The following is a 72,089-nucleotide window of genomic DNA, read 5'->3' on the forward strand; positions in this document are numbered from 1 at the left end:
GTTGGTCACTGGATAAGATATATCATTGTAGTACACTTACAAGGCCCGGATCGTAAACTATTAATTCGGTCGACATTCAGATCGTAAACTATTAATTTCGTTGGATGATAACACTAAGTATATATACACGTAGACATTTTTATAACTTTAAATTCTGTAAATTAATTAATAATAAAATAATTTTATCGAATGACTATGATTATTTCGTTGGACAATAAAACTAAAAAATTAAGTATATATATAGACATGTAGTCCTTTTTATAACTTAGGATTTTAAGAACTAGTTAACAATAATTATAATTGAATGTGAATGATAATTATTAACACTAAGAAATGAAGTATATATACATGTAGTCATTTTTCTAACTCATAATTTTTATAGATTATTTTATAATAAACTAATTAGATGTGAATAACTATGATTATTCAATTGCATGATAACACCAAGAAATTAAGTATATACATATACTTGTTTTTATACCTTTAGAATTTTAAGAATTATTTAACAATAAATAATTGAATGGCTATGACTATACTTATTTCGTTGGATGATAACACTAACAAATTAACTATATATACATGCAATCGATTTTATAACTTATAATTTTATGAATTATAAATAATTTGATGAGAATGACTTATTTCGTTAGATAATAACACTAAGAAATTAGGTATATATACATGTATTAATTTTTATTACTTTGAATCTTGAAGATTATTTAATAACAAAATAATTGGATACAAATGATTATTGTTTTATCAATGAAGATAATACTAAGAAATTAAGTATATATGCCTATTCTCATTTTTATAATTTAAATTTTTTAAAATTATTTTGTAAAAAATAATTTGGTGTCAATGACTTTTAAATGAGTGAATTTAAAAGTTAGAATTTTATCAATTTTTAAGCAACTCGAAGAATTAATACACTTTTATATAAGTGTTTGAATATTATATAAAATTCTCTATTTTAAAAGGTAAGTCAGTTCAAATCCTTGTATTAGTATTGTGCAAAGTTGAAGAAAGCCAATCTATAATATCCTACTAAAATATTAGTATAATTTATTATAATTTTTTTTAATTTATTCCTATTCATGATATATTGATATTCATCCAAAAATTTTAAAATCATGAACCATATGAATCTAATTTGTAGGGGAGACTTGAGAGTTTAAATTTTGATAAAATGGAGAAGATGTATCCTCAATTCTTGTTAATGGAGGAATAAATTATGCAACGGTTAATCTCCAAATTAATGTAGTAAATCATTCCCTAATTGCATGTATAATTGTTGATTATGAAAATTTAAATCTTTTCTAAATGATCAATAAAAGGGTAAATAGGTAATTCATTAGATTAATTAATAATGTAAATTTATTTCAAATGTAAAATGCCTAAAATGTCCAAGTTTGTGTATACAATTTTTGTTAATTTATCACTACTCATTCATCATATACCAAATATGCAGTTCACTAGAATTCTAGAAATGAAAGAGGTAGATATAAGACTAAAGTCCCAAAATGGTCCTTAACATATTGCGATTTTTTGATTTTGGTCCAAAACATTATCTTTTGAATTATTCGGTCCCTCACATTTGAAAACGGGTCACATTTGGTCCATTTTGGACGGTTCCGTCAAATTTTTGATGGTTTTAATTACCGGGTCACAAATCATTCACTAACACAAACCAAGCTCAACACCGCCCTTTTATGCCCTTTCAAGCAGCAAGCAATGAAGAAATCCATCTCTTCATCGTCGCCGCCGTCGTCTCTCCTCTTCCAAACCAGAATCACTCCGACGCCGCCGCCAGGCCAACCCCGCCCCATCCGGCGTCAGCGCGAGAGTATTCACGCTCTAATCGTGCTTCGATAGTGTCGTCTTCAAGCTCCGTTTTCCCCTGTCGCCGGAGGCGGAGGCTCTCCACACCTTGATCTTCCCGTCGGCGGAACCGGTGTAGACGGTTCCGCCAGAGGAGGCGACAGCATTCACGGCGTCGGAATGCGTTGAACCGACGGAGTCGATGCAAGCCATATCAGAAGATGTTTTCCACGTTTTGAAGCTCTTATCCCATGAGATTGGGTAGAGCTCGCCACGATCGCCGTCGACGGCTAGTCCGGAGACGACGTCGGCGTGTTGGATCCATAAATTCTGCTTGTGGCGGCGGATTTTGACGTAGTTTTTGGCGGATAGGCAGTTGAAATCAATTGGTGATTTTTCAATTTGGGGGAAATTGGAGCTGTCCAAACCCTAATTTTGCAATCCTGGTGCGCGGTGAAGATTTTTCCGTCGATGAAGGCGATTGATTTGGCCCAGCCCGAGCCTGGCCCGAACGGTGTTCAGCTCGTCGGCGGACATGTTGCGACGGTGTTCAACTCGTCGTTGATTTGGTGGCGACGGTGTTCAGCTCGTCGTTGATTTGGCGGCGACGGTGTTCCGCTCGTCGGCGGACATGCGGCCGGTGGAGGAGGCGTTGAGGGCGGTGTTAGTGACGGATTTGTGACCCGTTAATTAAAACCTTCAAAAATTTGACGGAACCGTCCAATAAGGACCAAATGTGACCCGTTTTCAAATATGAGGGACCGAATAATTCAAAAGATAATGTTTTGGACCAAAATAAAAAAATCGCAATATGTTAAGGACCATTTTGAGACTTTAGTCTAGATATAATTTAAGTATAGTATGTTCTAGCAGAATCTTTTTAAGCAAATTTATTATTAAAAAAAATCATTAAATCCAATTCGGAAACTGTAGTTTATCAATTATTAAAAATAATTATTTATTATAAAAATATAAAAATGAATCGTCGACTTTTAATTGCTAAGTAAACTTTATACCACCAATTGTAAACATAATGTCTAACATATTGCGAAAAAAATCAGACAAAGTAGCTAGTTGCAGTACCCAATATTCAAATAAAATTAAGTTCGAGTGTGTAGTCAATTGGGCTTTTGTTATTTTTGGTGTTTTTTGTGATTCTTTGAAAAATTTGGTTCCAAGGGTTCGTTTCTCCTTTTCCTCTTGAAGAAAAGAAGAGACCTTTTTTTAAAAAAAATACTATTAGAAAATAAACTGTACCTGTTTTTCTCGTGAAAACCTATCTTTTTGTCTCCAATCTTGAATTGGGATTCCACCTTTTGACATTATCTTCCAAGGGCTAGGCAGTATTTTTTAAGGTATTGTTGTTTATTCAATAAACACTTAATTATGGTTGACTCACACCACACTTTGAATTCAACCTATTAGCCCTTTTGTACATGTTGCCTAAGCTACTTTGGTAATGCTGAAGCTCTGGTTTTGTGGTAGGTGAGAGCTCGTTGTGCAAAACCTCTGTTGTTTCGACTTTAAAATGGGGGATCACTTTGTTTTGCTGGTTGATCGTTTGCTTACTGAGTCGACCCTCGAGGCTGCAATCGAGAGTAGATTGAAGCACGTAGTCCCCATCACTGTCGATGAAGCAGCAATCGACTACTCATACCAGAAAGATTCCGAGGCTAGCTTGTCTCTGAGGAAGGTGGTCTGAGTGTCGGATTTGCCAAGATGAAGGTTTTGATTCAAGCATGGAGGCTCCATGCTCTTGCTCTGGAAGCTTGAAGGTTGGTTGCTAATTACACTGTAATTTATCACTTCATATTCATTTTACCTCCTTAATTAGATTTGTGTTCATTAGTACTAATTTTTATGGTTAGAAGATTCTCAATTTTAAATTTTTTATCATGATTTATGCATGCATCCAAGTTTAGTTTTTTATTTCATTGTAGATGTGTGCAAAAGTGGTGCAACGAGAAGGGTGACACCATGTGCGAGATATGCCATCAGGTGAATTTATAGCTTCTTGATTCTTGTTGCGTTTGCTTCTTCCGTTGCTTTCTTGCCCTAAGTGTCACTTTGTGCTGCAGCAATTCAAGCCAGGATACACTGCACCACCGCCAATTTTCCGTTTGGGTGGACTTCCGATGAACTTGAGGTAATTCTAATTCATATTCTTGCATAGCTTGAAACAAACAAGGATCAATCATATGCACCAATGTATAGATTCTTGCACTAATAAAGATCCATTCTTATCAGGGGGAATTGGCAAATTGCAAGAAGAGATTTGAACAATCAGCGCATTATAGCAATGGTTGCTGCTGATCATAGCCTCCTCGACCCAGAATACGATGAATATGCTGCTTCCACGTCACGAAGCGAAGCATAGTCTGCTGACGCACATTAGCATTATTTGTAATCCTCTCTCTCTCTTGCAGAAAAAGTTGAGAAATCGAAAACAAAATTGACTACTTTACTGATTCATGATTACCATGCTCTTAAACAACATTTTGTGGTCTTGATTCATCTTGTTTTTTCAACTTAATGCAGTTCATGGTGCTCCTGATTATGCGGCATACTCTTCCGGTAGTTGTGAGTCGATCGGGGAATTATTCGCTCCCACTGATCATGGTAAGTTACTGACATATATGAGAATCAGAAATAGCAAATCTGCATTCAACATATCCTCAATTCTCTCTCAACCTATGAAACAGCTTTTGTTGCTACGAGTGGCTGGGATCATTAGAGCATTCACTACGCGTCCAGCGCGCGGCTCGCGTTCCGTCCCGGAGGGACGGTTCTGCCGCGAGACGCGTTGCAACGTTCGTCCCGTCCCGTAGCCCATCCCGTACCCCATATCAGCGAGACAAGGGACGCACCGGCCCGTCATGTGTGCGGGCGACGTGGCGTGCCCCCGATGCATGCGTGACGCCCACTCGCTGGCCGGCGAGTGGGATGACGCAATAATTCATTTTAAAAAAAAATTCGAATTTTACTAAAAAAAAATTTATTTTTCAAACGATAATGTTACCGTTAATTTTTTATTTTCTTTTATTTATTTTTTTTATTTATTTACTCTATAAATAATCCTATTTCATACTCATTTCACACACAAACACACATCTATTCCTCTCTATCACTCAACTCAAACAAATGGATCATTTTGAGCAAATGCCTCAATTAATGGAACAATCACTTGAAGAAGATCGACGACGAGAGACGGAGGAAGCCGTGCCACCCCCACGACGCTCCCGGAAGTACATCAATTGGAACCGGGAGGAAGCCGCCGCACGGTTAGTACGCGACTACTTCTGCGATAACCCGATTTGGGAGATACCTACTTCCGTCGCCGTTTCCGCATGAGTAAACCGCTATTTCTCCACATAGCGAATACTTTGGCGGCCCGGGAAGAGTTCTTCCGAGAAGGGTTCGACGCGGTCGGCCGTCCCAGCCACACGACGCTGCAGAAATTTACTGCAGCCATCCGTCAGCTTACAACTGGACAAACGGCCGACATATTCGACGAATACCTCCACATCGGAGACACTACTGGGCGCATGTGCTTGCTCAACTTCTGCAGAGGCGTCCGGGCAACCTTCAGTGACGAATATCTCCGGAGGCCAAGCACGGACGATTGTCAGTTCCTCCTCAACCTGCACGAACAAGTGCACGGATTCCCCGGGATGCTTGGCAGTGTCGATTGTATGCACTGGCAATGGAAGAATTGTCCGGTGGCTTGGAGGGGGTCCTACACGAGCGGCCACAAAGGCACCCACCCAACCGTTGTACTCGAGGCCGTTGCCGACTACCGGCTTTAGATCTGACACGCGTACTTCGGGGTCCCTGGCTCGAACAACGACGTAAACGTGCTCCACCAGTCTGACCTCTGTACCGAAGTTTTGGATGGTAAAGCGCCGGCCATCAACTTCGTCGCCAACAACCGGTTGTATAAAATGGGGTACTATCTCGCCGACGGCATCTACCCGAAGTGGCCGACCTTCGTGAAGACGTGGAGCAGGCCTGCGAACCCAAATTAGGCTCTTTTTTAGCAGAAGCAGGAGGCTGCGCACAAGGATGTTGAGAGGGCGTTCGGGGTTCTACAAGCGCGCTTCAACATCATCAAAGCCCCGACTCGTTCATGGTTCATGGAGAGCATGGTCGACATATGTATACGTGCATAATCTTGCACAACATGATTGTCCGAGACGAAGGACTCGATGCGGGAAATTGGTTCGACCCCGAATCCCCCGGAAGCTCAACCGCAAGTAATCCGCCGCGAAGTGGAGCGCATCCGTCTATACAAAAATGGTTGGCTATTCGGGCAAGGACACGCGACTCTAGCGCCCACACCCAATTCCAAGAGGATCTAATAGAGCGTATTTGGGAAAACTTTGACGGAAAAGATTAAATTATGTCATTTTTATTTTTTTAGAATTTTAATTATGTCTTTTTTCTTTTTTTTTTAAGTTTAAGTTGTAATTTTGTTTTAATTTTAATGAATTGTGTTTGTTTAAATTGAATTGGGTTGTAAAAAAATTAAAAAATGAAATTGAATGAATAGTAATTAAGGGACGGAATAAGGGACGGTTAAGGGACGGAGCGTTGCAGGTTCCGTCCCTCAAATAGTAGTCAACTAGTAGTTAAGGGACGGTATAGAGACAGCGTAGTGGATGGTCTTATACCGATCTGCATTATACTTAAAGCAGTCACCTCCATCATACGCAATCGACAGCAACAGGCGACACCTGCGCCTGATGAAGAATCGAGCCCATTACCTCTGAATGAGCCAGATTTGAATGCAGTCAGCTAAAGGGCTAGAATAATCTAGTGTAAATTGACCCAGGAAAAAAGATAAAAGAAAAGAAGTAGGTTAGATTTTGAGGTGGGATTTAGGTACACCTCTTGCAAATTCAAAATATTTGAGAAAAAGAAAACGAAATTTGATGCCTATGTTGCTTCCTGTTTTCTTGCATATGTTGAGTTGTACTAAGCCAAAGTATCAGATGTCAAGGAAAGAATGAATTTGAAATGTTAAAAATTAGTTATTGACTTAGGAAAAGCCTAAGAGGAGTAGTTGATGACCTTGGAAATCAATTATCATCACTGGTAATACCGAATGCGTATATATGCTGAGAGAGAATTGATCCTGCATTAACTAAAAATCGATTTGCTCATTAATTTTGTTTGATTACAATCATTATAAGTAGTAATTTAAACCAAATTGGTCATCGTTGATCAAGATCAATTATGTAGTAGTTCACCCAATCACGATCTAAATCATGTGATTCCCTCTATCACCATCACGCAAATTAAAATCATTCAAAAGATCATCACTTTTCCTAAGCAGTTGATGAAACAATTGAGGTAATGCAATTCCTCCAAATAAAACTATTCAAGATTATCAGTTATGTCCGTTCTCAAATTTTCAAGTGAGGATGATCACATTAATGAATCTTTCTCAACCATATATACACACATTTTGTGTGAGATGATATGCTATGTAAGCTCCCTCGTTCAACGCATGTTTAATATAATTATTGTTTATTTAGTTTAATTCTAATACATTAAAAAATATTGTTGAAATTTTTAATTTCACTAAATTCAAAAAATCAAAGCTCAATTTGCTCTTTTCTATAACTTCAAATAAATGACTAAATAATATATTAATGAGTTGATTTACAAGCATTAATTATATTCAAATTAAATTTGATTATATATTGCCAAAATAATGCTAGATGCCAACTTCAAATTTGATTATGAAAAAATGATATTTCACTAAATTTCCAATTTAGCACATTTTATAATCTCACATAAAATTGGACACGCGTGAGAATTAATATTTCTAGTTAACAATTATATTTCAAATCTAATAAAATCTTCGAGTGATTTAAATTTTTACTAGATCTTTAATTCAAAAAAAATATTTAATTAATTACTAGTACTATGTATTAGAAATAAAATTTGAGAAGTCTTCATATATAATTAGTTTCTCAACAAATTAAAAACTTTTGGATGTCTTTAGATAATAAAGAACATACTACTATTATTTTATTACTAATTCTATATATAAGTAAATTTTAACTTAATACTCCTGTATTTTGGTTTAGCATAACAGAAATAACAAGTTTTTATTTAACAAAAACATTTCTTAAATGCGTGATATTTGGTTATAAATATAAGATATTACCACAAATCTATTATTTGGAATGGATATAGTAGTATTTAAAAGCGATTGGTGAATATTTGACACATGCATGATTGCATAGCATTCGCTAATCTTGAAGATTATTGTCTCTCCCTCTCTTTCCCTTTCTAATGTTAGATTAATCTCCATTTTTTTCAGTATTTATTACTAAATCCATTCCTATCGTTTTCTCTAATTCCACACCCTGGGCTTTGAAGAACAGAATTGCATTGTCTAGAAAATAACTACTTCCACTAATACATTCAATTGTTTAAGAGGTGATCAGTGCTTCATTTTGCTCTAATTATTTTCATTTTTAATTCTTCGCGATTTATTTGAAAATCTTAAAGATGGTAATCGAGAGAAATATTGAAAGATTGGTAAAGCATTTTAGTAGTAGGAGGTAGAAAGATAAGTTTATTGTATGTTTTTCTTATATCTTTGAAATGCTCATCTCCCTAGTATTTATAGGGAGATTTGAGTCCCTTGGAGTACATCAATAAATGGATATTGGAACTCTACCACAACTAGGAACTCTACACACATAAATATATTCTAGGAACTCCACTGTAATGAATGATGGGCGGCTAATGAATGATGGGCGGCTAATTTATGATTTCTTTTTCCAACACTCCCCCTCAAGTTGAGCAACGGTATCTCCGATACTCAACTTGCCCAGAAATTCTTTGAAGACTTTCGGACTCAATGCCTTGGTTAGTATGTCTGCAAGTTGTTCCTCAGATCGGACGAAGGGAAATTCGATGATGCCGTTTTCAAGTTTCTCTTTGATAAAGTGACGATCGACCTCAACGTGTTTGGTCCTGTCATGCTGTACGGGATTTTCTGAAATGCTAATTGCAGCTTTATTGTCACAAAAAAGCTGACTCTTCCGAGTGGGTGGAAAGCCAATTTCTGTTAACAATCTCCTAAGCCAAAGTATCTCCATTAGGCCACTTCTGATTCCTCGAAATTCGGCTTCTGCACTTGATAAAGCTACAACTTTTTGCTTCTTGCTTCTCCAAGTGACAAGGTTGCCCCCAACAAAGGTAAAATATCCTCCGGTAGATTTTCTATCCACCGGATTGCTTGCCCAATCGGCATCAGTGTATCCATCAATTTCCAAATCTTTCATCTTCTCTAAGAATACCCCATAGCTGGCTGTTCCCTTTAAGTATCTCACAATTCTCATGACAGCATCCATATGATCTTCCTGGGGCTGGTGCATGAATTGACTGACAACTCCGACTGCATATGTGATGTCGGGTCTAGTATGAGAAAGATAGATAAGTTTACCTACTAATCGTTGATATCTTCCCTGGTCTGTAGGTTTAGCTCCATCCACAATCTTCAATCCATGGTTGGGTACCATTGGCGTTTCGGCAGGCTTGCAGTCCAGTAGGCCCGTTTCTGCTAACATGTCAAGAACATACTTCTTCTGTCTTAGGAATATTCCGTGCTTGGATCTCAACACTTCAATTCCTAGGAAGTACTTTAAGGCTCCCAAGTCCTTCATTTCAAACTCCTTGAAAAGATTCTCTTTTAGATTTTGGATCTCCTCGGCATCATCTCCTGTTATGATCATGTCGTCAACATAGATTATTAGACATGTCATTTTACCGTTCCTCTTCTTTAGGAATAGCGTGTGATCTGAATGGCTCTGTTTGAAGCCATGCTTGAACATTGCCTGGCAGAATCTTCCAAACCACACTCTGGGGGATTGCTTTAACCCATAGAGGGTCTTCCTCAGTCTGCACACCTGTCCTTTTCCAAATTCTTCACAAAAACCTGGGGGGACCTCCATGTAGACTTCTTTGTCTTTCTCAAGTTCTCCATGAAGGAAGGCATTTGTAACATCAAACTGGTATAATGGCCATTCTTTACATGCAGCTACAGATAGAAGTGCTCTTACTGTATTTAGTTTGGCCACAGGGGAGAAAGTTTCTTCGTAGTCTACTCCATACACCTGAGTATATCCCTTAGCAACCAATCTTGCCTTGTATCTCTCGATTGAACCATCTGCACGCCTTTTTATGGTGAAGATCCACCGACATCCTACTGGTTTCTTTCTCGGAGGTAGAGTACACTTTTCCCACGTTTCATTTTTTATCAAGGCATCAATCTCCTTCTTCATGGCTTCCCTCCAGTGCTTGTGTTTCCTTGCCTCTTCGAAGGACTGCGGAATCTCTTCTTCTTCATAAAGTGCAACTTCGAACGCCCTAGCCATTTCGGTAAGGTGTCCCTGGGTGAGATTGGCAATACTGTATCTGGATTTGTGCCCTTTCCAGTCTGGCGAATATCTCCGAGGGGGGATGCCCCTTGTACTTCTTTGGGGCAATCTGCCGTGCCCTGTTCCTTGTTCCGTTGGTGGCTCATTTATATCACTTCTGTTTTCCCTGCCACTGTCAGTGGTTTCAAGTAGGGTACCAATATTGGGATCAGAAGCGTTTACCTCAGGATTCAAGGACTGGTCAGATAGCTTGGCAGCGTCCTGAAGCGGCATGTTATGTTCCTGTGGATTTGATTGCCCGGCGGTACTGCTAACTTCCTCTGTTGGACCGATATCTATGACAGGATTTTGGCCTGATATGGTAGTTTGGCTGTTTTCCCCATGAATATCCTCCCCCTGAATGGTTTCTCCCCACAGAGGTAGCCAATTTAGGGCGTCACTGCTTGGATTTTCTGTCTCACTCTCCCCCTGACCACTAGATTGGCTATAGAAGTACTCACTCTCAACAAAGTCGCAGTTCATAGTTACGTACATGCGATCTGTTGACGGGTCATAACATCTATACCCTTTCTGATTTTTTCCATAACCCAAGAAGACACATTTTACTGCACATGGCGAGAATTTGTCACGATCATGTTTGGGTATGTGAACAAATACGGAGCAGCCGAAAATTTTGGGTTCGAGGTTGAGAGATGAAGGTGTCGAGTGTAGGGAAGAGAAGACCTCTAGGGGGGTTTTGAAGTTTAGGATTCCTGTTGGAAGACGATTGAGGAGGTAAACGGCTGTTGCAATAGCTTCTGGCCAAAAGGATTTAGGAATGTGGGATTCGATTAGGAGTGCACGGGTGATCTCCAGAATGTATCGGTTTTTTCGCTCGGCTACCCCATTTTGTTCTGGTGTATATGCACACGATGTTTGGTGGACAAGGCCTTTTTCGATGAAGAAGGTTTTCATTCTAGAGTTCACATATTCCCTCCCATTATCGGACCTAAGGATTTGGATTTTGGAGTTGTACTGGGTTTGAACAAGACTATAGAACTCTGTGAACTTCTCAAAAACTTCTGATTTTGTTTTCAAAAAATAAATCCAGGACATACGAGAAAAATCATCAATAAATAGCAAAAAATATCGAAAACCTTGTCCCCCAGTAACCGGGGCTGGACCCCACACATCAGAGTGGACCAAGGCAAACGGTGATTTTTCTCTAGTATTGTTCAATCTGAAGGAATGTCTATGACTTTTTGCCAAAACACAAGTTTCACAATTCAAAACATGTGAAGAAGAAACTAACTCGGGAAAGAGTAGATGGAGATATCCTATAGATGGGTGCCCTAACCGGCGATGCAAGAGCCAAATCTGTCTGTCTTTCAGTCCGTGAGTTAGCATCGCAGTACTCTGTTGGGCTATCTCATCCACGTAGTACAGTCCATGTCGCTCAGTGCCACGCCCAACTATCATCCCCGTCTTGATATCCTGTAACATGCAAAAACGAGGCTGCATCAGTAATTTGCAGTTAAGATCTTTTGTGACATGACTTACAGACAAAAGTTTGTGGGACAAAGACGGAACATAAAGACAGTTTGAGAGGCGAAGGGTTGGTGAGATAGTGATAGTTCCCGCCCCCCTCAACTTGTGCTAATTCCCCACTAGCGGTTTGAACAAAATTCTTTGTGGATTGGGAAATATCTAGGAAATCGGACGCATCAAAAGACATTGTGTCGGTTGCCCCACAATCAAAAATCCAGTGGTAGTCTTTAGGTCCTATGTTTGAGGATGATGAGCACGCTAGAGCTTGGTATGAGTTTGAACATGGGATGGAAGGCTGAAATTCGAAATTCAGGGGTGTATTTCTGGAATTTTGAACAGTTTGGGGTATCTTTTGAAATTTCTTGGTCAAATGGGGCATATTTCGAAATCTCGGGTTTGACTGGGGTGGGTTTTGGTAGGCATTTTTAGGATGGGGTTGTATTTGGGATAAGAACAGACTGGAGGGTTTTTTTTGCAAAATGGGTAAATAATTAAAACAACCCCTCCCCCATTCAACCCTAGCCGTCCCCATTTTGATTTCCGCCTCCCTTCCAACCCTAGCCACCTCCTGTGAGGCGGCTCCTTCGGCCGGAGCTCTACTCCCTCCCCGGTCACCTGCGTCGCCTACCTTTGGAGCCCTCATTTTACCTTCTGTCCAATTCTTGGTGGTAGCAATCGAGGCCTTGGCTGTATTGTTTGGGAACGGGTTCCCGGTGGGATTTTTATTGGTTCCGCCGCCGCCGCTGTTGAGGTGTAGGTGGTTCTGTTGGAACGGTGGTGGAGGGGTTGGCGTCGAGGTGTAGGTGGCTCTGTCGCAGATGTTGCCCGTCGATCCGTCGGTGTAGGTGGCTCTGTCATCACCGCCTACTGCCGTCGCTGCCCTTCCTCCGCTATTGCCGCCGCCGCGCTTCCCACCTTGCTTTGTCCGCTTGATCTCTTGCCACCAATCGGGGTAACCGTGGATGTGGAAGCATGTCTCCAATGTATGTCGTTTTCCTCCACAGTGTGTGCAGGTTAACTTGCTCTTATCCTCCTCTGATTTCCGATTTGCACTAAATTTGGTTGTTGGCTGGTGTGTTCGGCTTCGGTCGAAGGCGCCAAGTCCAGTGGCGATTCCGGATTGGTCAGCTTCTCGTTTGAGAACTTTGTCATTGACCGCTTCTCTTCTCACCATTCCGTAAGCTTTTCGGACTGTGGGTAAGGGTTCTTGATTTAGAATTTCTCGTCTGATTTTGTCATACCTTTCATCCAGTGCCCAAACGAATTGATAGAGTCTGTGCCTTTGAATGTGCTTGTTGTATTTGTCGATGCTTTTAGGGCTGTCCATGGGGTTGGGATCTCTTGCATCAATTGAAATCCATAAATCTTGAAATTTATTCCAAAGGGCTTCCAGGGTCATATCTCCTTGCTTCATTGACATGGCTTGTCTGTGTAGGTCATGGACTTGGAATGGATCTGCTCCACTCCCATATGTGACAGCCAGACCTTCCCACAGGTCTTTGGCTGTCTTGTATTGGGATACTTCATTTACAAGGCTGGTTTCCAGATTGCTGATAATCCAATTGAAGCAGCAGTGATCCCGTTGCTGCCATTTTGAGTAGCCGGGGTCGTCGGGTGGGGGAGGATCTGAACCTCCAGAGATGTGAGATGTCAGTCCCTTCCCCCCTATTGCTCTCTCCATCAGATTGGCCCAAAGGGGATAATTATCCCCATTAAGTTTGGTCTTCAGGTTGATCTCTCCTAAGGACTCCAGCTGCAGTTGTGGCTGTTTTGTGGAGTTTTCGGACTTGTTTCCAGATTTATTCATGAATTTCATGAATTCAGCAAATTGTGCTGCAAAATCTGCCATGGTTTCTGTTGGGATTGGTTTTGAGGTTTCTGTGTCAGAATCTGACATTTTGAATTTGTGTTGGTTTTGCAGGTTTTTAGAAAGGGCCGAGAAGGGTATGATCGGGACTATGATGACATTGTTCTGAGTCCCAAACTGATATATCCCGCTCTGATACCATCTTAAAGATGGTAATCGAGAGAAATATTGAAAGATTGGTAAAGCATTTTAGTAGTAGGAGGTAGAAAGATAAGTTTATTGTATGTTTTTCTTATATCTTTGAAATGCTCATCTCCCTAGTATTTATAGGGAGATTTGAGTCCCTTGGAGTACATCAATAAATGGATATTGGAACTCTACCACAACTAGGAACTCTACACACATAAATATATTCTAGGAACTCCACTGTAATGAATGATGGGCGGCTAATGAATGATGGGCGGCTAATTTATGATTTCTTTTTCCAACAGAAAATAAGATCTGAGGCAATGTGAAATGTGAATGCGAGAAATTGTTTTATACGTGTGATTTTGTTCGTGTTATTGGTTTGCATTATTCTCGTAGAAATTGTGGAACACTAATTGAAAATATTCGACATTTTATGAGTAACACAGATTTGGTTTCCTTGAATACGACATCATATTGTCTTTTAGTTTTGTTTTGTGACATCATATTGTCTTTGATTTGGGTGTTTGATTTGCTTAATTATTCCATGTAAAGATATGGTTTTCAGTTGGAAAAAAAAAAGAAAAAAGAAAAAGAGATTAATGTGAGTCAGCATTGGAAGAAATTTTACAATTTCTGATTGTTGGAGCAGAGTAGTGAACTGGTTGTGTAGTTGAATAATGTTGGTTTGATTAATGTAATGATGTTTATCTTATGTATATTTTGAATTCAAAACTTAAAAGGAGATCCTAGAAATGGCTAAGGACGCATCAAATGGTAGCCGTGTGTCGACCAAGCCACCTCCCGAGCCTTCACCATTGCGAAGAGCAAAGTTCTTTCAGGTACGATATTCATTCCCTCACTCGAGGATCGAGTTTCTGTGTGCTCAATTTTGTAGGGTTTATATGGCTTGGCAATGAATTTATAATAACTTATCTTAGATCATGGATTATGGATATATAATGTGACCATACATCTTGGACTAACTAACCAACCTGACAGGCAAACATGAGAATTCTGGTTACGGGCGGGGCTGGATTCATTGGCTCTCACTTAGTTGATAAACTCATGCAAAACGAAAAGAACGAGGTATGCCATAACAATGCCTTTTTAGACTGGCTTGATGCAAAATGCAAGCTATGTATGTTTCTCAATCTGTATCACAGATGATAATTTAAAAATTGTTGCTCAGGTGATTGTTGTGGATAACTACTTCACTGGTTCAAAGGATAACTTGAGGCAATGGATTGGCCATCCAAGATTTGAGCTTATTCGACACGGTGAGCATTCTGTTTAACTGTCACTCCCGTATGATGCAATTGTCTGAATAAGATGTATGTGTCTTACTACTTAAAATAGTTTCTCTTCACATGTAAAGGTTGTTCATAAAATTATTTATAATGGTATTATGTCTCTTGAACCATCCTGTTTTCTACTTATCAATTCTTTTTTGTCTGCAGATGTGACAAAGCCTTTGTTCGTCGAAGTTGACCGGATCTACCATCTCGCGTGTCCTGCTTCACCAATATTTTACAAATACAATCCGGTGAAGGTCAGTTAGTCGTCATGGCTCTCTCCCTCTCTACTCATGTGCATATAAAACTCATGTCTTCGCCTAAGGAAATATGGTGCAAACTTGATGAACACATTTATTTCTCTACATTGTCTAGAATACGTTTATGGACATAGTGTTTTCATCAGTTGCATCTGCGAATCAACGATTGGTCGTTTCATTTTTATTTTCTGATATTTATTGTCTTGCCATATACTTGACAGACAATAAAGACGAATGTAATAGGCACACTGAACATGTTGGGACTTGCCAAGCGAGTAGGAGCTAGGTATGTCTGCTCATTTTGGATTCTCTTCCAATTTTTGTCCATTTTGGATGTTCTGACGATTTTATAAGTACCTCTTAGGATTTTACTTACATCAACCTCAGAGGTCTATGGTGATCCGCTCGTGCATCCTCAGACAGAGGATTACTGGGGCAACGTGAACCCTATAGGTAATACCTTGCCACTATTTAAGTTGAATAATGTCCATACTATACTATCTTGGTATGGTTTAGTCCTAAAATTCTGCATTTGCATACACTTTCAAATGAATCATTTGATAAATTCATAGTCATTATTCGAAATTATTGGTTTTAATTGCAGGAGTGAGGAGTTGTTATGATGAGGGGAAAAGAGCAGCAGAGACGTTGATGTACGATTATCACAGACTGCACGGAGTTGGTAATATCTTTCCCTTTTGAACATAACAATTTCGCATTGGAGTTCCCTAACCATTATCAAATGGTTCAACAGAGATAAGAATTGCAAGGATCTTCAACACTTATGGACCCCGGATGAATCTTGATGATGGTCGTGTTGTCAGCAACTTCTTAGCTCAAGCGATACGGTAAATGCTTTTTATCCAGTCTTCCATATAAGATTCCACTTTGATGCTTCATTTCACTTTGTTTTATACTACTACTACTTGCAGCGACGAGCCTTTGACTGTTCAGCTTCCCGGAACACAAACAAGGAGTTTCTGCTATGTTTCTGACATGGTGTGCTTTCATTCATCCTGTCTGTTTAATCACAAGTGCATGCCAAAAAAATCTCTTTTCTTGATCGAAAACTTTGCTTCTTTTGCCAAATAAGATCGATGGACTTACACGATTAATGGAAGGAGATCATATAGGGCCAATCAACATTGGCAATCCAGGTCAATCATCCCATTTTCTTATTTCTATTGGAAAACCATGTTTCTTCCATTTCTTATATTTTCCATTTCGTTTCTTGGCTCGCGAATGTCTAACTCCTTACGATTTATTATCAGGTGAATTCTCAATGCTCGAGCTTGCAGAGACTGTTAAGGAGGTAAATCTTCACCTCTGCATTACTCGTATTTGTTGGTATACATTTGGATGATTTGATCACAAACTCAACGCGGGTGCTATCAATATAATGTAGATGATCAACCCGAATGTGAAGATCACGACTGTTGAGAACACCCCGGATGATCCTCGCCAAAGAAAACCGGACATAACGAAGGCGAAGGAGCTGCTAGGGTGGGAGCCCAAGATCAAGCTCAACGGTGGCATCCCCCTTATGGAGGAGGATTTTCGAAAGAGGCTTGGTATTTCGAGGAAATGAACTCGTTTTTGCTAGTGATGTTTACGTTCGAATCCATATTTTCGAATGTTGTAGCGCCTGGAATCATGACTCTTGCGGTTATTTAGCTGGTTTAGGCATTCTTGTCTATTGATCAATGTATTTAATTGGATCCAGTTTTTTGGTATCAATAAAGTTTTAAGCTTTTTTTCCTCTTGTTAATCGACTTTTTGAGTAGTTTGAAATCAATGACGATGAAATTTATTAAATGTTGTGGTTGGTGCTTATTTTGAGTATTATAGAGAAAATTTCATTGGTACAACAATGGGATTGGGATTTGGATTTGGGAGGATAGATTTGATAAGAATCTTAAATAAAATTGAACATGATTTTATTGTAAATTGAGCTCAAGAAAGCTGATAATACATAAATTTCAAAGCTTTAAGTTTGAATAAATATACATCTATCTGACTATCTCGATTCGAGTAGTGCAAGCATATCGTCAAGCAACGATCGAGATACTATATAAATAAGCTTTCGTCTTCGTCAATGAACATATCATATTAACTAATAATCTAACTATAAATCAATCGCCTCCGTAGCATAGTGGTATTGCGTTCGCTTCGTAAGCGAAAGGTCGCGAGTTCGATCCTCGCCGGGGGCTATGTTTTTGTTATCGATAGCGGCTGTGTTCGCATGGTAACACACCACACCACCACACATTTTGTTTTTTATTAAAAAAAATTATCTTTTTTGTTGTATTTTTTAATTCAAATTTTCATCTATGAATACGAGTAGGAGATAATCACAATTCATTTTCCTTTATAATTTTATCTTTAAAATACTATCTCTGAAATTCAATGATGTTCTTGTTCAGCGATTGCTTTTTGCAGCTCACCTTGTGGTGGAAAGACGAATGCATCAAAGGAATGTTGACCTATATTGTACATACTACCAGACCATGAAGAAGTTGTTACATGCCAGTTCCACGACTATTTTTTCCTAAATTATTAAATGCAAAATACTTAAACTTTTCAATTGCGTACATTATAAATTTTTTATAAAACTTTTTCTACATACACAATTTATATACACTATCAATTATTCTTTTGTAGCAGTAATAATTTAGATCTGCTCTCACCAGTGGCTCAAATTAAAAGATAATTTAACTAGTTCAGGTTGCAGATATTCAGTTTCTGCAAAATAATGCTCTTGCTAGTGAATAATTCTACAATGGTACGAATTAAAAAGCAACAATAAAATATTTTCTCATTATCAATGAATAGTTATAAATTACTATCTACACACGTACAATATCATTATTTCGACACTGTGTAGAGGTTAATAACATGTAGAGCTTCTACTTTTGATCAACTATACTATCTAGACATTTTACGCTGAGAACCCAAGACGAAATTTCTTAAATTCATCAACAATGTTTCTCAAGAAATCAAAACATAAGTTAAACTTGTAAATTCAAGAAATTTAACAAATATAAAAATGTCCTATTTTATAAATTGAGTATACATCACACAGTATATAAAATATAGAATTTCGCGACAACTACTTTCAACTTATTTAAAACTATTTTCCATGACTAAAACACAACATTAAGAGCATTATCACAAAGCTACAATCGAGAGCTTTCCAACTATATCTTTAGGCCATCCGCATCGCGTCTCGATGCTGTCTCTGTCTCGTCGACGGCATCGAGACAGCGATGCAGCCATCCATCTCGGTCTCGTCTCGGCGGGCGTCTCGGCCCGGAGGGTGGGTTGGCGAGACGTCTCGCCATGCGCCAGCGCCATGTGGCGAGCGCTGGCGCTAGGCGTGACGCCCACTCGCCGGCCTCGAGTGGGCGTCGTCATACTAACGCAATAAATATTTTTTTTAAATTTGATTTTGATAAATAATTTTTTTTTAAAACGGTAATATTACCGTTCAACGGTAATTTTAATAATTTTTTATTTATTTTTTCTTTTTTATTCTATAAATACTCCTCTTTCATTCTCATTATACACACAAACACACATCTATTCTTCTCAATTCATCTCTCTTTTCTCTCCAATTTTCATCTTACCTCTCCAATTTTCATCTCAAAATGTTCGGCGACGGAAACTCTGGCAGCTCTGGCGGCTATGACTTAAACACGTTTGGCGACTGGGGGGCATGTACAATGTCTTGGGTGCTTCCGGTTCGTCGACGCCGGGCACCCAAGGCTCGTCGACGCCGGCGACGTACCAACCACCCTATTTTGATGTGGATGCATACTCTCCTCCCTCCGCCCCGAGGTATGGGCAATCGCAGGAATTATCCCAAATTAGGGAGGATTTTCCGGATGAACTCAATCCGGAAGGAGGATGAGGCGGTGGAAGCTCCGGGGGTCGCACATTCGTTGCCGTGGAGGAAGAGGAGGAGGCGGCCGAGGAGGAGGAGGATGTAGGCCGTCATCCATACAGCCGCAACGACACGATGACTCTGTTCAACGCTTGGGTCAGCGTCTCGTATGATCCCATCGTCGGGAATCAACAAACTCACAAGTGTTTTTGGAAAAAGGTCACCGACGCCTACAACGAGAACAAGCGAAAGGGGTCCCGCCGCCACACCATGAAGATGCTCAGCAGTCATTTTGACCGAGTCGACAGAGATGTCAAAAAATATGTGGGATCTACAAGAATGAAGCGCGAATTACCAAAGCGGAGCCAGTGGAGCCGACATTCTGAGAGCGGCTATGCGAGTCTTTTTTGACGACAACAACAAAGAATTCAAACATGTCGATGTTTGGGAGGCGGTCAAAGACGTTGAAAGGTGGGCTGGCGGTGTCCAGTCCAGCACGGACTCGAGCTCGAAACGCACGAAGCACACGGCTGGTGGCCAATACTCGTCTAGTGAGGGCGGGTCAGGTAACGCCTCATAAGAGGTTGATGGCACGGCCACCGATGCAGGGGGCTCCTCCAGTGGGCACCGTCGGCCGCAAGGGACCAAGGCGGTGAAGGCGGCTAGAGGGAGGAGGGGCCGAGGCGAATCAAGCCAGGCGGGCTCGGTCTCGGGCTCGAACACCCTATTGTCCATGTACTTGACCGCCACGATGACTGACACTTCCCACATGACGCCTCCCCAATATCAAACTCATCTTGCCGGAATTGAGTATATGACAAGATAAATTGGTATTCCGCCTACAGGTGGCTTGAGTGCACCGTCACCGTCTTCGTGGGATGATTTGCCAGCGGAGTAGTTTTTAAGTGTGTAATTTTTAATTTCTAGTATTTTAAATTATGTATTTTTTATTTATTTTTTTAGATTTTAATTATTTGTTTTTTAATTATGTTTTTTTTTTATTTTTTTAGGATTTTAAATTGTAATTTTATTTTATTTAATGAAGTGTATTTTTATTAATTGAATTTGTTGGAAATAAAAATAAAAAATGAAATTGAATGAATAGTTAAGGGATGAGATGGTTAAGAGATGGTTAAGAGATGGAGGGATGCATGTGCTGTCTCTTAATTAAGAGATGGGATGAAAAGTACAGTGAGGCCCATGAATAATAAAGAGATGTGACGGTTATGAGACGAATAAGAGGCAGAGATGCGGATGGCCTTAGATTTTTTTATTAGGAGAACTGATATTTTTACAAGTGATTAAACTTGTTTTTACCACACCAAAAATCAAATTCGAAAATATTGCTAATTAATCAATACTCCCTGTGTTCATGGCTGGCGATATTTAACGGTGGATAGGATATTCCTATATTGTAATATGAGATATTTAATAAGTACTCCCTCCGTCCCGCATTACTTGCACTTATTTCCTTTCTGGACGTCCCAAGTTATTTGCACTCTTTCCATTTTTAGTAACAATTTATACCTACAGCCGTAATTGTTGAGTTTGTCTATCACTCATTCCTTAATCTCCGTGCCCAAAAGGAAAGCTGCGAGTAGTGCGGGACGGAGGGAGTAATATTTTAAAATTTATAACTGAAAATAAAAATCACTAAATTACCTCAAAAACTTCCATAATTGTTAGGCCCCAAGCCACAATGTGGTGAGTAACAAATTCTTCAAACAATCAATTAAACTTTATGTTTGCTAGAACTGCCTGTGTTCCTATCCATGAACCTGCTGCTACGTTTCCAACCGTAGCAGCAGCAAGAAGTCGAGCACCAACGATGCAAGTTAGTGCAGCAGCTAGGGCAGCTTATGCAAGAACTGGAACAGCAGTTAGGCCAGCTTATGCAAGAACTGGAACAGCTTGGCCAACGAAACCAAGAGCCGCAGCTGCAGTTTGGCCACCTACAGCAGGTACACATCCTAGCACACCACAAGCATTGACACATTGGACATCTTGACTCACTCGTCCTGTGCCACGTACAGACAAACTCATACAACTCATACATAGCTCAGAAAAGGAGATAACGAATCAAGAACAAGGGCACTCACGATGTAGAAACACAAGACTCATTGTCACTATCATCATGGGATTGGGGAGTATTAGACCTCGATAGATTTTGGTCTGTTGGGACACTTGAGGAAGCCTCGGGAGGGTCTTTCGGTTTTTCAGCAGCATACTTGGTGTCTTCTTTCACAGCCCTTCGCGCTTCCTCTAAAGCTTTTGCTGCTGCAGCAGCAGAGGAAGTGTATGATGAGTCTACAGACTCCTCTGATTTGGGAGATACTCGACGAGGCAGATATGCATCGGATAAAGATAGCTCCCCTATGTCTCCACTTGTACTCAACGAATGCTCCTTGGAGAAACTGCCACTCTCCATGTGGATGCTGAACAAAGAATCCCCTGAGTCAACACTCCACTGGCTTGGACTATCCGGATCCGAGGTTTTAGGCCTCTCCATCACTTGGATGGCAGGGGATTCTGTCAGCACGAATGGATCACGAGCAACATCTGATCGCTGATTGAATGATCCTGGAGAATCAGTGATGGAGGAGTTATCCAAACTGGACGAGGAAGAGTCTGAGATATTTGCAGGGCTTCTTCCATTTTCTTGTTGCTTGCCCTCACAGATGCTGATTCTTTCAGAATTCACAACTGGAAAAGGCGATGTAGGCTTCTCATTTTGGTTATCTAATCGCCTCCCATTTTCACCGGCCATACTCCATAACTGAAATCGAGGTTTTAAAAACACCAAATATCATGATTTTGAGTTCCAAATACACTTTTAAGAAACATAAGAAACATTTAGAATAGATTACTAAGACGATGATAATGGATTTAAAGCATTTAACAACGATTTTGGGCCCACCGCACAGCTAAAGTAGTGGTAAAAGTTCTTAATGATAAGTAAGAAAAGCAGCATTGCTTAAACATGAATTCAACAATAGACTTGATATTCGATCTCAATCAATATATGAACAAATAACTCGAAATTACCCTCATCAGCACAAAAGCTCCAGAGATATATCGAATTTTCCTGCAATGAAATTCAAAATAGCTAGAATCCTACAATGAATTAATTAAGTTTGTGATTAGTTTTCACAGAATCGTCAATCGACATTAATGGGCAACAACAGACCAGTATAAGCCAAAACCATGAAGCAGGATGAACATATTCAAATAGAGAGATGAAAACAACGTGCAAATTGCAGATTTTTTGATGGAATGAATCGCAAAAGCATATCTAATCCATGGATTTGTACCTTACGTTTCAAGGAAATCCTCGGTTAATGATTGATGTGGAAGCAAAGAAAGGTGGAAAATACCGAGGATGGAGAAACTGAGTTAGGGTTTCTGGGGGAATTGAATTGAGGCGAAAATGAAAATGGAAGGGAAGGCGAGGCGAGGCATTCGGATTGTGAATTTCTTTTTTGTTTGTACCTACCAACTTCTTTGGCGCCATATTACCTCGTGATAGGCACGTGGACGAGAGATATAACTTTTTACATATTTTGTTACCTTTTTTACTTGTAGCTAGACATGCCCACCGGTTCCGGTTCCGAACCGGAACCGTGGCCTTTTTCACGAACCGGAACCGTCGGAATTCGGGTCGCGGTCCGGTTCCGGTTCAAGATATTTCGAACCGGAACCGTCATCGAACCGGCGGTTCCGGACGGTTCGGAACCGGCGGTTAACCGGCTGAATCGCCGGTTCAGGCGCGTTTTTCAAGGCATGTGATGGGGCAGACCGGCGGCAGCTTTTTAGCTGAAAAACCAGCCGGTTCCGGCGGTTTTTCGGTCGTGAACCGCCGGTTAACCGGCGGTTAACCGTGAAAACCGGCGGTTCACCGTGAAAAACCGGCGGTTAACCGTGAAAAACCGGTTGTGGCGCGAGAAACGAGGCGACATGACGCAGCTTTTGCAGACGATTTCGTTGACCGAATCGGCGGTTTCGTCCCGGAAACCGGCGGTTCCGGCGGTTTTCCGCCAAAAACTGCCAGTTTTGCAGATTTTTCAATTTTTTTTTTTTTCAAATTTCAAATTCGAATTCTTCCATTTTCCCCCCATTTTTATCTATAAATACCCCCCTCTATCTTCATTTACATTCACCCCACTCTTGTGTTAATAAGAGTTTCTCTCTTCAATCTCCCAATTCTCTCTCTTTGTCTCCAATTTCTCATTTGTGCTATTGTGCTTCCATTTAATTACGCAAGTGCTACTCTTATTACGCATTGTTATACACTTATACTTGTTCCCGTAGTTCTATAAGTTGTCTTCCTTTCTCAATTGCTAAAACAAAAAAAATATTATTCCATATTTCTACATTTCTACATAGCAATATGTTTTCATCCCGAGAAGGTCGTGTTGATAAGGGAAAGGGAAAGGCCAAGAGGCCATCTCGGAGATCCGTTATTGATGAAATTTCTCAAATGAACATGGATGAGTGGCAGGTTAATATTTATTATCTACTAATTTAATTAATTTTGAATTACATTACATTATTGTTCATAATTTTATTTTGTATTTACAATACAAATATTATTTTGTAGGCTCGAGAAGAGCAAGATGTGGCACATGCTATTGCTCTTTCTCGCTCTCAATACCAAGGCGATGCTTATGTTGGTACCGGTAGTGGTGCTCCCGGTCGCGGTGCCTATTCCCAACAAAGTCCAACCCCTGTGAATGTTGATGAAGATGATGATGATGATGACGACGAGGAGGAGGGGGAGGAGGTAGAAGAGGTTCAAGAAATGCCACCCCCACCACCACCAAGGAGTCGGCGTGGTCGTGGACAACCTCCTCAACCTCCTAGACCAGCTGAAAGGTCTTTAACCTCCAACATCATGGTGAAACATTTCAAGAAGGTACAAGATAGTAACGATCCTAACACTTATAATGTGTATTGCAACTATTGCGAAAACGTATACACATTCCGAAGGGGTGGAGGATACGGTACATTTACCCGTCACATGGAGAAAGCGCATCCGGTCGAGTTTGGTATCTCTCCAACCCAAACTCAACTCAACTTTCAACCTGGAGTCAGGACCGGGAGTGGGACGGGTTCATCCCAAACATCAGGTACGTGTAGCAATACTCTTTTGAAATATGATCACAAAAATGCTCTTAATGTGATGTCTAGATTTGATGGTAAATATTTTCATGTGCGATGTATTGCCCATATTTTGAATTTGTGTGTTCAAGATGCGATCGATTTGTGGCAAAAGTATGTTGATCCTATTAGAACTGCTGTGAAGTTGATTCATAACAAAGCTCCTATTGGTAGAGCTTGGAAGAGATATTGTCATGGTAAGCAATGCAGGTACACCAACTTTCGTTTGGATGTTTCAACTCGTTGGAGCATTGCATGTATGTGGCAATTGGTTTTAAAACTTGTGTGAAAAATACTCAATTCGTTGAGTTGAAGGCTATTTTGTTTTACATGGTTGAAAAATGGTTAAAATATTTTTCACGTATTCCAAATGTGTTTTTGATTGCAAAATGCTTGGATCCAAAGTGGAAGTTGCATGGTGTTTATAAAATTTTAGACATGTACTATGGTTGTTTGCACGCTTTGGATTTTTCTCAACTCCGCGAAATGGGCTTGACAAGAGGAGAATGCTTCGAACTAAGTATTCCGGATGTTGATGAAATCAAACTAAGGTTACATAGTGCACTTCGTTCTCTCTACGCGGAATATGAAATGCGGTATAACACCGCTTACCAGGTACGTGCTCCTCCTAGTCCGTCTACATTTGATTTTGGTGGAGGGGATTTTACCAATATCATGATTGATCCCGACGTAGTATCACAATTGCAAGATCTATACGGTACTACAACCAATAGGACTAGAGCGACTAGTGAATTAGATATATATTTGGAATCGCGCTCTATTTTTCAAGATGCAGGTCCTCCTACTCAACAAATTGACGTCCTAAATTGGTGGGGAACACATGACAAAGAGTTTCCGATACTCTCCATCATGGCTAAGGAGATATTCGCCGTTCCCGCTTCCACCGTCGCCGTTGAACAAGCTTTTAGTGTCGGCGGTTGTGTCCTAGACGACAAAAGGAGCAATCTCTCCGCCAAGAACATGGAAGCCACTATGTTACTTGACGATTGGGCAAAGGCGGACATGAGAGCACAAGAGCCGGATTTCGACTTCCGTGTAGAGAGTGATGGTGAAGAATTTTCTTCCGATGGCGATGACGAGGTCAGAAGCTAGGGCACTCAACAGTAGCAATGAGTCGACGGGGGGCGGTGAACGGCGAGCACAGCCGACCAAAAAGGTAAGCAAGGTAAGAGAACTACGTGGGCTTTGATTCCTCAATAAAATTGTGGATACGTAGGCACCTCAACTTAAATTTGAAAAGTTTAACTTCGAAAGTTTAAGTTGAGCTCAAGCCCTTTTCAATTATTTTTTTCCCCCCATTTCATGTTTTTTTATTTGTAATTGTAATGTATCGTTGTTGCGGCTAAGTTGTACTTGAAGATCATTAAAATATATTCCCCATTTGATAAGTATCTTATTGGTGAAAAAGTGGATATCTTTGGGGCAAATGGTACTAGAACACAAATTTATATATGATCTTGAAGTATCATCCAGATTCCATATATAAATTTGTGTTCCAGTACCATCTGCCTCAAAGATACCCACTTTTTTACCAATAAGATATTTATCAAATGGGGAATATATTTTAATGATCTTCAAGTACAATTCTTCTCGGAATCAACCATTTTTTCATGCAAAATGTTGCCCATTTTCTAAGCAAACACATATCAGCACGCCATATACACATTGCTGCATTTCTAATAGGGGCAATTTGATCTTCCAAAGCAATCAATGCATCTCCAACACACATAGTCAGAACATTATTCAAGTATCTATCATGGAAAAAATCAGAACAAACTATCTATTAGTGCTAATTTTTTCCATGCTTGAATAATATTCTGACTATGTGTGTTCGAGATGCATTGATTGCTTTGGAAGATCAAATTGCCCCTATTAGAAATGCAGCAATGTGTATATGGCGTGCTGATATGTGTTTGCTTAGAAAATGGGCAACATTTTGCAAGAAAAAATGGTTGATCCTAAGGTAAGAGAACTACGTGGGCTTTGATTCCTCAATAAAATTGTGGATACGTAGGCAACTCAACTTAAATTTGAAAAGTTTAACTTTGAAAGTTTAAGTTGATCCCAAGCCCTTTTCAATTTTTCCTTTTTCCCCCCCATTTCATGTTTTTTTTATTTACCTTCCGAGTCCCACGAGGCGACGACACTTGTAAATTATATTATATTGTTGTATGTTGTTGTATTGTATACTTATGTATTGTAAATTGTAATGTATCGTTGTCTGTTACAACTCAAAATCAATAAAATTTATTTCATTATCTCCTTATTCGTCTTATTTGTGCTTGAATTATGCATTGTCTTGTTCCGATTTATTGTATAAAGCCAAATTTCAAATTAAAAAAAAAAAAATTAATTGAACCGGCGAAACCGCCGGTTCGAAAACCGGAACCGCCAAAACCGCCGGAAAACCGGCGGTTCCGAACCGGAACCGGAACCGCCGGTTTTCGAACCGGAACCGGAACCGTGAATTAGCCTCACGGTTCGGTTCCGGTTCCGCCATCGACCGAACCGGAACCGGCGGTTCCGAACCGGAACCTCCGGTTCGTGAACCGTGGGCATGTTTACTTGTAGCAGTAGTATTATTCTATATAGAGTTGTCAAATCAGTTGCGGATGGAATTACATAGCATTAATTTATATATATATATATATACTCTTCCTTCATAAAAATTAGTCTTATAATTGTCTGTTCGCTTGGCCCGATTGATCAAAGATTCAATCTGATAAGGGTTTAACCTCTTATCAAGTAGGAAGATAGGAGAAAGTCGCGAGGAAACCGAGCCTCGTCAATCAATTTAGAAACTAGAGTTTGCAGAAAGAAAATAAACGTTAAAAAAGTAAAGAAAAATATGTCATTTCATTGATTGATTGAATAGAATAACAATATCTCTATTTATAATACTACTACTAACTTAATGAGCAAGACAACCAAGATATGAAAAAGATATGCAAAACCTAAAATATCTAAACATAATAATACTCGTATCAACTCCCCCACGGTTGAAATCCACCTTGTCCTCAAGGTGGGAACCACGACACCACAAAGAACGTCAAGAACAGAAGCTTTGAGGTATCCCCTCCCGGATCAAATTCAATCACAGAGAATTTGTTCCAACCAAGATATTCTAAGAACAGTCGGTGACTCCTAGTATGCTTCAAGAACTCCGTTGCATATCTCTTTGCCATAGCGATTTCGATGCCGTCCATTGGAAGATTTCTCTCCAAAACTTGTAAATGGTCGCCAAATAATTTAAGTTTACGTGTAGCCACATCATCCTGAACACCAATGAATGCCTCAAAAGTGGCCTTGCTCTTAAAGATGGTAATCGAGAAAGGCGAGGGATAGAAGATTCATGGTGGTTGGAGTTTGTAGAGAAGAGGAAGATGTTTTTATTTCCTTTTTGTTGTATTATGTTTGATGTAGAACATTTCCTTTTATAGGGATATTACAACTCTTAGAAACTCCCACTAATTAATTGTGTCTAGGTAAATACTACCTATTAAATGTAGTAGCAAATACCAAGTAGTTGGTACTTGGTATTTGGCCAACTAGTCGTTTCCCATTTCCTTTTGACACTCCCCCTCAAGTTGAGCGACGGTATCTCCGATGTTCAACTTGGTCAGTACTTCTCTAAAACTCTTTGGATTTACTGCCTTGGTTAGGATATCCGCCAATTGTTCTTCCGATGGAACAAACGGAAACTCGATAATTCCTCCTTCCAGTTTTTCTTTAATGAAGTGACGATCGACCTCGACATGTTTGGTTCTGTCGTGTTGTACTGAATTTTCTGATAAGCTGATTGCAGCTTTATTGTCGCAGAATAGTCTACTTTTACGGTTTGGGGAAAAACCGATCTCAGTAAGCAATCTTCTTAGCCACATAATCTCCATGAGCCCACTTTTAATTCCTCGGAACTCTGCTGCAGCACTAGATAAGGCAACGACTTTTTTGCTTCTTACTTCTCCAAGTGACCAGGTTGCCTCCAATAAATGTGAACTATCCGCCGGTTGATTTTCCATCGACTAGATTACTTGCGCAATCAGCATCTGTATAGCCATCTACTTCGAGGTCTTTCCCTTTCTTTAAGAATATTCCAAAGTTTGATGTGCCCTTGAGGTACCTTACAATTCGTAAGGCTGCATTCATATGTTCTTCTTGGGGTTGGTGCATGAATTGACTAACAACTCCAACTGCATAAGCAATGTCTGGTCTGGTATGTGAGAGATAAAGCAATTTTCCTACCAGCCTTTGATATTTCTCTCGATCTGCAAATTCAGCTCCTTCAACAATTTTAAGTCCATGGTTTGGTATCATTGGTGTATCGTCCGGCTTGCAGTCTAAAAGGCTAGTTTCTGCCAGTAGATCGAGAACATATTTTCTTTATCTTAAAAATATTCCATGCCTTGATCTCAATACTTCGATTCCCAAGAAGTACTTCAGAGGGTCGCGACCTTTCATGTCAAATTCTTTGAACAGATTGGTCTTGAGGTTATTGATTTCTTCTGTGTCATCTCATGTGATAATCATATCGTCAACATAGATGATAAGACAGGCCATCTTATCCCCTCTCCTTTTTGTGAAGAGTGTATGATCAGAAAGACTCTGTTTGAATCCATGCTTGATCATTGCTTGGCAAAACCTTCCAAACCATATCATCGGGGATTGTTTTAAGCCGTATAAAGTCTTCTTCAGTCTGCACACCTGTCCAGGACCAAACTCGCCATCAAATCCTGGTGGAACTGTCATATAGACTTCCTTGTCCTTTTCTAATTCTCCATGGAGGAAGGCATTAGTCACATCAAACTAATGTAGTGACCAATCCTTACAAGCTGCAACTGACAACAATGCTTGGATGGTGTCAAGCTTGGCAACTGGGGAGAAAGTTTCATCATAGTCAATCCCATATACTTGAGTGTATCCTTTAGCCACCAATCATGCCTTGTATCTCTCGATTGATCCATCTGCACGTCTTTTGATGGTGAAAACCCACCTACATCCGACTGGTTTTTTTCCCTTCTGGATTAGTACACTTTTCCCATGTTCCATTCTTGATCAGAGCATCAACCTCCTTCTTCATTGCTTCCCTCCAATGTTTGTGCTTCACTGCTTCTTGGAAAGACTGGGGGATTTCTTCTTCTTCTTCTTCCTCTTCTTCTTCTTCTTCTTCTTCTTCTTCTTCTTCTTCTTCATATAGGGCTACCTCGAATGCTCGGGCCATTTCTGTGAGGTGTCCTTGGGTGATGTTTGCTACTGAATATTTTATTTTTATCCCTTTCCAGTCCGGAGAGTATCTCTTGGGAGGAATTCCCCTTGTACTTCTGTGTGGTAGTTCATACTACTTGTTACTGTCGTTTCTGCTCCTGGTATCTTCTTCCCAGCTTATCCTGTCAATGTTAGTGATTTCCAATGGAACTGTGTTGGTTTCAGAATCGTTTACCTCAGGATTTGCAGGCAAGGTTGATGGTCGGGCGATGTCCTCAAACTCCATGGTCTGACTAGTGGATTGTGATAGCTCGTTGGTATGAGTTTCTCCTTCTGTTGTTTCTGTGACCGGATTGGATACTGCACTTGATTCGTCTCCCCCTTGTAAAGTTTCGGGCTGATAGGTTGATTCTGTTGGGATATACAGCCAATTTAGTGGGTCACTATTCGGATTATGCGGTTGACTCTCCCCCTGAACGCTAGATTGGCTGTAGTAGTATTCGGTTTCCACAAAGTCAAAGTTCATAGTCGTAACACCGGTACCCTTTCTGATTAACCACATACCCAAGGAAAACACATATAACGGCACAAGGAGAGAATTTGGAACGTTCATGTTTGGGAATGTGGACGAACACCGTGCAACCAAAGACCTTGGGTTCAAGGGTGAGATGGGTTGGTTTTTGTATGGCTTTATGGTTGATAAAGGTATCGATGAGAGTTTTAAAATTGAGGATTCCTGTTGGGAGACGGTTCATAAGATACACAGATGTGGCTATAGCTTCTGGCCAAAAAAGTGTGGGTATTTTGGATTCGATGAGGAGGGCTCTGGTGATTTCGAGGATATACCTATTTTTCCGTTCCGCTACGCCATTCTGCTCAGGTGTATAGGCACAAGAAGTTTGATGAATAAGGCCTTTCTCCATAAAGAAATTTTTCATGTTGGCATTTATATATTCTCCCCTATTGTTAGAACGTAAGACCTGGATATTTTGTTTATACTGAGTTTGGACCATACTGTAGAATTGGGTGAATTTGTTGAAAACCTCAGATTTATGTTTTAAGAAATATACTCAAGTCATACGGGAAAAATCATCAACAAATAGGAGAAAATATCGGAGGCCCTGACCCCCATTGATTGGGGCATGACCCCACACATTAGAATGAATTAAGGAAAATGGGGTAGACACACGGGTATTATTGAGCTTAAAGGAGTGACGATGGCTCTTGGCCAGGTGACATGTTTCGCAATCAAGACAGTGCATACTAGATGCTAGCTTAGGAAACATCATTTTCATATATCCTATAGAAGGATGTCCTAACCGACGATGTAAAAGCCAAGTCTTCCTTGAAGTTGCTCCTTGTATCAGTAATGTCGTGCTTTGTTGAGCTATCTCATCCACATAGTACAGTCCAATTCGTTCAGTGCCATACCCAACTATTGTCCCCTTCTTGGTATCCTGTAGCATACAAAAACGAGGTTGCATCAGTAACTTGCAGTTTAACTCTTTTGTCACATGACTGACGGAAAACAGTTTATTGGAGAAAGTTGGAACGAGGAGGCAGTTAGAGAGTCAGAGGGTTGGAGAAATGTTAATAGTGCCCGCCCCCTCTACTCGAGCCAAATCCCCTCCGGCCGTTTGGACATAGGTTTTGGTAGGTTTAGATATGTGAAGGAAATCTGTTGGATCGAAAGAGATTGTATCGGTAGCACCACAATCAAAAATCCATTGATTCTATTTCTTTTCAACAGTGGTGGATGAGGCAAAGGCTAAGGCTTTAAAGGAATTGTGACACGGTATATCGGGATAAAAAAGTGGATCGTAGGATTTTGTTAGGTCAATTTTGGAGTTTGGAAAAGAGTTGGGGCTCATTTGTAAGTGTTTGAGACTGTCGGGGCTATGTTGGTATTTTATGTAAGTTTTGGGGTTGTTTTCGGAAATATCAGAAGTTCTGGGCTACTTTTGGGTAGGTTTTGAGGGATGGGGTCTCCAGTGAGATTTAGTAGAGAGATGTGGGGGATTTGGAGTTTAGAAGAGTGATGGGGGGGTTCCGAATTTTGGGAAATCAGGGGTATAAATTCCCTTAAGAACCCTAAATTCCGCCGCCTCCATTCCCTTTCCAACCCTAGACTCTGCTGGATCCTTTTTTGATTCCTCTCCGGCCGATGCATCGCCGGCGATGGTCACTGGTACTTGGTTACTTCTGACCACGCCCTGTCAAGGGAGATGGATGCGGTGAACCTTGATTCGTTGTCATCGTCGCTGCTTGTTGGACGGTTGTTCCCCATCGGTTTTGGCTTGCCGGTGCTGCCCGCCGTGTTGACGGTTGGTAGCTCGGTCGCCAATCGCTGCTGCCGCCATCGCCCTGCCTCCACCATTCCGATTTTGGTTCTGTCGTGATTTTTTCATGTCTTCCCACCAATCGGGAAATCCATGGAGATGGAAGCACGTTTAGGCGGTATGTTTCTTTCCCCCCATAGTGGCTACATGTTAATTTACTTTTATCAATATTTTGGTGGAATTTAGGCGGCAGCGGTGGTCTACTCCGGTCGATTGCTGCTAGTCCGACGCCGATTCTTGTCTCCTGTGGGTCGCCTGCGGGTTTGAGAACTCGTTCATTTGCAGATTCACGTCTCACCATCCCATATGCGTTCCTCACTATGGGTATTGGATCTTTGTTTAAGATTTCTCTTTTTATGGCATTGTATCTCTCATCTAGAGCCCATAGAAACTGATATAGTCTATGTCTCTGCATGATATTGTTGTATTTCTCTATTGCTGATGGTGTATCCATACGGTTCGGATCTCTCTCGTCTATAGAGATCCAGAGACTTTGAAATTTATTCCACAGATATTCGAGGCTCATGTTTCATTGCTTCATGTTGTATGCCTGTCTGTGCAGATCCGAGACTTGAAATGGATCGGCTCCACTTTCATACGTGATGGCCAGACCCTCCCACAGGTCTCGGGCCGTCGCGTATTGCGATACTTCATTGATGAGGCTGGCTTCAGTGTTGTTAATTATCCATTTGAAGCAGCAGTGGTCTCTCTGTTGTCATTTTGGATAACTAGGATGAGTGGCTGGAGGGGGGTCGGTTACTCCATTTATGTGAGACAATAGACCCCTTCCTCCTATGGCTCGTTCCATCAGCGTTTTCCACAGAGGATAATTGTCCCCATTGAGTTTACTTTGGACATGGACCTCCCCCAATGATTCTGGTTGTTTTGAGGGAGAAGGTGGTGGTTGTTCTTGGTTTCTAGGTGGTGTATTGATCTGCCTAAGAAACTCGGCGAGCTGGGTAGTAAACTCTCCTGGGAAATTCATAATTGGTTGGTTTGTATTTGTGGTTTCTGTTTCAGATTCTTACATGGTTTCTTCTTTGATTTTGCAGGTTTAAAACAAAAGGTCGAGGAAGGTATTCTAGGGTCGGTGATGAGATTTTTCTGAGTCCCACATTCTCACAACCTGCTCTGATACCATCTTAAAGATGGTAATCGAGAAAGGCGAGGGATAGAAGATTCATGGTGGCTAGAGTTTGTAGAGAAGATGAAGATGTTTTTATTTCCTTTTTGTTGTATTATGTTTGATGTAGAACATTCCCTTTTATAGGGATATTTCAACTCTTAGGAACTCCCACTAATTAATTATGTCTAGGTAAATACTACATATTAAATGTAGTAGCAATTACTAAGTAGTTGGTACTTGGTATTTGGCCAACTAGCCTTTTCCCATTTCCTTTTGACACTTGCATCCAAAAGGTGCGTCTTCATATGTCCAATATGGGCCAATAGTAACATCCAACTTTATATCAAATTCCTTCCATGCAATATCTGAAACATAGTACTCATTTGATAGGAAAGCATCACGTTCCATGGATGTCTTTGCTGCCGTCTCTAATATGGAGTCCTTTTAATCACAAAGCTCCAATTCGCCCTTATCACGATCACAAACGCAATCGACAACTCTGGCACCATCACTTGAATATTTAATCTGAACATCTAAACTCGATGATTCAAATGTTTCTCCTTCTTAAACCTTAATCCATGTGTACTTCCACCCGAAAAACTCTGCATCCCTTCGTCAATTTTTTTACGAATGTGTATGAGCGAACTCCTCATCATAGCATCTCTTATCCAAGGATTCATCATCCTTAACTTGGTAACCTGTCTCACTCCGACTCCTAAACTTCTCGGTGGTAGCTTTTTCCTCCGGTACTACACATGGCTTTAAGCACTTTTTGACCTCTCCAATAAACTATTATGAGATAAAGACGACCTACTCCCCCGACATAGATCATTACTATCAAACCTCCCAATTGATATTGATTCCGAAAGAAAAAATTCTGCCTTTGTTATTGAGCAGGGGCAGAATGAACCTGATTCGATGTCGAGCTTTGTGGTGATGGCGGTGCCCAGCAGGGTGGGGGTTGTTGATCATATGCCGGGTATCCATGCGTTGTTAGAAGATCCGGCGTTTCCCAATAGGTAGGCAGCCGTGATAGCGCTTGTTCATAGGCGGGTATCATTGTTGCGTACACAGTCCCGGTGGGTCCCAATAGGTAGGCGAGCGCAGTGGCAGGTGCGGGGGCTGATTTTGGGCTGCTCCGAGTGATATATGGTGTGGGGATTTCGTAGAAGCACGTCTGAAAAATAGGACGCCTGATAGCGCGACGGTTGCTGAAGCGTGTTGGCCTGATAGGTCACACGCGCGGGCTGACCTTACTGGTCCAGCGGTGAGAGGGTTGAGCGCGGTGGTTGGTCAGCAATGTAGCGGGTCTGGTGGAAGGTGGACTGGAGTTGCGGCAGGGGATGCAGCGTCAGGCCAAGCTGCGGGTATTGGATGGGTGGGTTCCAACAATTTGGTGGGTGTTGCAGGGGATGCATCGTCGGGCTTGGTCCGGCTGTGTAGCAGGGCCGGTGGTTGATGGATTGGAATGGCGGCTGTGTGGTGGAGTACAACGGAGGTCCGTCAGGTGGGTCATGTTCTGGGCGCAACGGAGAGAGTGTGATTGCTGCCCTACGCTCATGCTCAATCAATCGAGTCTCAATTCGGGGGAACCTAGCGAGAATATTCTCCAGCATTGCAGCTGTTGAATTCCTCGGGGTGTACGTCGCTATTGTGGCGCGCGGCATGATCAGGGACTCCGTTCTCCCCATTCCGAGATAGAGTTCGGCCATGAACGGAGATGGGAGGATGAGAACGAGGTGAAAGCACCAGTTGATAAGGGTGAATAAATCTATAGTATGCGCAGCGGGATAAATCCCATTACGCATATTCAGCTTGATCAAGTAAATAAATAGTCGAGGAACAACTCCTGCGATTCACTTGCTCAACTCAATAACATGTATGGGGAAAAGCAATGGATCAAGTGGATCCCGAGAGTTTCCCTTGTCTGGAATAAAACAAAGTAATTTCAGAAAATAACAAAAATATTTTTCAAATTTCTGGATGTATCTGGAGAGAGTTTTTTATTTCAACATACTATTTTTCAGAAACTTGAAAATCCCCTGCCATACTCCAGAGAATCTTTTGTTTTGTTTCGTTTATTTCAAGTACGAAATAGACTAAATAAGTGAGAGAGAGAGAGAGAGAGGAAATTACTGTGCCTTTTGTTTTTAACCGGAAGAGGTAAAAGGGGGGGAACTTGGCGCAGGGAGGTGAACGGTCGCTGACAACATAGCAACCGTTCCCTCTTCTCCATCTACCTCTATTTATCGCACCTCTCTCTCTCACCTTTTCACATTTTAGCAAACCCTTACCACTCTCAAAACTCCCAAATCCCTAATTTCTCTTCTCTCAGTTTTAGGCGAAGTCACTCCCAATCACCTCCCATGGACAAATCATCCGCTTCCAGCCAGTCCCAGAAGCCCTCAGCCGGACGACGTGTACGGTTGATTCGTTCAACTCCTCACCCAGAAACCATGACACCTCCCACTCCCCAAGCAATAGTATTGCCAACCGCTGGTACATCTCAACCAACAGAGACGTCCGTGGGTAGTACGTACCTGAGGATTCTCGAAGACGTAATGGGGAAATTCAGCCCAACCGGTAAAATGAGTGAAGTTTTTTCCAAACTGGCTGAGAAATTTAAAGATGAAGTAGACCAACTTACTCCTGTTCCCATCGGAAGTCTAACCGAAGCATCAGTCCAGACGGAACCAGCGGCACAACCCCTCATCGCACCGACTACTTCCCAGACTCACGCGCCTGCGTTAGAAACCACTGGATTTGCCGATAATCGCGAAGAAAAGGCGGAATTCGAGGAGGGGGTGGAGTTTGGAGAGGAAGGAAACAACCAAGGAAAGGGGGAGACCGGGGGGGAAAGGAAGAGAAAATTCGGAAGTCAGTTGAGGAGGGATCAGTAGGGAAGACACTGGAAGTGGTGAACGTGGACCAAGAAGGATCAGATGATGACAGGGAAACCCTTGATGAGAGGGCGATTAGAATGAGCTTCCGTACACAGAGGGGGCTGGAGAGAGAGGAGCTTATAAGCATGCGGGAAGAGGCTACAATCTTGGCGGCCGCGAAGAGAGAAGCGGCAGAAAGGAAGATGAAAGGAAAGCAGGTGGCGACCCCCAGCAAGAGTAAGAAACCAAGACCGGCGTCACTGGGTGTAGTGATCCTGGAATCGCTACTGTTCCTACCCAAACAACCCATTACCAAGAAAAGAAAGTACCGAATACTAGAGCCTATGAAATGATGGAGGTTGATCTAGACTAAAAGCTGTTGGAGGCTATGGTCTATTTCAAGGACCTGAAGTTGAGGAGGAATTGTGCCGTAAGTGTGTCTGAGGCGAGGCCAACACAATAAGGGAGAAAGGTAGACTATCCGTCCCTGCGGATGATAGGAGTTAAGGAGCAATTCCTTGGATACATCAGAGCCATTGGATTTGACTGGTTGTTGGAGCACGCACCATGTGAGGTGCCATTTAACCTTGCGAAGGAGTTCTTCACATCCTTCAACTTTGAGTATACTACCGATTTGGACAAGGAATCCATCTATTTCAGGGTATTCAATCAGGAGATGGTTATGACCCCCAAAGAGTGGTCATTGAGGTTAGGGCTACTAAGTCCCGAGGAGGACAAGAGAGGGGAGTGGTCTTTATGGGAGATTAACCACCTAAATACACCGAGGAATTCAACGCTGAGGAGGCGTGGAACTTAATTGGGGCTGAAGGTGCGGACCCTTTCAAAACCAGTGTGTCAACAGGGGAAGAAATTGCTGACCCTGTTTTGAGGATGGCGCATGTTTTCTTGGCCCACAACCTCCTTGGTCAATCAAACACCACGATTGAGTTATATTTCATGTGGTGCATGATCAAGGAAGTTAAGGTGCATTTAGGCTACTGGCTGGCTCACTCATGCCACAAAATAGCCCACTATCATGTCCGTCACTTGTGCGCCTGCCATCTGCTTGGAGCGTATCTGATAAGGAACATAATGCCAAGGCTAACGATCCCCAAATCCTCCATCGTGATGTTTGAAGATCCGGAATGGTTTGACACTGCATATTTCATCAGCATTGGCATTATTAAGAGAAAGGGGGCGACACTGGTATTTTGCGAGGCTGGGCAATCAGAGGAAAAGAACGAAGAAGGGGAGAGTGAAGAGGACAATGAGCCTGTGGAGGCTGAAGAAAGGAAGACTCCTTCAGAGGAGAGACCACACCCTACCGAGAAGAAGCCAGATGGCACTGAGGAAAAGTGGCAAAGGATCATAGAGTCCATGATAAACAAATTTGGCGAGGCAAATGATAAGAAACAGGTGTTTCTTGAGCTTCAGACTGAGAATATGACAAGAGCTCTCTCTCTGATTGAGAGGGTGACTAACTTGGCAGAGCAGAACAATCAAATTTTCCAACAGCTCATATCCGCCGCTTCTACCTCAAAAGAAAGCTAGCCAAAGGAAGCCACTCCAGATACCACTCCTATCAGAGTAACAAGGAAGAGGAAGTGATGTGATCCTCGTTTCGATCCCGAAATTACCCACAAAAAGAGGAAACATATCATGGCCCGAAGTCTTAAGTTGGCAAGAACGAGAAACCCTGGAGATATTGTTTGATAAATTGAGGATTTTTCTTTATATATTTGTTAAATAAATATGAAATATGCGCCTATCTGAATTAGTTAGGAATTAGCATGATTACAGCTTAGGATTTTTCGTTTATGAGATGTAGGATTTAGTTAGATTTGAAGTTTTTATTTAAATTATTTTTCTATTAGGATTAACATTATGTTAATAGTGTTATTTTATTAGTAGTTATCTCGTTAGGAGATTTGTTAGATTTTATATTCCATATTTTTGCCTATAAAAGACGTGTAGTTTACGGAAGAAGAGATAGAGCTCATTTTGATGAATAAAGTTTAGTTTATTTTCTTGAGTTTGACTCTTGATTTCCCTATTTCGATTACTTGTAGCAACGTGTTCGTTCTTGAAATAGTTTATCGATTTATCAATTGAGCTTTCGCCCTCAATCGTGGCATCATTCATTCCATATTCACCCCATATTTCACGTCGAATCCATATCCATTCGTATTGTAAAGTTGTAGGAATGTCATGGCTACAATGAGTTCTTGCAAATTCCATCCATATTCCGAGGCATGTTCGCGTGCCAAGTCAGAGCCACGCGACACCCATGCACCTGCTCCACTGCCGACGACGTCCATGAGTACCTCGATGACGCTGCCGGATGATTTGATAGAAAGGTTGATCGATCGATTGGTGCCACAGATCGGATCGGTGATCGAACGAGCCTTTGTATCAGCCGTGAAACAACAACATGATGGCGAACAAGAGAAAGCAAACACTTGTAGAGAAGGAGAAAAGATTTTACAGCCCTTGTTTGTTGAAGAAAGTGACGAATCTGTTGGATATTTGACACACAAAATATAGGAACACTCAACAAGGATAAAATATGGAAGATAAGTATTGATAGGCTTCTCACAATAAGGATTACAAAAAACACTCAAACTAAAAGTGCTACAGCACTACAAATCTTCCTTTCTTCCTAACTTGAGCTACGGCTCTTCCTCTAATTCTAACTCACAATTCTAATTTTTGATTGATATTACAATTACTAACTACACACCTATTTATAGAAGTTAAAGTCGGTTATCTAAGCCGACATAGTACATCTAGTTAATTCTAGTAAGCTCCTTAATTAATTTAATATTCCCAAATGCATGCCAACTGTAATCTTCTCGAGAACTCCAGCCCTTCATGTTAATCCACTTGAATTTATCCTTTCTTGATTTCTCCACAATGTTCACCAAGCTTCCAATACTTTAATAAACTTAATATTTCTTAATTATGAAGTAATTGAGTTTAATAATTCAACATCCTCCCTTAAACTCAATTCTTCAAGGTCTTCATTCCAAGCATAACCTTCAATCTTCTAAAAACATCATGTTTTAATGGCTTCGTAAATATATCTGCAGCTTGGTCTTGTGACTTGCAATAAACCAACTCCACATCATTTTGGTTCACATGCTCCCGAATAAAGTGATAACGAGTATCAATATGCTTACTTCTTTCGTGGAACACCGGATTCTTTGCAAGTGCTATTGCAGACTTGTTATCAACACGTATCTCCGTCGGGCTTTGTTGCGCGAATCCCAGAAAAGTTAATAAATTTCTCAACCAAATGCAATGACACACCGTTGAACTTGCTGCAACATACTCGGCTTCACATGTTGAGAGTGTCACTATAGCTTGCTTCTTTGACGACCAAGTAAAGACAGCATCTCCAATATAAAAACAGTAGCCGGTAGTGCTCTTTCTTTCATCCAAGTCTCTTCCCCAATCGCTATCCGAATAACCAACGAGTTTAACTTCTTGATTAGAGGGATAAAGTATACCTTCATTCAACGTACCTTTAATATAGCGCAAAATCCTCTTTGCCGCATTCAAATGAGACTGTGACGGCGTTTCCATGTATCTGCTGATTAATCCAACTCCATAGAGAATATCAGGCCTAGTGCACGTTAAATATCGTAGACTTCCAACTAGACTTTTGAAGTATGTTGGATCCACTTCTGCTTCACCATCATGCTTCTTCAATTCTTGACCGATCGCCACAGGAGTGTTAACAGGATTGCAGGACTCCATTTTGAATTTTTCCAAGATTTGTTTTGCAAAAGAGCTTTGAGAGATAAATATCCCATCTTCATTTTGCACTACCTCAATTCCCAGAAAATGTGCCATCAAACCAATGTCTGTCATCTCGAACTCCTTGATCATGCTCTTCTTGAATTTATGAAACAGTGCTTCACAATTTCCAGTAAAGATTAGATCATCAACATATAGGCAAACAAATAACATGTTACCTGCAGTATCTTTCTTCAAATATAGAGCATGTTCGAAAGGGCACTTCACAAAGCCATTTTTCAGAAAATACTCATTAATTCTGGAATTCCATGCGCGTGGAGCTTGCTTGAGCCCGTACAAAGCTTTCTTCAATCTGTAAACTTTATTCTCAGCTCCTCGTTTCACATAACCTTCAGGTTGCTCCACGTAAATTTCTTCTTCAAGAAAACCATTTAGAAAAGCCGACTTCACATCGAGCTGATAGATCTTCCAACTGTGTTGGGCGGCCAGCGAGATAAATAATCTGATCGTCTCAAGACGAGCAACAGGAGCGAAGACTTCACTATAATCAATTCCGGCCTTCTGCTTGTATCCTTTCGCAACTAACCTCGCTTTGTACCTTTGCACTTCACCATTGGCATTTTTCTTTGTTTTGAACACCCATTTCACACCAATTGCGTTTCGGCCTTCTGGCAGTGTTGTCAACGACCAAGTATCATTTTTCTCGATCGCATTGATTTCTTCATCCATTGCAATCTTCCATTTCCTGTCTTGCGCAGCATCTGCATAAGTAATAGGATCAACATCCATATAAAAACAAATAAGATTCACATTTTCCTCCACAACTTCATTAACTTCTTCGGTAGCTTCATATATATCATTCAGATTGCGCATTCTTCTTGGCCTTCCGACTGGACCTTGAGATGATGTTGGTGAATCAGGTTCTTCAACTTCACGTGCATCTTCTTGCTGATCAGGTACAATTTCTGACGAGCTTGCAGCTTTCTTATCCTCCCAGCTCCATGTTTGATCTTCTTCAAACACCACATCGCGGCTTATGATCACCTTCTTCGTGAGTGGGTTATACAATTTGTAACCCATTACTCGATCTCCATATCCCACGAAGATACACTTTTCGCCTTTATCATCAAGCTTGATTCTCCGAGCTTCAGGAATTTTGGCATAAGCAATGCAACCAAAAACTCTCAAGTGCGCAACACTGGGCTTGAACGAGCTCCATGCTTCTTCAGGCGTCATGTTGCGAACACTTTTGGTGGGACACCGGTTCAGGAGATATACTGCTGTTGCGACAGCTTCAGCCCAGAATTCTCGGGGTAAGTCCTTCCCTTTGATCATACTCCTCGCCATATCAAGAATTGTTCGGTTCTTCCTTTCAGCCACGCCATTCAGCTGAGGAGTATATGCAGGTGTAAGCTGGTGAACGATTCCATGATCCTTGCAAAACTTTTCAAACAGATCGGATGTGAACTCGCCTCCTTGGTCGGATCTGAGAACTTTAATATAGTTCCCACTCTGCCTTTCAACAAGAATTTTGAACTCTTTGAAAATATCAAACACCTCAGATTTCCTTTTCAAGAAATACACCCAAGTCTTTCTGGAATAATCATCAATGAAAGTTAGAAAATACTGATTACCTCCAGTAGAAATAGGCTTTAGGGGACCACAAACGTCTGTATGAACGATCTCCAACGGGTGTGATGCTCTCCATCTCATTTCTTTTGAGAAACTTGGCCTATGATGTTTTCCCAGTATGCATCCTTCACAAACTTCTTCAGGATGATCAATATGAGGCAAGCCTTTCACCATATTCTTTGAAGACAGAAGCTTCAAACCACCAAAATTCAGATGTCCAACACGCAAATGCCATAACCACGATTCATCTTTAACAATTGCATTCATGCACTTCAACATATCATGTTTCATATTCAATGCAAATAATCTATTTTTGGACATCTTCACACAGGCAACCAAACTACCTCGAGCATCATTGATAGACAGATAAGAATTCTTGATATTAACATCAAATCCTTTCTCCAGCAATTGACCAAGACTCAAAATATTGCTCTTCATGGCAGGCACATAATAGACGTCATATATAAAACCATGATTTCCATTCTTCAACCTAATCAAGATATTACCTTTTCCTTGCACCGCTACTTTGGAGGAATCTCCAAAAGTAACATCCCCATAAGATGTCTCCTTCAGCTCCACGAAGAGTTCCTTGTTCCCGCACATGTGGTTACTAGCTCCAGTATCCAAGTACCACGTGCTGCACTGATCACCTTCAAGTCCTTTATGAGTAAAAAGAGAGGTTGAAATTACCTGCTCATTATTGTCTCCTCCATCGGCATAATGGACTTGTTGGTTGGACCTGGTATTTCCGGCTGTTGGACATTCATAGCTGTAATGCCCGAATTCGTGACAAGTATAGCACTCGACATTTGCTTTATCAAACCCTGGTTGATTATAGGTTTGAGAATAACCTCCTCTGTATTGCCCTCTTCCTCGTCCTCGTTGTCCATAAGAATTTCGACCTCTACCTCGATAGGTGGAATATTGACGTCCTCCCTCATTTTGATAATTTTGGCCTCGTCCTCCTTGATTTTGGTAATTCTGGTTGCGTCCTCCTCGGCCACGATAGCCTCGACCTGTGCCTCGACCTCGGTTGTATCCGCCACGTGATGTCCCAGGCTCAAACTTCTTGCCTTCTTGTATAGACATCTTCGCCTGTAGCATATGCTCAAGTGACGGAGCGGTCTTTTTCTTCATTCGTTGCTCGTGGACTTCCAAGCTGCTCTGCAACTGGTCGATTGACATAGTGTTGAGATCTTTTGATTCTTCGATAGCCGCAACGACGTGCTCAAATTTCGACGTCAAAGAACGAAGAATTTTCTCAATGACACGAACATCTTCGATTATCTCTCCTTGCCGTTTCATTTGATTCACAATAACTAATGTTCTTGTGAAATAGTCTGAAATGCTCTCTGTTTCAGACATGGCCAAACTTTCGAACTCACCACGTAGGATCTGCAGTCGAACTCGTATCGCCTTATCAACGCCGGTGAAAGAATTCTTCAGAATCTCCCAGGCTTGTTTTGACGTGGTGGCTGCACTTACTTTCTCGAACGTGGTTTCATCAATACCTTGATAGATATTGAACAACGCCTTCTTGTCTCGTTTCCTTGCATCTCTGAGGGCGTTCTTCTGGTTGTTCGTCAGGGCATCTTCAGCTTCTTGGGAGGCAGGTTCGGTGTAGCCGTCTTGAACAATATCCCACAACTCTTGTGATTGCAACAAGACTCGCATCTGAATACTCCAATTCCCATAATTGTGTTTCTCCAATTTGGGAATCTGGGGTTGAACCATATTCAACGTTGCCGCCATAGGTAGGATCGAGTGGCTCTAGATACCAGATTTGTTGGATATTTGACACACAAAATATAGGAACACTCAACAAGGATAAAATATGGAAGATAAGTATTGATAGGCTTCTCACAATAAGGATTACAAAAAACACTCAAACTAAAAGTGCTACAGCACTACAAATCTTCCTTTCTTCCTAACTTGAGCTACGGCTCTTCCTCTAATTCTAACTCACAATTCTAATTTTTGATTGATATTACAATTACTAACTACACACCTATTTATAGAAGTTAAAGTCGGTTATCTAAGCCGACATAGTACATCTAGTTAATTCTAGTAAGCTCCTTAATTAATTTAATATTCCCAAATGCATGCCAACTGTAATCTTCTCGAGAACTCCAGCCCTTCATGTTAATCCACTTGAATTTATCCTTTCTTGATTTCTCCACAATGTTCACCAAGCTTCCAATACTTTAATAAACTTAATATTTCTTAATTATGAAGTAATTGAGTTTAATAATTCAACAGAATCCAAACAAAACAATGACCAAGATGAAGAAGGTTCAAACGTTTTGGTTGGTTCAACTCTTGTTCCAATTCCTGCAATGTTGATACACCCATACCGATAGGTCTGGCTCCCTTGTTGATGTCGGCTATTACATTAGACCGCTTAAGCATGAGGTGCCTACAACTAGAAGTTCAACTCAGAATTTGTGGTTTGTGAAACCAATTGTTGTTCCCAAAGTTAACCAATTAGCAGTCAGTACAAGGAGAGATTCAAAGCAAAGGTATTCAAGCAACACACGGCTGCGCGATTTGATTAGATGGTCGATACTCAGTTCAAGTATCGTCGGAAATCGGTACAACAAAGACTTCGACAACAAACGGACATACTCTGTTAACATCGATATAGGTACTTTGAAAGAGGAAGGGTCGAGAGACATTCTTTGTACAGAGGAGTTAGTGACGAAGGTTTTCTTGTTACAAAGAAGGTAGGTTTCGAGGATTCGAGGTCGAATCCTTTTGAAGAGGGAGAGTATGATGTGATCCTCGTTTCATCCCGAAATTACCCACAAAAAGAGGAAACATATCTTGGCCCAAAGTCTTAAGTTGGCAAGAACAAGAAACCCTGGAGATATTGTTTGATAAATTAAGGATTTTTCTTTATATATTTGTTAAATAATTATGAAATATGCGCCTATCTGAATTAGTTAGGAGTTAACATGATTACAACTTAGGATTTTTCGTTTATGAGCCGTAGGATTTAGTTAGATTTGAAGTTGTTATTTAAATTATTTTTCTATTAGGATTAAGATTATTTTAATAGTTTTATTTTATTAGTAGTTATCTCATTAGGAGATTTGTTAGATTTTATATTCCATATTTTTGCCTATAAAAGGCGTGTAGTTTACGGAAGAAGACATGGAGGCGATTTTGATGATTAAAAGTTTAGTTTGTTTTCTTGAGTTTGACTCTTGATTTCCCTATTTCGATTACTTGTAGCAACGTTTTCGTTCTCGAAATAATTTATCGATTTATCGATTGAGCTTTCGCCCTCAATCGTGGCATCATTCATTCCATATTCACCCCATATTTCACGTCGAATTCATATCCATCCATATTGTAAAGTTGTAGGAATGTCATGGCTACAACGAGTTCTTGCAACTTCCATCCATATTACGAGGCATGTTCGCGTTATAGATGCTACAAGTCGAGGAATGCCAAGTCGGAGCCCGTCTACAACAGCCATAGCGTGTTGTATGGTCGACGAGGGTCTAATTTGTTCGGAGAGGTGTCGCGAGGTCTTGGCAAGGCAACGAGGCTCACATCATGAAGACCACCACCACCGCTAGCCAACCACCCACTGAGAAGCCTGCCTCATCAACGGCTAGGAAGGTCAAGCTGGAACGGCAGTTGGCTCCTAAGGGAGCCAGAGGAAACACTAAAACTAGACGAACCAAGTAATTTTTAATTTCTGGTTTAGTTTTATGTTTCCCATATGAGCATGCTTGTGTTTGCTTATATATATGTTATGTTTACTCTTCTCTCACTTAGCCCATTGCATGGTCTAAATGTGAGAAGTTTTTCTGTATACATGCTTATGATTGTTTACGTTGTCTTCTTCTCCCACTTAGCCCATTGCATGGTCTAAGTGTGAGAAGTTTCTATTATATAGCATGTTTTGTGTAGTTTTGGTTTTCTAGTTGTTTTTCTCACACTTAGCCCACTTCTTGGTCTAAGTGTGAGAAGTTTCTCAGTTTTCTTGTCTGATATGTTTGTGTTTTCCGTATGTTTTGTTTGCCTTCTCCCACTTAGCCCATTACTTGTTTTTCACTTCATCACATTCGCTTGAGGACAAACTAAATGAAGTGGGAGGGGGGAACAATTAATGTAGTTACTAGTTAGTGTCAACATGTGTGAGTTTGTAATATGCTAGTTGTTTAGAGCTTATGTGGTTTAAGAAAAAAAAAGTAGAGAGGCTGCCATTGATGCTTAGGGGGAAATGACATATGCTAGTAAGGACTAAAGGTAATAGGAATAACCAGTTGAGTCTAACTCTTTCGAATCATATGAACCTGCCTCATTGTAAGGGCAACCCTAGTAACACTTTTTGAGCCTAAACTGTAATAGTCCATTCTTTTGGAAATCCTAAGCGTTCATGCCATGTGAAAAAATGGATAAACTGGGGCAACTCACCAACTGGGTAGAGGGGATAGTAAAGAAGAGTTATAGCCATGATTGGCAGAAAAAAAATACATGTATAGTCTAAAAGAAGAGAGAGAGAGAGAGAGAGAAAAAAAGGGCAGGAAATTATAACCTGGCCCACACAAAAAAAAGAGAGCAAGAAGGGCATGAAATGATGTAACCTGACCCTATGAAAAGTGTTTGAGTTGTACACAGGGAGGTTGTTCTAGTTTTGTTCCTAAGTTCACGTGTCCTTATTACTTCTATATAAACTCTGAACTTAGAACCCCTAGGACTCTCACCTATGCATATTACTAGCCCTGGCCCCCATTACAACCGAAGGAAAGACCTTAAGGAACTAGTCTCTGTGAACAGAACTCAGGCATCAATGGTATGACAAAAATGAATGAGAGAATAATCCTAACAATTCTGGTGAGATTGAATGGCTGAGCAAATCCAACAGTGGAAAGGATAGAAGCAATCTTGACAAACGGACAAGCTGATTAGGCAGAAGGGGGAGGGAAAGGAATATGAGACTGTAGACAATTAGATTGACCTTAAGCTTGTGGGGACAATTGCCAGCAACATAAACCAGTTCATTCTTTTTCTTCTTGCATGATAATATGTTTTTCCCTTCCAAGAACTTTTACATGTTTACTTCTGTTTTATAATGTTTTTGAATAAGAACCATGCATTGAAACTTGCCTTCGTTCTTTCTTTTCTTTCATACTTGAGGACAAGTATGGTTTAAGTGTGAGCAATTTGATAAGACTCATTTCATGCATGTGTTCTATGATAAAAATGCACCCAATTATGTAAATCTAACGTGCAAATATGAGCCAGGTGTGTGTTAATTCCGCCATATTCAGAAAATGAACGGATCAGTTGGGCGGATGAATGGATCAAGGAATGAAGTCAAAAACTGCAGTGCTGAGTTGATCAAGTCAGAATCGAACAGAGCCAGTGGGAGTTTCCCACATAGAAGATAGAGCTAAAGACCCCACCCCAAAAGACAAGGGCAGGAACGACATTTTGAGAGGACGGTACCCTAGGGATCAGAGCCCTACGCCTCTCTATAAATAGGAAGCCAAGCGCGAGATACATCTTAGGAATTCAGTTCTCTTCTAGGGCTGAAATAGTAACTCATTTTACTTCATATTCCTGATTTCTATCACGCACACACTTGGGTTCTAGTTTAGTTTTAGTTGGGTGGTAGTTTTATATCAAATCGGAAGCTATGTAACACCGTCCCGAGAAGGGGCGAGGTTACAATCTTTAATTTCGTGTTTTGTTGCTACAATTTACTTTTGGTTGTTTGTTGCTTGTCGACTTGGTAATATTTTGGAAGCTTGAAGTTATGAATTCCATTTTTCATCGGCATGTTTAGTTCCTTTATGCATGATCTCGCTTGTTGTGAATCTGAATAGCCATTTACACTTTTCTGTCTGATTGTTTAGAATTTCTAAATGAATGGTGTTAAGATGTTCAGATCTGGTTGTCCGTAGTATCATAGAGTTGGTCTAGGTTAGTTTGTGTTGATTGAAGGTATGATAACATTTGATTTAGCTTCTGAGGTGGTAGATCTGATAACTGATTTGTAATTTCTGCATGATTATGGCTTAGATGCTTGTTTACGTAGATGCGTTTAATTCTTAGGGTAGATTTAAATTTACAAGTTCGAAAATGCTCAGATCTAATTATGCTATGTTTTCATGTTGATTCTGTGAAGAAGATGAAGTTGTTAGAAAATGTTTACTTTATCGTACGTTTTGCAGGAGACTGACATTCATCTACTTTTACTTTGTTGGCCATTTCAGGAAATTTCAGTATGAGTTGATCAATTAGAATTTAGCTTTGTTTTAGCGAACGAATCAATTTAGTTAGTTTAGTTTCCTAGTTCGTATAATCGAGTAGTTTAACTTAACCCACCCTGTAAAGCGTGGCCGCAGCCATTCCCATTTTGTCAGCAACAAATGTAGAACGCATCGTCTATGTGGGATCGATCCTTACTTCCCTTTACTAAATCTATAGTATTGTGGGTTAAGGTTTTGAAATGCCCTGAGTTTCTCCATTTGCGCACTTAAGGTTGGATTAAGTCAAGTTGATCAATTTGAATTTCCATTGGATCCACTCACCGGCATTCCCAGGTAAAAGACATACATTGGCCAGCTGAATTAGTTAGACAATCTAACTTGAACGGTCCACAATGACAAGAGAAACATAAATCAGAGCAAGCAAATTTCAAATGTGTGAGTTAGATTTTTTTTGAGTTTGTCTGTAGGGATGGGCAATTGCGCGGGTGGCGGTGGGCAGCGATAGGTGGGGCGGTGGGTAGTGGGCAGAGTTGCGTGCACAGAGGCGAGGACATCTCATCGATTCAAATTTTATTTTGATTTCATTTTTATTGGATTTCGTTAATTAATAATTTCTGAATTAATGGAATTGGGTGATCCAGGGATTAATTGATGAGCTTTGTAATCAACACATAAATATATTTTGAATTTTCAACATTACCAAAAATAATTAACATAATCATTGCTATGTAATTAATGAAATTAGTTGGTGATTACGATTTTATTGATGTTTACTGCTTAATAAAATGAATAGGGTTATATTTTTTAATGCTTTTTATTTTTAACATTTTCACCATTAAATAAGCTTTATTTAATATTTAATTTAAAACCCTTGATAATATAATAGTAGTACACTTTAATCTTATCAACCAAACACCATATTAAAATTATCTTAGATATAATCCAAGCAACCAAACAATAGTATAGAATTCAATACTAAATTAGTCTTAGACAAGACCCATCTTAAATTATTCCATATTATATCTCACTACTAATTAATCTATCGAACCGAACGGCACCTAAGTGAATTATAATAATAAATTGGCAAAATAGGAGAGGAAGATAAAAAGATAAAGTAGATGATAGAAAATGGATCAAGAATGAGAGATTACCTTTTCATTTTATTTTATTAGACTTTTTTTGTGTATATAAAGACAAAGACGAGCACTTGGCTCCTACTCAGATGGTTCGACTCCATGTCCCTGTCATGACCTCCATTTGGTGGAGTGAATGTGTGGTATCTTCTTAGAAAACATATCCACAACAATAAAAAGACTATCATTCTCCATGTGAGAGGTGAGCAATTCTAGCACAAAATTCATTGACACATACCAATGGGTGTACTTGTGTATGCAAAGATGTGTATAGACCAAAATTGTTAGACTTCGACTTAGGTTGCCTGTACTCGATGTACGATGCGCACAGTTTCTCAACATACTTTTCATATTGAACTAATAAAAATGCTCACATAAGATTTCATACATCTTAACAACCCCAAAATGGCACATCAAGCCACTAGGATGTGGCACTATAACAAGCAATTCCCTCAAAGAACACGAGGCACATACATGCTTATATTTAATGTGATTTTGTTTATAGCTCTACAATCCATGCATGTGCACTGAGAATTATACCATTTTTGGCGTAAATATTAACAACATGACACAAGGTGATAGAAATTTATGAACCAAACTTTTGGCAAGAAGTTCCTTGACTTGCCTTTGAAGTTTCCGAGTCTTTTTCGGGGTTGGATTGTATGCGACTCAATTTAGAAGTGACTATCCCTATACGAAATCAATTTTGTGCTCTATGCCTCAGAATTGCGTTAATTCACTTCGTAACTCTTCTGGAAATACTTCCTAAAATAGATAGAGCATAATTTTAAGGGACAAACTAAAATGAAAATAGTTTTTATTTTTAAGGGACAAAAGAAATATGGATTTTGAGTGGAAAAATGAAATTTCAGTATTAGGAGTTGTAAATTTTAATTTTGTAAAAGAAAATATAATCAAATTCAAATTTATCTTTTGAGATAAATCATCAGCTACTCCCTCCGTCCGCCATTAGGAGTCTCATTTATGAGCGGCACGGGTTTTAAGTAATGTTAAGAAAAGTGGGTGGAAAAAAAGTTAGTGGAATAGGGGTTCCACTTGTATATATTAGTTTTAAATGAAATGTGAGTGGAATGCGTTGTGGAAGGTGGGACCCTATTACCATTTATGGTAAAAGTGAACCGGGACTCCTATTCGCGGACGGACTAAAATGAAAAAAACGGGACTCCTATTCGCGGACAGAGGGAGTACAACTAGGCATGCACAAACCGAACCGGACCGCCGGTTAACCGGCGGTTCGGAACCGCCGGTTCATGAACCGGAACCGAAACCGGCGGCGGCGGTTCGAACCGGCTGGCGGTTCAGCGGTTCAAGCGAGCCAGTTCAGGTTTGAAATACCACAAACCGTAACCGGCGGTTCACCGGTTCAAATCGCATGTTCAATAAAATTTTAAATTTTTTTTATTATTTTTAAAATCAATTTTTATATATAAAAATCAATTTTCACAAATAAATAAATAAATACAATAATTTCATAATAGCCCATATTTATTTGTGGGGCCTATGATTCTAAGAAACCATTCTTGGTTGTTTCCCCTTTATAGAGACATCCTTGAATATTTTGTGTTTCATTTTCGATGTGGCACAAAATATGTTGAATTATTTTCTCTTATAAGTACATGTTTAGATCATTCATTCATCTTTTTCCAATGTGGGATACAAAACTTTCATTTGTTTTCTACTTTTCTTTATTTTTTACTACATTTTATTATTCACTAACTTTATCTTTTTTTTTGTAATGATTAATTTTTTAAGACAAATTTATAGATAATAATATAATCAAATAGAATAGTTCAATTAAATTTGAATGTTGCATGTTGCTCATAATTTCTATATTTTTAGAATATGGATGTGTTCAAATAATAGTAATAATTGGATATAAATGTGCTCACTTTTAAGAATTCTAAGAAACAATTTTTGGTTGTTTCTCTTTTATAGAGACATCCTTGAATATTTTTTTGTTTCACTTTCAATGTGGGACAAAATATGTTGAAATATTTTCTTTTATAACTACATGTTTAGATCATTCATTCATCTTTTTCCAATGTGGGATACAAAACTTTTATTGTTTTCTACTTTTCTTTATTTTTTACTACATTTTATTATTCACTAACTTTATCTTTATTTTTGTTATGATTCTTTTTCTAGGACAAATTTATAGATAATAATAGCATCAACTAGAATAGTTTAATTAAATTTGAATGTTGTATGTTACTAATAATTTGTACTCCCTCCGTTCCCTCATAGTTGAGTCATTTTTCCATTTCAGAAAGTTCCCTCATAGTTGAGTCATTTCCATATATAGTAACTTTTTACTCTCTCTTACTTTATTCTCTTTTACTTTATTCTCTCTACTTTATTCATTTTCTACTTTATTCTCTCTACCTTTTCTCTCTGCTACTTTTTTTATCTATTTATTTAACACACTCAACATCCCTTTCTTAAACTCCGTGCCGAAAAGTTTTGCCTCAACTATGAGGGAACGGAGGGAGTATATTTATAGAATGTGGACGTGTTCAAATAATTGGATTTAAATGTAAGTATGTTGTTAATTTTTCTCAATATATTGATAAAAATGTGAAAAAAAATAACAATTAATATAATTGGTATAATAATGATAAAAATAGATAACTAAAGAATGATTTGTTTAGTGGTATAATATAGTTTATATATTAGTAGTAGACTAATAGTATGATTTTGTATAATAGTTGTTATTCTAATAGATGTAGTATAATTTATATAAATAAAATTATTATTTGTGAATATATTCTTGATAGATAAGAATAAATAATTATTGAGTAATATGATTTGTATATAGATAAATAATTATTCATATTATAGTTATCACTAGATTAATACAATTTGTATAATAATTATTCTCTTAATGTGTATAAATTATAATGGTATTTATTAGTTAATATACACATAAACTTATACACAAACAAATCGATAATGATAAAGAATTAAAGAATAATACTTTATGTAATTATATTTGTTGTTAAGTTATAATAATAGAAGATAGTTAAGATATAAACTAATATAAACAAAGATGATGGAGATGTATCATGCAGTTATAAATAAGGAGTTTTATCCCACATTGAAAGAAAGAGCAACACATCCAAGACATGTAGCTATAAAAGAGAATCATCCAATACACTCTCTTTCAACCCAAAAGCTTAAGTCCAACATTAAGTGTAAATTGTAACTTATAAGTTGTGACTTGTAGTCTTGTTGAAATAAATACTAGAACGAGAAGAAGTGCAAAAAAAAAATTTACGAACCGCCGAATCGGCCCGGAACCGGCGGTTCAGGTAAAAAACCGGCGGTTTTGAACCGCCTCGTGAACCGGCGATTTTTTGAACCGGAACCGCTAGGACCCTTGGCGGGCCGATTCCGGTTCATGGGAATGATGAACCGTGAACCGCCGGTTCATGAACCGGAACCGACGGTTTACAACCCGTGTGCATGCATAAGTACAACATTTGCATTAGTCAACTAAAGATTTTTGGAACCACAAGGAACATGAGATATTAGTTACTATAGTGCCACAAGGGCGGCGCGAGTGCTCCTTGCCGCCCATTGCGGGATTGTGGGTGAGAAATGTATTGTCTCTGTTCAATACAGAGAAGGAGTTTGAGACATGGGCAAAGCCATCGTACTCAAGATAGGGAAAGTGCCCCTTCTCAATTATCTTAACCTACACTATTTAATTGTTCAATTTTGAAAAATTTCATGTATTTGATCATTCTTAAATTCTCAAATTTTTCTCATATATAATTCGGTCCCCTTTCATTTATATTCCTGGCTCCATCCCCAATTTGGGGGAAGGGGTTTCGTCATTCTTAAATTCTCAAATTTTTCTCATATATAATTTGGTCCCCTTTCATTTATATTCCTGGCTCCATCCCTAATTTGGGGGTACCCTTTCATTTATATTCCTGGCTCCATCCCTAATTTGGGGGGAGGGGTTTCGTAGGGAGGAAGAGGAAGAGGAAGAGGAAGAAGAGGAGAAGAATTTGGGATGGGGGATTTTCAAATTTTGAATTATTGTTATTATTATTATTATATGAATGTTGAATAAAAAAATAACATAAATTTTTGTTTTAGGTAGAATTTGTTGGATTTGTAGTTTTTACTTATTAATTTTAATAAAGTGATTTGTTATTTATACTGTTATAAATTTTTATTTTATAATTATTTGAAGTTAATAAGTAGTATTCTCTCCGTTCCGCCATAAGTGAGACACTTTTTTTTGTGCACAAAATTTAATGAATAGATATTTAAATAGTTAAAATGGAGAGAGTAAAGTATGAAAAAGAGAGGAAAGTCGAGGAGTGGAACGAAAAAAAGTAAGTGGGAAAATAAAGTAAAAGAGATGATTTTTTGTTTAAAAGGAAATTAGCTCACTTATGATGGGACGGAGGGAGCAATATTTTACAATTGTAATTGGAAATGTAAGGGTAGATGAATAACACATTGTAGGAAATAGGGGGATAATAGGAGTTATGATATATGATGCAGAAAAAAAAGAAATAATGATATGGAGATGAAGAACATGACTTCTGGGATAGGAAAAGGCATCCATTGCCTATGCTTTTAACTTTTAAGGATGTCGTTCTTGATAAATTATGCATGAAAAAGTGGGTGGCATCTTATCTTGAGACGAGTCACTATTCAAATTCATATTTATATATCACACCTGATACTTACCAAAATAAGTAATTTTCCTTCAAGAAACGGGAAAAAGCATTTAATTAACGGTACAACTATAGTTGCTTATGCCTTTAAAATTAACTTACATTGCAAATATCCATATAATAAAGAAAACATGTGGTTGGTTGGTTTGTTGAAATGTCTCGTCCATCACCATACCAGAAAACCCCTCTACGGCTCTAGCAAATGACCTTAACTCTATTTATATGTAATAAAAATGATGTAATAACAATAATAATATAATATTTATAAGATATTAGTACAATCAATTATACTCTAATGTAGTGTGCATAATTGCAGGATGATAACCGAATTTTTTCAATAGAAGTCTAGTACATTTGATTTATGTTAGCAATAGCACACCTTCAGCCCAACTAAGATGACTTTGTACTTTTTTTTTTCATTTGTCCTAATTAAAATCTCACATTTCTATTTTTGAAAACTTTCTTTCTCCCATCAATGAACTAAACCATTCTCTCTCCCCCCCTCTCTCTCTCTCTCTCCCCTATTAAATAATTCAACTCTCTTTATATCCCCATTTACTAAAATTTATATCCACATTTTCTCTCTTCAATTAATCACATTAACTAACAACTATTAATACCTCGAACCGATTAAGAAATGTGTCATCTTAACTGAAACGGAGAGAGTATATGATTTGGGGGTAAAATTTGCAGAATTTATCGAGAGCAAAATCGGAAAACAACAAAAACTTGTAAGAGTATCTTAAAAATATGTAAATTTTCCCAAAAGAAAAAAGTAAATTTCAATAAATTTTCAGCCTCCCTATCCAGATGTACACTGTTCATACAAAATTTCTGAAAATAAGAGACCATAAAAGGGAATCAAATTCCCTACTTTTTTTACCCTTTCACTGTAAAGTACTAGTAGTACAAACTAATAAAGAAAATAAAAGAAACAAGAAAGGGCCCCAAATTCCAAATTTAATCTGCTTAAAGAGATACTCCTATTAGGGTAAGAAGGGACACAACAAGCATTGATGAACTGCTGAGTCTCACACTAGCACTATGGCCGGTGTCGCCCGAACCGGCACTTCCTGTTGGGGCCAAGCTCCCGCTGGGGAAAGTGATGTTGCCACCACCAGTGGTCGGAGTCGCAGTGCCGCCACCGGTGCTGCACAGTTTTGAACAAAATGGGTGAATATTATTATTAGATGACAGTGTCAAGTGCAAGTACATGTGAGTTTGTCTAGCAGTAAAGTGGTAATGCTTAAAATCAATGGTATCGGATTCGAGGCCATCTGGCATTATTGTTAATTTGCCTATAATAAAATGTGCATAACCACACCTAATTGAATATAATAAAACATTATTGTCATTTGCCAATAATAAAATGTGCATAACCACACCTAATTGAATGGAGTATAATAAAGGAATCTATAGATGATGTTTTGCTGAGGATGGTACAATATTAGTACAAGACAAGCTCACATAAATCCAATTTACTCTTTATTCTATGGATTATATTCTTCAACATCAGAGACAGCTCATAAAATAAAATTAATTCTATATACATTTTTCACTATTCTGTGTGCTGATTTCATCTCCCCATAAAGCATCTTTTTTCTACTCTAAAAAATGAAAAACCTACTCCTATTTTCTTAATTTGAGTAGAAGCTTCTAGATATTGTTCTGGTACGACAATTACACATTCTTATTCTGGTTTATATAATCATGGCAAACAGTAAATCCATTTAATGTATGAGTAGTTAAGTGAATGATGACATTTATGGGTACAAAATTAAATATAATTAAATTCCACCTCACGAAACATGCTGTTTTTCTCAATAAATAATCATTAACTATTCTTTTCCTAAATCAAAACCTTCTACTTTCAACAATTAAAGCTTGAGCAGACATTCAAAATTGAAACAACAAATTCTGTAAAAACTGGTTTCTTAAAAGGAAAAAAGTGAAGATCAAACCTTGGGCTAGCCTGGTAAACACATGCAGAGGGCACACCTACAAACATTAGAATTTTTTTTTAAATGAAATAACTAAAAGAAAAAAAAATTAAATGAAGATGAAAATTGAGAAGTTAGTTACCTGTGGGGCCAGTTTGGGAAAGAGTAGCACTCCCTTGAAAATCACAGGTTGCACCAAGCTGAGATCTCCTCTGAAAATAGCTGTTAACTGCATAACTGCAGTGATCCTTGACAGTGTTAGGATTGTAACAAGCCCCATTTTGAAGGATTGCTGAGCAATCAGCTCCGTTTCCGCATGCGTAATCGATGTTTTTCTGCAGCACGGTGTCGCTCACCCCTGCCTTGCACAGGCAGTAGGCCGCATCTGCAACAGAGAGAGTCAAATATCATCTTCATCATCCAAGAAAAGTTGAAGATGAATGAGAATTTAATTAGTTTTTAGACCTGAAGGGGCAGCCACCGCTAAGGCTAACAAAATCACAAAGCTCAACATGAAATCAGCCATGATTATGACTCCAACAAAGTGAAGAGAGATGTAAGAAAAGGAATATAGGTCAAGAATCTTGATTTTTGGTTGATTCTTGAACCAAATACAAGACAGGGGGAGAAAGAGATGTCATGTAATGGTATGTATTGTACACACACATATATATATATATATATATATATATATATATATATATATATATATATACTAATTCCGTACTTAAAAATAGTCTTACCTGTTGATAACATCAATTTCGATATAAAATTAATAAGGTAATAAACAAAAACATGGTTGAAGTGTTGTTAATAGAAAATACTTGTCTTAATAATGAGAAAATAATTACTACTACTATTATAAATAAATAGAAATGAATTAATACTCTTTCCGTCTCACAAAAAATTTTAATTAGGAGATTTTGTTTGTGTGTTAAGTGGAAAGGGAAAATATTAATATTTTTATTATTATGAGATGGATAAACTAAAACGAAAAGTGAGATAATTTTTATGGAACGGAGGATTACAGTATATATGCGTGAATTTGGAGTCAGCATTTAAAATCCGGTTAAAAAGAGTCATTGGAAAAGAGAGCCATTAAACGCAGCTATATGTAAGCTGATTTGTCGTCAACTTACAATATATATATAGATTCACTGTAACGGTCATAAACCAGTGTAATTGACTACTCTAACCCAATATTGGTTTACTCTAATTTTCTTCGTCTTTTCTTGGGAAAATAGACTATTTTTCCTTGGGTTGTTTCCCAATTAATTGCACTGTTTTTGGATATCAAGATTCAAGATCAGTGTTCTAATGATGGGTCTGAAAGTAACTTGAATGAGTGGTGGAGTTAGGAAGCTTGTAAATGTGGTCACGTTAAGTACCGATCGTATATTGGGTGTATCGTAGGCGGTAAGGAGGTTGTTTTGTCGCTTTTATTTTGTCAAACTTTATTTAGAAAAGGTTGAGTGACGTTTCTTTACAAAGATGCATCATTACAAGGCATTGGTCCAATGCCCTGCAACTAAAGTGTAACGAAATTTATTAACATCTACCTTAATGATTCCTCGAGCATCCATACTGGGGCGAAGACCCTCCCCATGCATCGTCTATTCTATCGTCCGTCAACTACTGTTGCTCCAGGTGGGCGGACGATGCTTCATACCATAACCACGCCTTAACTTAGTACGCGGACTTAAGGGCTGACGAGCATCGTCCGACCTAACCCTCCACCCATTGCGAGCGTCCGGGCTATGCTTATCTGATTTTTTTTTCATTTTTCACTCTATAGACCCTCATTTTTACTTCCATTTTCACACATTTCACTCCAATCTCTTCTCTCATCTCATTTTTCGCTTTATATGTGGTGAACTTGTTTTTTTTTTTCTCTTTTCTTATGTAACTTTTTTTTAAAACTAAGTATATATAGGTTTCGCCTTAATTTGTGGTGTTTAGATACTTTATTTTGCTACTTTATATATTCAAAAACACAAATACAAAATAGTCCTTCTATTCCATAGTAATGAAGTCATTTTTGTACGTTCCATAGAAATGAAGTTATTTTTTATTAGTAAAAATCAATACATTGCTTCTCCCTTACTCTATTCTCTTTTCATCTCTCTACCTTTTTCATCTCCTACTTTATTATTCCTTTACTTAAAATAATTTTTCTTAAATCGTGTGTCGAAAAGAAATGTCTCCACTGATAGAGCGGACTATGCAGGCAAATGGATATCACTATAAAATGCTTTAGTAGAAGACTATAAATTGGTATGATTTGCCCCGATTGTGGATGCCTAACAACATTACTTCAATCCCAACAACAATTGTGTCAATTTCTGTTAATTATGGAGCCTAAAATATCTCCCACCATATTTAGGATTTATTTCCTTGAAGTATATTTTTTTGTGATAGATTTATCCTTAGAAGATATTTCCTTATGGAATATGTTTCCTAGTTTGACTAGAATTAGGGCTCTCTATAGTGCTTATAAATAGAGGTGTTCCCTCATTGTAAAATCATCCTGAAAATTATATAGTGAAATCCTTGGCTTGACATCGCCCCCAGACATAGATACACATCGTATCGAACTGAGTAAACAATTCCTTGTGCTCATTCTCTTTCATATTTGTGATTGCATGTGTTTATTTCCCAACTACTGGTATCTAAAGCCTAAGGTTTAAGAGGCAGAAATCACGATGGGGATCGACGGGAAAATTGTTGTAGAGAAGTTCGATGATCTGATTTTGGATTTTGGAAGATGCAAATTGAAGATTACTTGTACGGTAAAGATCTATGGAAACCTTTAAAAACCAAACCCGAAAAGATGGAACAGGAGGAGTGGGAGCTGCTGGACAGAAAAGCGATGAACACAATTATCATTGTCCAAGGATGTAGCTTATCACACGACTACAGCAAAGTCGACGAATGAGATGATGAAGATCTTGGAGGAGATGTATCAGAAACCATCAACGGCAAACAAAGTACATCCGACTAGACGATTGTTTAATTTTAGAATGCAGGAGGGGCTTGGTGAACCAACATCTCAACGAGTTCAATATGATTACATCGCAACTGAACTCGGTTGATGTAAAATTAGCTGATGAAATTCGTGCCCTAATTTTGCTACCGTCTCTGCCTGGGAGTTGGGCTGGCACAATGACAGTCACCACTGTAGAGACAAATTGACAGTTGATAGAGTAGAGATCTGATGATTGGTGAGGAAATTAGCCCGAGATAATCAGGATCTTCTACTTTGGGATCAACACTGAGTATAGAATAGAGAGACATATCAAAGGGAAAGCAAAATCATGGAAGATCAAAATCAAGAGGAAGAAGTCAATCCAAGAAGGATTTGGATCAAGTTAAATGTTGGAATTGTGATGAGTTTGAGCATTTTAGAAATCAGTGTGAGGCACCGAAGAAATATAAGAATAAGGTTCAGAAAGAGAAGAGACAGCAAACGCTATCATGTCTGATGACGACCGCGGGGCGTTGCACCTGAGTGTTAGTAGTCCGATGGAATCGTGGGTATTGGATTCCGGAGCATCATTCCAATCATGTAGCAATGTGGAGATAATGAAAAACTACGTTTTTGTGATTTTGGGAAAGTACATCTGGTTGATGACGAGCCCTTAGATATCATGGGAAAGGGAAACGTGAAGGTAGTGACATCCAATGGATCTGTGATAAAACTGAATGGAGTCAGACACATTCTTGGATTACAGAGAAATTTGATTTCGATTGGGCAGGTTGATGCGGAAGGGTACATGGTTACGTTTGGCTGCAACAATTGGAATATTACCAAGGGAGCTATGATAGTAGCTCGAGGTAAGAAGGAGGGTAAGTTGTATACCACAACTAACTCCAAATATTGAAGCAAATAATGCAGATTTGTGGGACTGTCGTCTTGGCCACATGAGCGAGAAAGGTATGAAGATAATGTGCTCAAAAGGTTTACTGCCGGGCTTGAAAACTATTCAAGTTGGCCTATGTGAGGATTGTGTGTTTGAGAAACAGAAAATGGTAAGTTTCTCAAGGGGAGGTAGAAAATTAAAGACAAGGAAGTTAGAGTTGGTCCATAGTGATCTATGGGGACCAACACCTATGAAGTTCCTAGGAGAATATTATATGACATTCATCGACGACACCACTCGAAAGGTATAGGTTTATTTTTTGAAGAGTAAATCTGATGCGTTTGATGCTTTCAGGAAGTGGAAAGCCCCTTGTTGGAACTGAAACCGAGTGAAAGGAGAAGTGTCTGAGATCCGATAATGGAGGAGAATATGAACATGCGAAGTTCAAGGAGTTTTGCACCGAGAATGGAATTAGCATGGAGAAGACTGTTAAAGGAACTCCACAGCAGAAAATAAAATCGCAGAGCGCATGAACAGAATGTTGAATGAGCAAGCAAGATGCATGAGGTTGAAAAGTGGATTGCCAAAGAATTTTTGGGCAGATACAGTCAACACAACTGCATTCCTAATCAATAGAGGTCCATTAGTTCCGTTGGAGTTTCGGATACCTGAGGAGGTTTGGACAGGAAAAGAGGTGAATCTATCTTTCCTACGTATCTTTGGTTGTGTTGCTTATGCTCATGTTAGTTTTATTGAGAGAAGTAAGTTAGATGTAAATTTGTTAAGTGTACGTTCATTAGTTATGGAGGCGATGAGTTCGGTTATAGACTCTGGGATGAGCAAAACCGTAAGGTTATTCGCAGTAGAGATGTCATTTTCAATGAACATGTATTGTACAAGGACAGATTGAATGCATCGAGTTCCAGCAGTTCTGAGCCCTAAGTGGTCGAGATAGACATCTCAAACTCAAGTGGGAGCAAGGAGATTCAGAATGCTGAAGAGGTGCTTGAAGAAGAACCAAGCACTCCACCACCAAATATTCCGCTGCCTAGATCGACTAGAGAGTGACGTGCACTTAATAGGTACTCGCCATATAATTTCTATTTGTTAATTACTGATGGTAGTGAATTCGAGTGTTATGCAGAGGCAGGAGAAGACCCTGATAAACTAAGGTGGAAAATTTCCATGGATGACGAGTTTGCCTCTCTTCTCCTGAATGGCACATGGGAGCTTGTGGAACTTCAAAAAGGAAAAAGGCATTGCATTGCAAGTGGGTCTATCGAATCAAAGGTGAAGCTGATGATAACAAGCGCTACAAGGCTATGCTAGTTGTCAAGGATTTTGAGCAAGATGTGGTATTGATTATACTGATGTGTTCACTCTTGTTGTGAAACTGACTAGTATTCGTTTAGTGTCGAGTATGTAGTTGCAAAAAATCTATTGTTACATCAGATGGATGTAAAGACGACATCCCTTCATGGTGAGTTGGAGAATGAGTTGTACATGACACAGCCTGAGGGATTCGTAGTAAAAGGAAAGGAAAATCTTGTGTCAAGTTGAAGAAAAGCTTGTATGATTTAAAGCAAGCTCCAAAGCAGTGGTACAAGAAGTTTGATGGATTCATAATGGAGATTGGCTATAAAAGATACTACACTGACCATTGTTGTTACTACAAGAGCTTTGACAAGAGCTATCTTATCCTATTATTATATGTTGATGATATGTTGATTGCAGGAGGTGATCCAAAGGAGATGGATAAGTTGAAAAGACAATTGTCTGGACGATTCTCCATGAAAGATCTTGCAGAGGCTAATCAAATTTTGGACATGAGAATCGAGCGTGACAAGGCGATAGAAAAATTGTATCTTTCGCAAGCTGCCTACATTGGTAAGGTTTTGGAAAGATTCAACATGGATAATTCGAAGCCAGTAAGTGTGCCTTTGGGAAGTCACTTGAAGCTGTCGAAGAATGAGTGGCCGAGTACAAAAGAAGAACGTGCTGAAATGAAGAAAGTTCCTTATGCTTCAGCAATTGGCAGTATTATGTATGCAATGGTGTGTATGAGGCCTGATATTGCACAAGCAGTGGGAGTAGTGAGTCGGTTTATGGATGATCTGGGCAAGCAACATTGGGAAGTAGTTAAATGGATCCTTCGATACTTGAGAGGTACTACAGAAAGAGTCTTATGTTTCAATGGTAAGAATGTCAAGCTAGCAGGTTATGTGAATGCAGACTTGGCGTCCAATGATCTTGATGGGAGAAGAAGCACAACCGGGTATGTATTTACTTATGGTGGTACTGCTATTTCATGGACTTTTAAGTTGTAGAATACCGTTGCTTTGTCTACTACGGAGGCTGAATATGTAGCTGCGACGGAGGCATGCAAGGAGATGGTGTGGTTGCAGAGTTTCTTAGATGAACTTGGGAAGGAGAACAAGAGCAGCATACTCTACAACGATAGTCAGAGTGCTATTTTCTTGGCAAAGAATCCAACATTTCATTCTAGGACAAAGCATGTGGAGTTGAAGTATCATTACATTCGACACCTAGTAGAGATGAAAATCCTGCAACTTGAGAAGATACTTGGAAGTGAGAATTTAGCAGACATGTTTGTTGGGGTTTTGGTGCCCCTTGCACAGCGGAAGACTTGTACAAAATAAATAAATCAGGCGTAGGATCTATTTGACAGATTATGGGATTAATCAATTCACATGTCAACACAGAATTGCATGCTAGAACGCAAATAATTCATGCTAAAAGTTTAGAGTTTAGAACGCAAATCCTAAATCATGAATTCCACAGTTTAGAGTTACCGATTTGATTCTCCAAAGAATCATCGATTGCTCGCGCCTTCTCCACGATGATCTTCAATACTAGACCACGGATCTTCTGACTGGTGTCTCGAACTATATTCCGACATCAGTGTGGGCTGATCTTATCGAAATACTAGGACTCGAATAAAGAAGACAGAAATTCCTCACGGAGGAGGAGCTGAAGAAAAATCGTCCCCTATGGAATATAAGAGTGGACGAAAATTATGAAAACCATTAAGTGTGTTTTCTGTCTCCTTTATTCTCCTATTTATAATAGTTACATATTGGGCCCAATCAGTGATCAATGGAAGGTTTTGGATATGGGCTCTCCCAATTCGATTTTTACTAATTAAATTGAACCCACAATTTAATACAAACTTATATTGGAATATTACGAGCAGCCACTACACACGTAATAATGACCTCCCCATCCAAATCCGAAATTACAAGTAATTCGGGTTTCCATTTTGTTTATAATTTATTTCCCGCGCTTAAGATATAAATGTCCATTAATTAATTAAAGTCTGCTATGAACTTAATTAATTAACATCTTATTAATTCCAAGAGTGGACTTAGCAAGAAACACTTATTTATTATTCATGGAATAATTAAATTCCAACTGGCTAGTTTCCGAATAATAAAAACCTTGTTCAAGCTCCTCTTGAGGACATTATCAAACGAGACTCACCTCGCGCACGATTCAACATAATAGCAATCCTAGCACCGCTAGATAATGATCACCACTACCCAATATACCTGGATCGTTGGGTGACGAAAACCCGCACATTTGGTAAGTTAAAGTAGTAGATACTCAATATCGTATGCTCAATGCTAACGTACATTGATTAAGAAATAGGTATTTATCAAGACCTAGTATTTCAGTAGATAGCATAAAGACACGTCTTGCTGTTAGATCCATTCAGTGCTATACCACACAAACGTCATCTTATTTCAATAAGGCTTAGAAATAATCGGACTGACATTGCAACCTTTCGCGATAGATAGCCAAAACCTATCTAGGTTGTGAAATTCTTCTTTTTCTTTTGCAAAGCATTGCATAGAACCGACTGTAGTTACCTTAAATTGGACGCGGTCCACAACCAGTCTACTAAGCAAAAGACTTAGGTTTTTGTTTACTTCTTATGCATTTAAATGTTTATAAAACATCTTATAAACGCACAAGCAAACACAATGTAATAATATACTGATTCTATTCGTGCAAACTGCTCAAATAATAGTGGATCGGGTTAAAAGTGGATTGTAGAGTTTTTCCGTGTACAAGCAAGATTCTATTCGCGCGAACTCGCTCGAAACATGCTTAAACTCTCTCGAAACATGCTATTCAGTATACTAAACCTAACAATCTCCCATTTATACTCAAAACATGCTTTCGAGTATACTCATTGCCAAAAACTCTCCCACTTATACACAAAGCAGGTATTAGAGCTAGATATATCAAACTACCATTCATTTCACATCATGTTTGAAACATGTTGCCACAAAGGCAATTTCTATGAAAAATCTGCTTGATTGTTCTCTGATAATATCTTTTCCACTACTATGTATTTGCTGTGTACTTGATCTTTAATTAATTTCACCTCTCTATGAGAATTCTTAGCTTATGATCTCGTGTGTCCCTTGAGTTAGCCTTTGCTAGAGTAAAAATACTCATAGGCATACTCGAACTTAAGATCAAAGCTAATAGGAGTATACTCCTAATGTAAACACATATATTGAGGATGACTTACTCGATCACCGATTAGTCATAAGACTTAGTCAGTGTAACCCCAAGGACATTACATGAATGACTGGTAAACTATAATATAGTGATTAGTCTTTCTCAAGTACTATGGTATATCTATTACCCCAATCAAAGTCATTTGTCATGGTTAATATGATATATACTTGCTATGCAAAAGCACAACTAATATCAAACTTAGTACACATCGTAGCATACATGAGACATCTATCTCCGAAACTAGTCTCATCATTCTTGATCTCACCAAGTGTCAAACGACACTTGACTAGAGACAAGACAATTCCATCTTGAAAGGTAAAAACCTTTGCATGGAAATTCTAATGCTAAAACATTCTTTCTAGCAATCTTAAAGACTTAGATGCTTAGAATGTAATTAGTTTCTCTTAAATCCTTTATCTTAAACTGGGTAGACAACCAGTTTCCTACGCTAGATGCCAATCTTAGTTGTTTGCAACTTTTGTAGATTTCATCATCGTAGAGTACTAATAATACCATATTTAATGCATTTTGAACTTCCTTATGCTTACAACACTGTTAAGGGCACAAGTCAAATTCAAAACATTTGACAATCTTGCTAAAACACATATACTCTGATTTAGATGCATGCATAAGACCACAAAGGTCTTCATAAGCTTCTAATCATGTGTTTATTGCCCTCTATTACATACCCATTAGGATGTTCCATGTAGATGATTTCCTCAAGACTTCTATTAGTAGAAAGCTGTCTTGACAATCAGAATGCATACATTCTAATTTATGTAAGTTCTGATAGACAGTAGGATCGAACAAATCTTGGCACAACGACAATGAGAAGATGATGTTTCTCTTTGGGCATAACCCTTTGTAATTGTCTAGCCATTTGAGATCCATATTTACACTTGCAAATATACTAGCTCCCACTGACTGACACAACCTGTAGGTAGTATTGCAAGTCTTGTAAAACATGTTGTCTATCTTAGATTGTAGTTTGGAATCTATCACCTTTTGTAGGATGAATATCCAAATGAACCAATGCTACATTGTAGTTAAAAGGATTATGTTCAAGTTAATCTAAGACTGAGTCTTGCGACACTCTTAGACCCATGAACTTGTTATGTTCCAAGGAACGCTCCCACTACGACATGGTTCTTACAATCTTAGGTGTTGAAGATGATTTTATTAGTGCAAACGTTTCTAATGGTATGACTCCTTGGTAATGTGGAATATTCGATATCTCTCTTTGTCCTGAGAGTTATCATGCTGTTAGGCTTTTAGTTCCTCTCTTGATCTTCATATAAGAATTCTATCTTTGAAGATTTCAGAACTTATAATCTTACATCATTTGGGACAACCTTAAAAACATGCCTGATCAGTACTCAACTCCAATTACTTGGATACCTTTCCAACATGCATTGGAACAACATTACACTTTGATATGTGCTAGACTAGAGTCTCTCTAGTGCACCACTCGTGTTTTGTAGAAGGTACTGATGATGGCAGTTTCTTTAAGGTGTATCTCGTTATATCTAACACTTATCCCATCAATGATAAGATTTTCATGAGTACAACTCATCACTTAATCAAACTTGCCTTAGAAAGACTTCGATTACTTCTTACATAACTATCTCATTCTACAAAAGAATGCTTGGATTCGTCAATGGAGATTAGACTCCCACTACTGATCCTAACACTGTAACATCCCAAATTTTGTGACATTTATTTAAGATATGTCAATTGGAAATTTATTTATGAAATTTAAATTGTTGCTACGTGATTGAGTTTGATTATGTGGAATAAATCGTCAAGGGGAAATTGGAATGAAGTGCTAGTTATATTTAATGTGGGGAATCAATTTAAATAAAGATCATGCATCTTGTTCTAGCCAAATAAAGTGGCTATTGTTGGCCCCTCCAATTATTGGAATTTTTCTTGGATTTAATTAATTGTTTTGGGATATTCATCCAAATTAAATCCAAATCAAATTATCCCTAAATTGAGCTACATGAAACTCGAACTCTAACCTATTATTTTTGTGAGTTTCGGATATCCTCTACTTGAATTAAGAGGATGAATTAGCTTCTTTGATAAAATTGGTACCTTGTTGATTCCTTCATTCATTTTAAATCCAACTAAATCTTGCCACATTTTATTCCCTCACCCCAATTAAATTAAGAGTTGCATTATTTCCTTGTGGCTAATTAAGCCAATTTTCGGCCCCCCTATTTGTAGAGGAGAATAAATTTGTTTCCTATTTTGTGGAATTCCCTTTATGCAATACCAAATTAATACCTAAGCCAAATTAATTGGGGATGTGAATATTTTCCTTCTATTGTGTCTCCATCCCACACTTTTTTTGGCTTAATTTCCTTGGGGGAAATCTATTTTATTGTTGCCTATTTTATGGGAGTCTTTTCCTATAAAGAAATTATCAAATTTAAATCCTATTTTATTTAATTAAGGATTTAAATAATTTCCTTGTGCACACCATCAAGATTTTCGCCCTTTCCCTCATTATTTCCTACTTGGAGATTTAATTTATTTTGTTCCCTTGTTTATGGAATATTCATTGACTTATTTCCTAAATTGTGAATTTATTTCTCTCCAAGTACATACCAAATAAATTCCTTATTAAATTTATTAACCTAATTTTCAAAATTTTGCCTTCTTTTTAATTGTGGGATTATATTTATTGGCCTCTATTTTATTCCTCCACAATTAATTAATTAATTAATTAATGGGATTAAACCTAGGACTATATAATCACCTAAACTAAACCCTAGCCCCCATTCTCCCTCATAATTTTCATGCCTCACCTCTCCTCCCTCTCTTCAACCTCTCCAAAATTTCTTCCATCCTTGTTCTTGCATCCATTGAAGTTTTATTTTCAAGAGTTCCCGATGAATCGCATCAATCTTTGCTTCTACCGTTTGGTTTTCGACTCAAGAAGGTATAACTAAATCTTTTCCTCATCTTCTCCATTGAAACCTTGTTCTTGATTCATTCATGCATATAGTGAGTGTAGGAATCACAGATCGCAAAATTAATCGGTAGGAATTTGTGTTTGTCTGAGAAAAACTGTGAATATGCGATTGTGAATGAATATGTGTAAAGTTTGAATGATTCATTGGTGAATGATGTGTGGTTATATGAGAACATGATTGTGAGAACCTTTTGAAGCATGTTTGTGTGTGGGAAGCATGAAAAATTGTGTTTGGTTGAATGAGGAAGAAACCCTAATTTCGAATTTGTGAGCCTGAAATCTGTGACCTTCGAACAGCAGTTTCTGATATGTAATTGACCTATAAAACGATCGAATTTTGATGTAAAAATTTTACTGAGTAAATTTCAAGGTGTTTTCTATGTCTCGTATGAATTTCAGCCCTTTTTGTAGAAAAATGGACTTTTAATAAATGTTTGAAATTGACTGCGCAATTCTGCCAGAAACTTGTGTTCTCGCCTAGAAATTTTCGTATTCTTTTTAACTGACCAAATAACCTCCGTTTGATGTGATTATTAAACTAAATGAACATTTGAAGTGTCTTCTGAGTCGTGTAAAAAGTTCAGCCTCATTGGACATCGGATGAAGTTTTGGTAAATTTTTCAATTGAACTGCGCAGTGCTGCCAGAATTTTTGTGTTCCGACCAGAGAGTTTCATTGTTGTTTTGACTGATCAAATGACATGATTTTGGTGTGAAATTTTACATGGATGAACTTGAATGTGTCTACTGTGTTGTGACCAAATTTTAGCTTCATATTAGGTCGGATAGATTTTTGGTAATTTTTACAAACCAACTGCACAGTTCTACCAGATTTGTTGCTACGTTAAAATATCATGTGTTGCCAAGTTGGGTGAATTCTATGATGCACGTATGATTAAGGAATGTATCCTATGACGTGATTATGTGTGATACGTTGAGAAATATTATGGCATGTTTTCCTTATGTTGATGAATGTTGGGATGGGTAAATTGATAGAACGATGAAATGAATGATAGGACATGCATGGTAATGTAAATTTATGGAAGACTGATTTGTGTTGTGATGATTGGCAAGGGTTATTGTGTGTACATGAGCACAAGGAACGAGGGTTGCCTTAAGTGGATATTGAATTGATTAAGCCAACGAGGTGGGCTTTCTTTACAAATCTTTTTATTTTCCAAAAATATGATATGGTGTTATAAGGGTGGTTTAACTTGTTATGTCATGCCATGGATTGTTTTGATTGAGATTGTGTGTCTGATGCCTAGTTCATCTGAGTTCACTCCGTTAGGCTATATGGCTGTGTTGTGAAATGAATTCGGGTCTGAGTAGGGCCGCAAACCCTATCGGGCTGTGTACACTGGTGAGATCGGGAGCCGTCCTTGCTAGTCGGCCGGTCTCGTGGGCGAATAGTGTGTCCACACTTTCGTCGCACTGTGGATTGATGATTGTGATTGATGGATTGTTGAGAAAATGGGGAGATTATTTGACTGGCCAGTCTATGAAACGTTATTGTGTTCTCGATGATATTTATTTACTACGTATAAAACTCGAGATCACTGGTATGGATGACATAACTGTATAAATGATTTCGGCATGAGCCCATTGAGTACAACAAGTACTCAGCCCTGCATATGTTTTTCCCTATGTACAGGTTGAGCGGGATGTTCCGGTGGATGTTGAGTTGGCCTAGGAACTTTGGATGTGTTGTGTCTTCATACATAATGTTATTTTTGAACTATGCCTCAAGAGTTTATTCTGTTTCGTACTGTGTTTAAGCAGGTTTGGTTGTGATAGGTTTTAACTGAGTTTTTACTTTTGTTATCTGAAAATGGTGTTTCCGTAAATTAAACTAAATGTTTTCTTCTTTAGAAGTTAATTGGGTTTTCTTTTTTTTAAATTTTATTTTCTCCGCTGCTTCTTTTAAAAGTATTTATCATAAGTCATTTCTAATTAATAGTAAAATTATAACCTTAAACTTCTTTAAACCAAAATGTTTTTCTTCCTTTGAGCTAATTGAGTTTTCGTAAACTGTTATCCTTGTAAGTTATCGTTTTTGTCGTCCCTTGGTCACGATCGCCGCGTTTGTAGTACCCCTAGTATGGGCGGTCGTGACAGAGTGGTATCAGAGCTTTGTTCTTTCGCTCTGGTCCGAGAGTCTTCTTTAACTTTAAGTCTAGATTAGTGAACCCTTATTGACTAGAAGTGTCACGAAGGCTCAACATTCAAAATAATCTAAGACTGAGTCTTGCGACACTCTTAGACCCATGAACTTGTTATGTTCCAAGGAACACTCCCACTACGACATGGTTCTTACAATATTAGTGTTGAAGATGATTTTATTAGTGCAAACGTTTCTAATGGTATGACTCCTTGGTAATGTGGAATATTCGATATCTCTCTTTGTCCTGAGAGTTATCACGCTGTTAGGCTTTTAGTTCCTCGCTTGATCTTCATATAAGAATTCAATCTTTGAAGATTTCAGAACTTATAATCTTACATCATTTGGGACAACCTTAAAAACATGTCTGATCAGTACTCAACTCCAATTACTTGGATATCTTTCCAACATGCATTGGAACAACATTACACCTTGAGATGTGCTAGACTAGAGTCTCTCTAGTGCACCACTCGTGTTTTGTAGAAGGTACTGATGATGACAGTTTCTTTAAGGTGTATCTCTTTATATCTAACACTTATCCCATCAATGATAAGATTTTCATGAGTACAACTCATCACTTAATCAAACTTGTCTTAGAAAGAGTTCGATTCCTTCTTACATAACTATCCCATTCTACAGAAGAATGCTTGGATTCGTCAATGGAGATTAGACTCCCACTACTGATCCTAACACTTTGCTCGTCTTCTTATGGTGTAAACCATTAAGACTTGCTAGTCTTTCTATGTCGCACTTCTATATGTGTTCTGAATCAAATGATTCTAACTCATAGTGCATCAAACAGACATTCTCGACTTTCAAGCTGTTTCACAAATAGGTTGTTAAAATCTTGATAGTCTAGATCAGTTTGAACAATAACTAAGTATTTTCTTGGCCTTAAGACTAAGAGCCATAAATACTTTATCATTCATTGTTTAAGAAGTTGATGTGTTTTTCAAACTCAATCTTGTTGCATTTATATTGTTTCAATACTATGATGCCTTAAACATCAACCATAAAATAAAAATTGAGCAAAATAGCTCCCACTGCAACAAAAGCCTAACTGGATCAAGATCTCTTACTTAGAAGTTGCATTGTCATATAAGTCATTGTCCTTCTTTAAAAGAGGTCAATCCAACTTACAAAGCATCTTCACTCGCTTTTAAATAAACTTTGATGACAATTCAAGCTCTTCCATTTCCTTATCTAGTCCTTTGTTCAAATGAACTAGGACTTAGAAAAACTGCAGCCTTGATGAATTCGTCATCAATCATGTTACTTCCCTCTAACAGTAATATAACGACTAATGTTCTGAAGGTTTTCTACTTTTCAGTCAAACCTTCTTCTAGTCATTTCTTATTTCTTTAGGTGATGACTCTAGTCAGAAAACTATTTGAGTGATCAAAAGATTCCTCAAAACATTCTGTCCCTCTAGGATATTCAAATTGAATCATATTGACAGATTCTATTGATATCCATCTTTCATCGTCACTAACCAAGACTTGTCGTGCTACTAAAAGAAAATAGCTTGACCTTATTCCTCAAAGAACTTGTCAAGTACATGCAAAATGCATTCTCGATTAATCTTCGTGGAATTATGTCGAGGAAATGGAGGACATGAATCAGTGAGTATAAACTCCAAGTTTTAGCGATGAGAATCTTATCCATTTACGTTTCCAGTCTACATAATTTTGGCATTCGAGTTTATTTATTTAAGGATCGCAGACAAGATATTGAATGACATAATGAAGATTTGACAAATAAACTTATTATCACATACTTATGCTCAATACATAATCTCAAATAACCACAAAACAATTATGTATCCTGCAACTGTAAAATTTAAATTTTGTACCCTCCAGAGGAAGTCAATACGCATTAAAATCTTACAATTTTACTGGTCACAACACCGACGAATAGTCCAGAGACCATAGAGTGGCATGGCCGCCTAATGTTGCCTAAGCAAGACCACCGAATTTAGCATTACAAAGTCTCATTTCTACAACACACTCCCATAACAATGCTCATGTGCTGCTAACAAGATCAAGCTATCTCATAAATACTGTGTGAACTTCTGAATCTCGCAGTTTCTTAGGATTATTCTCCCCACAGAGCAGGTGGCGATAATATTGGAAACCACATTCTAGTTCATACTATTTATATTTGAGAAGTCCGCCCTCATTAACAGAGGCAGGAGAAGACCCTGATAAACGAAGGTGGAAAATTGCCATGGATGACGAGTTTGCCTCTCTTCTCCTGAATGGCACATAGGAGCTTGTGGAACTTCAAAAAGGAAAAAGGCATTGCATTGCAAGTGGGTCTATCGAATCAAAGGTGAAGCTGATGATAACAAGCGCTACAAGGTTAGGCTAGTTGTCAAGGATTTTGAGCAAGATGTGGTATTGATTATACTGATGTGTTTACTCTTGTTGTGAAACTTACTACTATTCGTTTAGTGTCGAGTGTGGTAGTTGCAGAAAATCTATTGTTACATCAGATGGAGAATGAGTTGTACATGACGCAGCCTGAGGGATTCATAGTAAAAGGAAAGGAAAATCTTGTGTCAAGTTGAAGAAGAGCTTATATGGTTTAAAGCAAGCTCCAATGCAGTGGTACAAGAAGTTTGATGGATTCATAATGGAGATTGGCTATAAAAGATACTACACTGACCATTGTTTTTACTACAAGAGCTTTGACAAGAGCTATCTTATCCTGTTATTATATGTTGATGATATGTTGATTGCAGGAGGTGATCCAAAGGAGATGGATAAGTTGAAAAGACAATTGTCTGGACGATTCTCCATGAAAGATCTTGCAGAGGCTAATCAAATTTTGGACATGAGAATCAAGCGTGACAAGGCGGTAGGAAAATTGTATCTTTCGCAAGCTGCCTACATTGGTAAGGTTTTGGAAAGATTCAACATGGATAATTCGAAGCCAGTAAGTGTGCCTTTGGGAAGTCACTTGAAGCTGTCGAAGAATGAGTCGCCGAGTACAAAAGAAGAACGTGCTGAAATGAAGAAAGTTCCTTATGCTTCAGCAATTGGCAGTATTATGTATGCAATGGTGTGTATGAGGCCTGATATTGCACAAGCAGTGGGAGTAGTGAGTCAGTTTACGGATGATCTGGGCAAGCAACATTGGGAAGTAGTTAAATGGATCCTTCGATACTTGAGAGGTACTACAGAAATAGTCTTATGTTTCAATGGCAAGAATGTCAAGCTGGCAGG

General features: G+C 38.9%; 2 protein-coding genes, 1 non-coding gene and 1 pseudogene across 4 annotated transcripts; 2 read left to right on the forward strand and 2 right to left on the reverse strand.

Moving 5' to 3' along the window:
* The first annotated feature begins 3,244 nt into the window (after nt 1-3,244).
* Nucleotides 3,245-16,960, forward strand: LOC121759181 (annotated as a pseudogene).
* A 470-nt stretch (nt 16,961-17,430) lies between these two features.
* TRNAT-CGU lies at nt 17,431-17,502 on the forward strand. Its single transcript has one exon. It is a non-coding gene; the product is annotated as a tRNA-Thr (tRNA).
* A 3,311-nt stretch (nt 17,503-20,813) lies between these two features.
* Nucleotides 20,814-22,639, reverse strand: LOC121757994. Of its 2 annotated transcripts, none has more exons than XM_042153439.1 (3): nt 22,492-22,639; nt 21,275-21,951; nt 20,814-21,193 (listed from the first exon to the last, which is right to left on the reverse strand). In XM_042153439.1, the coding sequence occupies exons 2-3, from the start codon at nt 21,940-21,942 to the stop codon at nt 20,908-20,910; spliced, it is 954 nt and encodes a 317-aa protein (XP_042009373.1). In that variant the 5' UTR covers nt 21,943-21,951; nt 22,492-22,639; the 3' UTR covers nt 20,814-20,907. The 2 variants fall into 2 exon arrangements, with proteins under 2 accessions (XP_042009373.1, XP_042009372.1); XM_042153438.1 differs by having other exon boundaries at nt 22,487-22,639.
* Nucleotides 22,640-54,128: 31,489 nt separating this feature from the next.
* LOC121757309 (PLASMODESMATA CALLOSE-BINDING PROTEIN 2-like) lies at nt 54,129-55,958 on the reverse strand. The gene is made up of 4 exons (XM_042152847.1): nt 55,777-55,958; nt 55,454-55,696; nt 55,333-55,369; nt 54,129-54,521 (listed from the first exon to the last, which is right to left on the reverse strand). The coding sequence occupies exons 1-4, from the start codon at nt 55,835-55,837 to the stop codon at nt 54,341-54,343; spliced, it is 522 nt and encodes a 173-aa protein (XP_042008781.1). The 5' UTR covers nt 55,838-55,958; the 3' UTR covers nt 54,129-54,340.
* Nucleotides 55,959-72,089: the final 16,131 nt, after the last annotated feature.

The sequence above is a fragment of the Salvia splendens genome, chromosome 12 (genome assembly GCF_004379255.2).
Source record: "Salvia splendens isolate huo1 chromosome 12, SspV2, whole genome shotgun sequence".
Classification (NCBI taxonomy): Eukaryota; Viridiplantae; Streptophyta; class Magnoliopsida; order Lamiales; family Lamiaceae; genus Salvia; species Salvia splendens.

Coding starts and splice junctions, on each gene's coding strand:
- LOC121757994 (XM_042153439.1), bottom strand. CDS start 21,942: ATGGCCGGTGAAAATGGGAGGCGATTAGATAACCAAAATGAGAAGCCT. Junction 21,194..21,274: donor GAGTCTTGTGTTTCTACATC/GTGAGTGCCCTT, acceptor TACGTGGCACAG/GACGAGTGAGTCAAGATGTC.
- LOC121757309 (XM_042152847.1), bottom strand. CDS start 55,837: ATGGCTGATTTCATGTTGAGCTTTGTGATTTTGTTAGCCTTAGCGGTG. Junction 55,697..55,776: donor AGCGGTGGCTGCCCCTTCAG/GTCTAAAAACTA, acceptor TCTCTGTTGCAG/ATGCGGCCTACTGCCTGTGC. Junction 54,522..55,332: donor GTTTACCAGGCTAGCCCAAG/GTTTGATCTTCA, acceptor AAAACTGTGCAG/CACCGGTGGCGGCACTGCGA.